A 64972-nucleotide genomic window follows, 5' to 3' on the forward strand; every position below is an offset into this window, starting at 1 on the left:
TTAAGGATTTGTCATAGTGTAATGTAAAAAATCCATCCATGTTTTGGATAAATAGACATGCACCGCAACGTCTGATGAGATCACTATTTGCTGAGGCAATATTCCATCTCTAGCGTCTTACCCCACTGATTTCTGAGGAGCAAAGAACAAGAAACCCTGCACAGACCAGGCTGAAATAAAAAGTGTTCCCATCAGCATATTTTCCTAATGTCATCAGTTGAAATTTGATTTATGTCCAAAAGAATGGAGATTACCCTTGTCACAAAACTGAATCTTTATCAATGCAATTCAGAATATTAGATCTTCATTTTCCATTTGAAGCTGTTGTGTAGCATAGTTGCATGTTGTTAAAAGAGCTTTTCTCTCTTGACTGAATATCAGTGGTGAAGATAGTCTCTGCTTTTCAGCAGGGTTTCTATTATTTTAATATTGTTACTTCTGGCAGGCATGATTACACAATTTCCAGAGGTCAAAGTGAACCATCACTAGCTTGTATCTGAGTGCTTATACAACACTGACATGAATGATCCTAGATACCACCATGCAGTTTAATTAAAATAGGAATACATGATTCTTGACAATAAATATTATGCTAGTTATCTAAATTATACAAAGAAAAATAAAAAATATGATTTTCATTTTTGGTCATAGATTTTAAATCCAAGCTTTTGTTGGTAAAATGAGTATATAGTCTTCAAGAATGTAATTTTCAAGAACTGAAAATCATTGTGTTGTGGACACTAAAGGTACTCCTGCGTTTGCCTGTTGTATCAGCAACATTCACATTCATTTTGTATAGTGAGGAAGAATGCCTTCTTCCTAGTAAAAGGCACCTTGCCCTTTTGGCTACTTGGGTGGACTGATAAAATACCTACGTAACAGAAACTGTTTTGTTACCTCTCATATATTCCTATACTCCTTACTGCTTTTCTATCTACTTATTTGTCATTGTTATAACTTGATTTATTACTGCTGTAATCTCCAGCACAGACAGGAAAATTCTTTGAGCAATATCCTGTGCTTTATTTGTATGGGAGATATGATGAATTTATATGACAGTGCATCAACAACGGTTAACAATCAAGCAAATGAAATCCAGATACAAAAGTTATGATATTTGCTGCCCTGTTTTAGAATTTCAGAGATATTAACAGATGTTTCTGAATTAAGCTTCACAGTTCTGAAAAGATGCCATAAGTAATAAGTATCCTCATTTTATATATAGGAAAAATGTATTCTGGAAATAATTATTCTACTTTCCACAGAAGGAGCTTGTTGACTCCCCATGTTTGCATAATAAACTTTCCTACTCTCTTCATATTTTAAATGATCATTCGTAAGTCTTCCAATGCAGAAAAACTCCTTACTTAGCCCTCTGGTTGAGAAGCAGGTATACTTTCCATTTGTTCCAAACAGACGATGTGGCTTTTGCTAAAATAGTTTACATTTTGTTCTGTGCATTTCATTTCTAGTTGGATTCAAATGTCAACAAATTGATCCTTGGCAAACAAAGCTTTCCACTATGTAATGATATTTCCTCATTAAACTAATTACTTCACTGTATCTGTTGAAATATTGCTTTTAAAGTAATTGGAGACTTACATATCCATGTTCTTTATGCAAATTAAAATGCATAGCTATACTTAGTAAATGGGAAAACTGCCTAGGAGTTAGAGTTGTTCCCAACCTGGAAATCCATTTCCACAAGAGAAATTCAGTGGTTAAGCCGCTCCTGAATTTAAATTAAAATATTTAAGCCTGTGTGGCTAAAATTATACTCATCAACCAGGATCAAAATTTCTGAATACAAGTGACTTCATTGTAAAACAGCTTGTCATCTACAATTGCCTCTAACCCAGTAAGATTTGTCATTGCTCTCACTTTCTCAGAGCTGAATTATTTGCTCAATTAATTCCTTGAGGGTTTATAGAAATCACACTTTGTTGCACATAACTACTGTGGTGCAGTAGTTCAGTCTATTTCGTAACTTCAAAAGGCAGGAGGCTTCTGGCATCACAGCGATAGAATGGTCACTGCAAACAAATGGTAGTGTGTAACTCTCTCCCAGGAGTTCAGTTATTTTCCGGAGTTAAACGTTCAACTCCTGGCTATCCCTTCAGGAGCATGATGTGGCCAATCCTGTGCCTGTTCAACAGGGTGTATACCAGCTCACACAGGACAGCCTAGAGGTCTGAAGGGTCAAGGTGACTATTCAGACAAAGTTTTTAAAATGTGGCTACTGAGAACATGAACCAAACACAGCCAAGAAGGTGACAGCAAGATCTTCCATTGAAATGCACTGTAGAAATGAAAGGTGAATTGGCACCATAAGAATATCTTAACTCACACAGCAGCAGAAGTCAGGAACATGTTGTGACTAGGAAAGAGTTAACCAAAAGACATACTTGCTCTGTGAACACATTCTCCTTTCTTGTTAAATCTCAGGTTTTAATTAGACAATATCTACTCTTGTTTGTATACATCATGGTTTCCAAATTAAATGTATATCGTGCTCTAAAAGTAAGGACATACTCTCTTACTGGAACTGTGAAATATTAGTACGAAACAAGGTGTGCATAGAGGGCTAAATTATATTGCCACAAAGTGAAGTGTGCAGCATGCAGTTAAGACAACAGCTCTGCATTCGTCCAAGGGACAAAGCTCAAACATTGTGTTTTTGTTTAAAATATTAATTCTCAAGTTTCATTTTTAATAATTTCACTTACGGAAAGGGGAGAACAACTGCTATGAATTGTGAAATATAGGAGTACTAAGAGAGAACTGAATGTGCCAGCTGGGGATATACAAAGGAGAGAATGAGTCATATAACTTCTGGGTATTGCCAGTCATTTGGAAAGGGGTCGTTCTGACTGGGCAGGACTGCAATTATTAAAATTGATGTAACAAGCATTTATTCCTGGGTTGAAAGAACGAATGATCTGCTAGCAGATCATAATGATCATAAATGATCTGCCAGCAATGCTGTGTTAAAGGTTCTGTCAGCAATTATATTATAGGGATTTATAACAGAACTAAAATAGTGCATCCTGATCACTAAAATAACTCCAGAGCCAGAGTTTGTATCAAGTTATCATAACTAAGCAGCTGACTAATGTCCACAAAAATATCTGTATGCATGGGAGTCATCTTTGTGTACGTCGGTTGGGTGATTGCTTGCGTAGGGTGGGTTTCTGCTTCTAAACATCTCGCTACAATGTATAGGCACCTCAGTATGAGAAAAAGCATTTCAGTGTTCAGGTACTCTAAACAAATATATGAACATCAGTGCACACCTGTGCATGTTTTTTAGGCCAAAGCAAGCCGTTAGACTGTAAAAGACTGTAAAGAAATTAATATTCGTATGGTTGAGTAAGAAGTTAATCTAGCACTTCACAATAAATCCCTGTAACAGAAATGCTGACGGTACTTTAAATGTAATAGTGTTAAGAGACATCATTTACAAGGACATTTTCTTAGTCAGCTGCTAGCAATTGAAAATGTGCTTTCGTAAGATTTTCCAAAAATGAATATATTTCACTTGGTTAGATTAAAATTTTGGGTTCTTTGACCAGTTTATGGTTTCACCAAGGCCTATGCACTGGTATCTTCAGTGTGATCTAAGTGGATGACAGACAGATTTTCAGGTTTTACTCATCATGTCCTTCTCTGTGTTCTGTCAACTATTAAGCCAGCTTTGGTGCATATCATTTTTTGTAAATTAAAAAATCTCACAAAAATAATAATTTTAAAATGGAAGGGAAAAACACGTTTAGTTAATGTTTTGCTTGTTGATGCAAAGGTAGGGCAGGTAGGGTTACTTTGCAGGAATATCAATCATTTTCAGTATGACTGCCTACATTTATTATCTGCCAGGGCTGAGAGAGCAATCCCAAACACATTCCAGTGCATCTTGTTACTCATCAAGGCAGAGCAATACTCCTGGAGTTTCAAGTGGTGATTGGATTTGTACAGAGCTTGCCAAATTAAAATTGCCTACTTTAAAATACTAATTAAAAAAAAAACCTTGAAAAAAAAGGGACAGAAAATTTAGAGTTCCAATTGACAGTGTACTCTTATCTCACCATGCTATCGCAGAGGGTCTTGGAGAAAATAAGTGACAAAAGAAATCACTCCTTCAATGCCGTGACTCTAATGTTGATAGACACAATTTCATATATTGCTAGATATCGATATAAATATAGATATAATGGTTTGTGAATACATCAAAAACCCATGGCTGCACACAAATATAGAAAAGATCATACGAACTATGCTGGCATTAGTGGAATGAATTCAGAGTTGAACCTGATCCAAACACTGCTGTCACATTTGAAAACTGAATTGTAGGAGTTAATAACTAAAGTGATAACTAAAGCAAATACCAGTCTCAAGGGAAGGCAATTACTCAAAAGCGTAGCACTGAACACTTGCCTGAATGAGACTGGCTAAGTGTTAAAACAACACTTAGATCCTGAACTTGATTCTGATTTCAGTATTCTGTTGCCATACATGTAAATATATGTGTTTATATCTATTAAAACATTATCTGCCTGTGTGAAGAGCAGTTCTGAATAAGGTTCTTTACCTTCGCAGTTTTGTTCACATTGGAATAGATAATCTGCACGTATTATAGCACCACTGATTCAATTAAACAAAAAAAAAATTTTCTTTCAGACATCAAATAATTCAAAACCCAACCCAAACTCATGACAATTGTATGAGTCCACTTGTAAAGCATGACTTAATTTTGACTTACAATTGCTAAAGGTTTGGACTCAGAGCTGCTAGGTATATATTTGTAAGCAATACATATCTTCTATGTATGTTATGGAAAGTGTATTTTCATGCGTAACTATAATTGCAAAACGGGCCACAATTTTCTGAAGTAACCTAAACTGGGAATCCCAGAACCACTTAGCTGATATATCCAGTCCTCCAGGAGGCTAAACATTTTTGAAGAACACATTGCTAGTGACTAAAATCAGGAAAGCCCTTGCCCTTATGTTTAAATCTAACACATCTGAATTCTCTCCTGAGTACAGATGCTTTCCAGAAGTGAGAGACTTAAGATCCTATGCGGGGATCTTGCATGCTAATTGTAGGCATAAAACTTTATCTATCTACCTATCTGCATACTTCATCACAACAGATATTTTCCTGCTGTGCTGAGATTTTGAGCTTATTAAAATCAACAGCACTGTTTACAGCAACTCTGATTACTAAATACACCTATAACATGGATTTCCATCTCTCTTTGGGTTTGGCATGACTGAGAACTCATCCCTTAAGTCAAGGCACATAACTCAGATCATTTTGAGTTTCGGTTTTCATCTCTGCTCCTTGGACCTGAAAAAAATACGAAGAAACGGTAGACATAAACTCCTACATTAGGAAACCAGTATTGACAATTACCTTATGAAACCTGAGAAAAACAAGCAAACAACAAACACTGCAAACAAACACTTCCCATTATGAGAATTTCATTTTTAGGTACATGAAACTCGTGTTTTAGAGCTGAGACCAATGCTATTCTCTTCCCATTTCATGATTTTTGAAACCCTCATACCCTTTCTTTTTCTTTCCATCTGCATTTTGTCTACTGATTTACACCCACCTATTCCCCTCACACCTCAACTCTGGCTTAGTTCTCCTAAGGCAGTAGTGAAAAGTAGCTTCACTTCTATAAGATTTAAAAACACCTTGCCATCTTTAAATGCTATACAATATAACTACATTTATGTAACAACAAATAAAGAGGAAATAGGTGTTTCTTCCGTCACTTCAGGATGAAGATTGGGGCAAAATAACTTGAAATCTAAGAGATTCTGGAATCTCTCTGTTATTTGCTTCCAAGTGCGTGAACCTTGATGGGAAATGCCCCATATATCATAGAGGTGAGTTATGTTTGGGTTAAAAAGACCAATTGCTGCCTCTTCTCTGAGGTCTTTTTATAAGGGTAGTGAAGCAGTAGAACAGGTTGCCCACAAAGGCAGTGGATGCCCCATCCCTGAAGACATTCCAGGCCAGGCTGGATCAATTTCTGAGCAACCTGATAGAGCTGTAGATCTTTCTGCTCATTGCATGGGAGTTGGACTAGATGCCCTTCCCTTCCAACTCAAACAATTCCATGATTCTATAAGGCAGCTGTGGGGTTTTGCTCAAGATACAAACCCAAAAGAAATCTCTACACCAAGAAATCAGATCACAGGCAAGAAAAGACTGATCCAGAGAGTCACAGAAAGGCATTTTCTTGAACAAAATACTTGAGATATCATACAGGGAAAGAGCTATAGAAATATTAAACTAGGGATCTTGTGTAAGTCTGAACAAAAGCAATGACAAAAAGTATATTATGATAAAATAATGTTTTTATTGATCCTGATGATGTTCATTGATCCTGAACTAAATTTCTGTACCTCTGCACTCCACTCTTTGAACTTCTGAACTGGGGTCTTAAGACAGGTACTACATAGAAATATCTCAAAAGAATGATTTCTTCTAAATATTAGACAGGTGGCAGGAATGGAAAATTATGCTGTTACTGGAAAGTACCGTTGATTTTGACTATGGAACACCTCCTTTGCTATACAATAGCGTATCTGCAGCAAACAAATAATGGAAATGTACCAGCGAGAAGTCAAACCTGACTTTCAGGTAGCGTTGTATTGCATAACACAATTTGTACTTGCATTATTCAAGGACATGCTGAAACTGAGTAATGTCCTTAGCTTACCTAAGAGTAAACCTAACCTTTGCTGAGAATACAACTCAGAAAAAAAATATGATCAACTGTACATTTTATAGTGAGAAAAGAAAATAAAATATGTATTTGAAAAATGTTCAGTGCTAGGTCGTGTTTATAGGCTTTTACTTCTTACACAGATTGTTTTTCACATATGAAGATTATCCCACAGAAAAATTCTTCTACTGCTTAGATGTTGAACATAAAATGGAGGAGAGAATCTCTGCAAGATTTTTCTCTTGTGGGCGTAAACAGATATTTTTAACTTCAGATATGAAACAGAACCAACTGAGATAGAATTAGATCACATTTCCAACCAATACTTTTGTACCTTGCAAATATATGACAGCTGTGATTTGGAAAGATTTAGAACAAAGTTTGTTAATATTGGTTGTTGCTAAGAGATGCATTGCCTTTAGTAGAAGAATGAATATGCACCCACACCAAGAGGATCAATTAACTACAAGTCACAAATCTAATATATTTTGCTTATGTTATGAAAAGGTCTGAAAATATTTTCTTGTGGAAAAAATATCATTATTGGACTTTGGGTTCATGAGTTTTCTTGACTTGCCTCCTCACAGAAGGTGCACCTGGTGATGTCATTTTTTAAAATGAAAAATGTTCAAAGATCACACAGAAGCCTGTAAAGTTACCAGATGTTATCAGATGTTTTTGTATAGTTACATTTGTTGCATTACTATTATCACCATTTTTTCACTTAATAATACTTTACTGCTAACTTAGGTATTCTCCAGTTTCACTTACCTCTGTTTTGTACAGTACACTGAGTTTCCATCCTCTTCTCAAGACTTCTTTCACATTTCTTAACCTATGGCAATAATTTACTTCTCTTATTACTTACCACTTTGTTGACAGGTTTTTGTGACGTTTGTATTGCTCTCCAAAATAAACTCTTATTTAATCTTTTAAATCTCTTTTTTAGCACATTTCACTGATTGACTATCCATGTTAATAGGGGATATCTGACTTTGTAGGGATAAATGACAGATGCCAAAGTCTGGAAAGACAACTGAATTCTGCCAGCAAAAAGCACTGCAAAGAAAGGTTACCCATTATCTGGGTCTTCTTCACAACACTTTGTTGAGTCTTTTGGACAAAAAAGAATCCAGTGCAGCTAAAGGAAGATTGTAATATGTATAAAAATGCTAATTACACTATCTTCATCAGAAGACAGAATAGTTGCAATCAGCAACTAACAGCAATCAGTACTCAGGAACTAAAACTAAGCTGGACATATTATGAAAGTTTTAAAACTTCTGAATGTCAGAAGAAATCTCCTGATATCATATCAGCAATATTCCTTCCATTGTGCTTATGTATCAGGTACATTATAGGTAGATAATTGTTATTCCAGAATACATACGGGCAATCTAAAGTTTAAAAAAAAAAAAAAAGAAAAGAAAAAGAGGTGACCTTCACAAGCTCCAAAAATCAGCAGTACTCATTTTTCTAATAAAATGCAGGTAGTTCTTTATTCCCGGTCTGTGTGCACTCTATGAGTATCCAAATGGTTTCAACTGTTACATGAATGAAGCCGCATTTTCTCCTTGGGGCGAGTCATTAGTTTGAAACACCTCCCCTGCAAACCGTCTCTCTTGGAAAAAAGAACTCCATCTGTGGGAATATATACAGGATAGTGTCTTGTTCCACGAAAAATTGATTTGGGAAAAAGATTTGTGAATGGTTATGAAACTGCAGTGTGGATTCTGACCCTTTGCACAGTCACTCAGTAATATGCCCCTTAGCAGATAAGCTATGGAAAGCAACAAAACACAACTTGAAGTGCCCAAACAACAGATGGCCCCAGATAACTCCTCGCAGCAAAGCCACTACTTCCTATACCAACACCACTATAACTTTTTACTAAACGACTTTTCCCTTCTGAATTTGCTAGCAAAGACCTTGAGACTGGATCTTGCTGCTGAGTGACTTTTTTGAAGTGGCCAACTTGCAAAAATGCCACATGTAATAGCTGACACACACATACCTCTGCACATGCAAATGATCACACAAAAATTCTGGCCAGCGATGGGTTACAAACTGCATGTAAAACTCAGGAAAAAGAAATGCAGGGACTCAGTGCGTATTATCTTGAGACTATCTGCTCAATGTACTTTTGAGGTGTCAAAAACGCTGAAAAGTACTGCAGTCATACTATTACCATGCCTTCAGCCAAACTATTTCAAATGGAAAACTGGAAGATACTGTAAGCTACGCAAGGTTATCTTGGGTCAGCCCAAGATATACGAAATGTCACAACTAATGCAGATAATTCATTTCATACCTTCTCAACGGGCCTCAAGACAGAAGACACAGCTGGTTGTTAGATGATGTTTGATGCTGCAGACGCCTTCATTCGGATACAATTGATAACAAGGTTGTTACAATTTGTTGTCCTTAAAGACTGTGAGAGGCATCTCACAGACAGATATAGCCATTATGCACAATTGGAAGGAGAGAAGCAGTCTCTCAGAGTGTCACGCCACTTTGCACGCACTGCAGCTTTTTTTCCTGCTGAGAGGAAGTTATCAGGTATTTTTTAGTAGTTTCTGTTCTGCATCCTAATTTTCAACTGCTTTTTAAACCCGCACAAAAAAGAAGGCAGAATCCAAAACTGTGGATGTATTGCAGCTATCGCTGTTAGCACTCTGATACTATTACATATTTTAAGTCTCTGTTAAAAGCACTCCTTTGCCTGAAAAACTTGAAGACCTGGACTAATCCTACCTGATGTGGGGCATTCAGAACCACTAATGGCAGTGGAAATGGGTACTTCTAGACTATTCAAGGCCTGTCTGAGACAACCCTCTCTTCACTTAACTCAGATTTATAGGGGAAAACTATATGTGGTCTTCCAAAGCAAGAATAAAGCATTCTTTGTTTTTGCAGTATAAGTAGCTAAATATTAAGCTGAACAAATCTGGCCTCTGAAAGCATGATAAGAACAGGAGAAGTGAACGTGAAGGAGATCTTGTACTTGAATTTCAGGCCAGGTGTTTTGTCCCTGTGCTCATGTGAACTCTGCCTTCACACAAGTACTCTGTCATTCCCTTGAGCAGCTCTTTGTGTGCTTCTAAAAGCTGCAAACATTTTTGAGAATGGAACAATTGCTTTTCATAAATACGGCCAGCAACGGCACACTGCAACTAACTAAACACATTTCCAGCCTCAGCAAGACCGAGCTGCAAGACTTCAGGGGTGGCTGGGGTCAGGCTGGGGGTGCTGGCCTTAGTGGCCACCTGGAGCACTGGTGGCCTGCGGGTGTGCAGGTGGGTCATACAGCTTAGCTCCTGGGCCGTAGCAACGTTCAGCTGCACAGAGACAGCGGTGTGCCGACCTCAGATCTGTACCGCATGTCATTGAAATCCCGTTGGCATTACAGTTAATAATTCACCTCTCGCACTCCTGACCACAGCCTTATTTGCGTGGTGCGGTGCAGATTAACAGAGTGCGCTGTTTACACTTGCTTTGAACTCTAGCTCCAGACCCCGTGCGACCTTTACGCGCACGCTCCTCAGGCCAACAGCAGCGGACCCGCCAGCTCCATTCCCTCAGACAAACATCTTTATTTGCACGTCGCTATAGCTACAAAACCACGGTAAGCGCAAGGGCCCCGCGGGACGCAGGAAGACTCCGCGATGCGGCAGGCCGAGCGCCGGGCGGCCGGCACACAAGCGGTTAACGCCGCGCAAGATGGCGCCGCGCCGCCTTCTGCCCCTCCCCGTGCTCAGTGCTGGAGCGGCAGCCGGGCCGAGCCGCGCCGCCGTCGCGCGGTGATGAGTCACAGCCAGGGGCGCGGCGCGGCGCGCGGCTCGGGGGCGGCGGGCGCGGAGCGGGCGGCGAACATGGCCGGCGTTAGCGACGCCGCCGCGCCGGGCGGCGGCGCAGAAGGGCGGCGCGGCGGCGGCGGCCCGGAGCAGCTGCAGCAGGACGGCTGTCGCGGGGAACCGAAAAGTCTGTGGGGGAGCAGCGAGCTGTGGCCGCCTCCCACCGGCCCGGGGCAGCCGTCGCCGCAGCAGCGAACGGAGACGCTGGGGTTCTACGAGAGCGACCGGGGCAGGAAGAAGAAGCGGGGCCTCTCGGGTGAGGAGCGCGGCTGGGCGGGCGGAGGGACCCCGGGTTGAACCGACCCCTGCCGGGCGCGCTCCGGAGCGGGTGTCGGGCCGGGCCGTGCCTGCGGGACGAGCGGCTGCGAGCGGAGCGGCCTGGGCTGCCGGGTCGAGGCGGCGGCCGAGGAACTTGAACGAGGGGGAGACTTCAAAAAGTGCGCCGGGAACCGCGGCGGGACGGCTCTGCTCCCGACCCTGCGCACGGAGCTCCGCGCTCGGCGGGCTGAGTGTCCGCTTTTGGCGCGTTGGGAAGCGGACAGAGAGCGGTGAAGTGTGACACAGCGCGCTGGTAGCTGCGGGGCTGATTGTGAGCGGTGTGGGTATCTGCGGTGGTGCTCCCCTTTGAGGTTTAAAAGCAGGTGGTTAAAGCCGCTAGCTGCTAAAGAAGGGCTGTGGGAGGTGGGTGTTTGCACCTGTGCTCTGAGCTCCGCTGGGCGCTGTAACTTTCTGCCTCCTGTACCAGAGCCGCTCCGTGGCTGAGCGTTTGCACCATGAGTGTGACGCCTCCTGCCTCCTCTGCTGAAAGGAGCGGTGCTCCCAAAGCCGCTGTGGAGTTGTGTACAGTTTAGAACTCACTCGCTACGTGTAGCTTACCAACTAAGAATTTTATAAGGAAGAATAACAAAAGAAAGCGTGATGGGCTTTGCTATCATCTGTAGCTTTGTTGAAGTTCACAGGGCAGCATTTCAGGAGTCCACTGAGTCAACTTGGAAATGCAGTCCACAAACATTAAAAACCAACTGTGGTATGGTTAATTTAGTCTTGGCAAGTTCATCAAGAACTTTATTAGCGCTGTAGTTTCAGTTGTGCTTTGCTGAAAATGTGGAAGGGGCTCAAGTTTTCAGGCTGATTGCCGCAGTGTTGGCTTGAATGTGATGCTATGGGTTGTTCCTGACAGAAAAGGGAAAAAACAATTGAAACATTTACTAACAACAGAACACTTTCTCTCTAAGCTTGACGAGTGTTATGTCATTGATTTCCTAAGACTTGCAGCATCACTGATGGCATCGCTATTGTGGTGTTACTGAAACTGCTGCAGTTTCCATAGTTGTAAGGAATTGATAACAATGCTATGAATTGCTTTGTAATGGGACAAAAACAGTTGAATACACATCTCTGTGCCTGAAAGATAGCTGAATGGAGAATTTCTTAAAGCAAAGAAATCGGTATGGGGGAGAGGGGGGGAGCTGTCTTCCAGCAATTGATAGAAAATGGGGAAGAAAAAAAAAAAGTCAAAAGTCATCAATGCTCTCTCTTTCTTTGTGAAAACATTATAGAAAAATGAGTTTCCTGGTAGAGCAGCTGAAAATTGTAACTTGTCTTTGCTGGTAGCAATATGTCTCATAGTGTGTAGAAGCAGGGTGGTGAAACAGCACAAGTACTGTACAGAGAATTTGTCTGGAGTAGAAGAAAATAATTAATTTAACTATATATCATGCTGCTTTAATTTTGACTGGCATGCATGTTTATGGAAGAATTGTGTGTTTCAAAGTGAGTACCTGAAACTGTTATGCTTAGGATGAATGTTCTGATTGTTACTCAACAGAAAGTTTTTGAGCTACAGAGGATTTTGCATTTGCACAAGTTTTCCTGTCCGTTTCTGGTTAATGGTTATCCTTTGTGTTGCTATGCACTGAAGTATAACCTGGGTAAATCATTATCTTTGCACCTTGAGGAAGTAACTATGGGCTTTAATGTTTTGAAGATCCTTGTGCTTTCTGTCCTGAGGTGGGGTGGTGAATGAGGATAGTTCAAGCATTAAGACTGTGCTACCTATTAAACTTAAGCTGTGATCTGTAACTTCTTTTTCTTTAACAGAGAGGAAAAAATTAAGGAATTTGAAGGAGGAGTTGGAACATTTCATTCATTTTAAAAGAAATGGTGCTTTGGTAGCAGAATTAAGCCATTTTTTCAGGTGCTTAGTTGCTCTGGGCTGCTTTGGTATCTCATCCTGTTCACTTGCTTGCTGTGTGTTTCCTACAGGGTCAGCTGCTGATCCGTTTCACAGCTTTGTTGGCACAGAAGCAGGGCTGAAGCTGGGTGCTCAGGAAGGAGGTTGCCGTGACCGTAGCTCAGTGTGCCCCACTGCTGGAGGGGTTGTTTACCAGGCATAGTCTAGAACGCTTGTATTGATAACTGCAGGCACGAGAAGTTCCTGGGGTGCGGCCAGGTGGAGGAAGGCTAAAATCATTTGGTTTTCAACAATGGGGCTGTGAACCAGTTAATGTGAAGTGATGGGAAGTGGGAACTAATAGTTCCAGATACTCTATGATGGCTGCCTATGTGCAAATACTTTGTAGGAAGCTTCAGTTATTTGAGATGCATTATCTTTAAGTTACAGAAGGTTGGTTACCTGTGGCATGAGAAAATGTACCTTGGCACTTACCAGAGTAGTTAAGCTTAGGTAGGAATATACAAATTACATTTTGTGAACATTCTGGGTTTGTCTCCCAATTTTTGTTTAGAAGTTTCAAATGGTAATATTACAGGGGAGAGCTTGAGAGAACGAGTTTGCAAGAGATCTGAGCCTCCATTTAGTGGTTTGAACTTCTGCCGTTATTTTTCTGGAATGAACTTTGATTGAAACTTTAAATGTCAATATTAGTTTTCACTACTCATTAAACTGCATGGTGTTTGGTTATTTTAAAATAAACACCTTGAGGGCTACAGCGGCTATAGTCTACTAGAAGTGGATCAGTTATACACAAATTGTAAAGACCTGTTTAGATAGTGTTTTTGACAGGGGAAAGCAGTTAGGTTCACATAGATGAAAACAAATCCTGGTTGAAATGATCTCTAAAGAATATTCGTTTATGTTAAAATACCACTACAAGCTTCAGAATGTTTGTAATCCTCAGCAGTTCTAATCCCATGCAGATACATGCACTCACCACCCAAGGCAATGTAGGACACAAGCCAACCTGCATTTGCAGCTGCTCTTATTCCTCTCAAAACTCTTTGTAATTTTTTGGATAGTGTTTCATCCAGCTGATGGTTGTCATATTCAGTGAAATCCATTTGGGGAAGCTGCTGTCTGACAGTTTGGGGTGAACTGTTCACATGCACTATCTCTACTTGTATTCCCACCTCAGCAACTGTTCTCAAGGCTATTTTACTAAGGATGAAGGCAGCCTGATGCCTTCACCATCCTCCTGCAAGTGTGGGACACTGTACTGCGCAAGGCTTCCCCAGTTGTTACTGAAACTCACTGAGATCTGGATCTTCTACTAAAGAGCATGTTTTTGTCCCGTGGTGAATGCACTGTAGCTTCTTGCCTGTCTGTCTACATAGGTGATTTGTATCTTTTGCATGTTGTGTGATTGCTGGGAGCATCTATTTTTAAGCATCAGTAATAACCAGACATACTGAACTGTACTGAGTGTGCTGTCGCTTCTGAAGTGTTTCAGAGGGGAGGTGATGATCACAGACCTTGTCAGTGAGCACAGACTCACAAGCTCAACTTCCTTATGCTGATAGCTTCAGTTCTCATGTTTATGCTGTATATTTCCTTTGAAAAACTATTCTGCACAAAGGCTCTTCTAAGGCCACATGGCTTGACTGAAAACTTAAGTCAGACTTCAGCGTATCTATCCAGATCTGTTAAAGTGTCAAAGACCTGTACATCATAGAATCACGGAATAGTTTGGGTTGGAAGAGATCTTAAGGCCTGTCCTGTTCCACACCCTTGCCATGGGCAGGGCTGCCACCCAGCAGCTCGGGCTGCCCAGGGCCCCGTCCAACCTTCTACAGGAATAGGGCTCTCGCAGCTTCTCTGGGTGTCCTGCTTCAGTGGCCTCATTATCCTCTGAGTAAAGAATTTTTTCTAACATCTGACCTGAAATTCCCTTTCTTTTAGATTTAAATCTCTCCTGCTTGTCCTATCGCTATCTGCCTGTGTAAAAAGTTAATCTCTCTCCTGTTTATAAACTGCCTTCAAGTACTGGAAGGCTGCAGTGAGGTCTCCCCTTTTGGAGCCTTTTCTCTAGGCTGAACAAGCTCAACTCCCTCAACTTTTCTTCATAGGTGAGTTGCTCCAGCCCCCTGATCATCTTAGTGGCCTCATCCAGCAGTTCTGCATCTTTCTTGTGCTGGGGGCCCCAGGCCTGGGCGCAGTACTCCAGCTGGGGCCTCACAAGGGCAGTGTAGAGGGAGATTTAATAAATCTAGCAGGACTCTTAGAATGGTAAGGATTAGATCCATTAGCATTCAGCATAACTTTATTTTAGTCATCTTTTGGAGAAGTAGGATGTCTGATGAAAATGATTGGTTGGGAGAAGTAGTTTATTTTTCTTGTTGAGAGGTGATGGGGAGTGGGAAACAGAACTCAAATCCTGTATAGCTCCTTCCTTGCAAAGCCACTTGACCTTCTGGTTGCTACTAGCAGAAAAGTACTGTGTTAGATACAATGGAACTGAAACATATAGCAAGTAACAAAAACATAGCAGTTTTATCATTCTTAGTGCCTGAAGTGTTTTCTGCTTGTGTGTGTCTCTCAATGTAGATCTTTCATTGCTGAGATTCATCAGTGCTGAGCTAACCAGAGGTTACTTCCTTGAACACAATGAAGCAAAGTACACAGAGCGGAGGGAGAGAGTATACACATGCATGCGGATACCAAAAGAACTGGAAAAGGTGAAGTACTTTTAAATAGTTCTTTAAATTTAAAGATTAAATCTACTGCATTAAGTTATTAAAAGGAATGTTTATTTTTGAACATTTTTCACTTAAAAAAAAACAAAACCAAAAACAACAAAAAAAAAAAACAATATAAAAATCTGCGGTGATTAACTTTCTGTGTTTTTAATTGAGAGCAACTCATTGCTGTTAACAGAAATGGACATAACTAGCATTCAAGTCCAGATGATGGTATTTGGGTTAATTCAAATACAAAGATGTCACTTCAAGGAATGGTCAATCAAATTAAAAAATTTACTGTAAAATGTAATTATTCACTAAAATACAACACAATTGTTTTAGCTAATTTTTCAGTCTGAAGATACGGTGATGGTTGAGTTTGTCTAAGGTTTTTGACTTTCACAGCCATCTGTTTTGCTTCTGGCCACTCTTTACCTCACCCTCCTTTCCTTCCCGTTTTCCAAGTGCTGTAGTCATTCCCATAGATGCCTTCCTGCCACTCTTCTGTATGCCTAAATGTAATTCTGACCCTGCAGAAGTTCAGTATTCTGATGTAGAAGAGAATTTCGTTCTCACCCATTTTGAAACCCTCTAGGAGAGGATGTCAGATTTGAGAGACAGCCAGAATATGCTCAGTGTAAGCAACATTGGTAATAAAGTCATCTAGGCTGCATTATAACTGTATTGTACTCCATTATTAACTGTATTACTGAAGAGTAATGCTGTTAAATTTCTCAAAATCTCTAGGTACAAAGTTGTACGGTAAACCTAATCTAATTAACAGTAAGCTATATTGAAGTAGGAGACCGGCACCATGACTCTTCCCACCTCCCTCCCTCATCTTAAATACACAATTTATTTTTCATGAACTTTGATGGCTGTTGAACCATTCTGAGATTTAAATTAGCTCGTAATCTGGCAGTGAATGCTTCATGTTTCTTGCTAAGATAGCATGTGATGAACTGCTTAGCCTTTGTTCTCACTAATTCAGCGCCCATGTGGAGATGGGAGGGTAGCTGAGTAGAATAGCTTTAAGTAGGAGTAGAAAGTTCACAGAGCAGCGGAGGAAAAGTCTGGCTCCTGTTGTCCATGCCTTGCATGGCCCTCAAGTATCATTACATTTATCCTTCGTCTGTGATGAGACCTGGTTTTACAGAATTAAATCCATCTCCACTGTAATTATGGAGGCTATTATGTGCAGTCCCTAAGCCACAGAAATTATTCTGAAGGATCATCACCATATGTTTCCAATAAATTTTTTTAACTTGTAAGAACAAACAAAGACCAGCAGTCTTGTATAAATAAGGTTGATGTTCTAAGTAGTGAAATTCATGAGATCTTTGCACGGTAAATTAGACTTTATTGTCTGTTTTGAATGTCAATGGAAGAGTATGAAACTGAGCAGTAAGCAGATAGATTTAAAAAGTGATGGATGTCTTTTTACAGCGAGAGATTATGAAATAAATTTGTTCTTTGCTTGGGCTTAATCCAAGTTAGCTCACATTCTAGCTTTAACAAATTGAATAATACCGAAAAAAAAAGAAAATGTATGCTGGCAAGTACCTGGAAAGCAAATTAAATGGTGTGTAGACCAGCTATTGTACGAATCACTCAACTGATGTGAAAGTCTGCTTAATTCAGAGGAAGTGTGTGAGACAGTAGGAAAGGAATGGAGGAATTATCTTAATGACTTGTATTGTTTACTACCTGGCAATGTAATTGCAGAGTAGTAATGTAAATCATAATCAGCTAGAATGAGAATAAACTGGAATAAAATGTATCCTCTGATATTAGGTGAATACTTGATATTCGTTAAAGTGATTTTATTAGATATGCTTTTTTTTTTTTTTTTTTTTTTTTTTTTTTTTTTTTAACATATACTTCTAATGCCATCACACTAGGACTTAATATTTAGGTAGAATTGGGGTGCTCAGAGTCCCATTCAGGAGAATCTTAGATTCACGAAGTGGAGGGGAAAAAAAAAAAAAAGAGGAAGGAACATCCAGGGAGAATCAGTTATATAACAGCTTTTTAATTACAGAATTTAGGTCTAGTTTAATTATCACAGAGTAGGTTGACCTATGCCCACAATTAAATGGCTTTAACTGCTTTGATAAACTGAGGAAGCATTTTAACTGAGGGCAAGTATGTAAATTTACCTCTTCATATTTCATATTCCTCTTCATATGAAAGAAGGATGCGTAGTCCCCAAAGGGAAGTATCATAGCTGTAATTAGGTGTGTAATAGAAAACCAGCAAGGTAAAATCTGCTTTTTGTAGAAGGAGGAAAGGACATATTAAAAGACATACACATGGCAAATGGTTTTACACATGTATACAGCTTTAGAGGTTTGTTGGTTGTTTTTGTTTTGTTTTTTTTTTCCCTGAGGTTAAAACATTAACTTCTGTAAACTTTGAAGGAAGTCACTGTTGGAAAACAAGCTGCAGTAACATCTAAATGCAATTAGTGAATTGTGGTTATCTGTATAGGACTTTGTTTGGGCCTTGTGGAGCACAATTTTTGATGAAAGTCTTCCGAGCATATGTAGTGTTGTGCTTATTTGGTTAATTGAAGTAATATGTATTTTTCATACACAATATAATTCTGTATAAACTTTTTGTAACTCTGTATAACCTACTAACATCTGTTTTATTTTTATAATTTAGTTGATGTTTTTTGGAATCTTTTTGTGCCTGGATGCTTTTCTGTATATATTCACCCTGCTTCCTTTGAGAGTTTTTCTGGCAATGTTCCGATTCATCACTTTGCCTTGCTATGGATTACGGTAAGTTGTTTCAAGAGAAAGATGTTGATACACGTAAATAATGTTTTTGTTTATCTGAGTGGTTAACTTTATGTGCCTTTCAGTGCTGTTTAAAGTACTAATGATTTCTTCCACTCTGAAGTAAATTAACAGTGCACGAGAAGTACTTCTAAGCTTTGCCAACAGTCACCAATTCTCATTGTTTCCTTCAGATGGTTTAATAACAATGTCTCTTAAACAAATTTAGGTTAATAAAGAACATACCCCTTGTAGTTTTGTTCTTCTAATAACTGTTTGAACAGTATTTTAGCTATTGTTTGACGTTGGAGTTAATGACTTGACCATTGTCTTTGACAGACTGATATTGAAAGAAAAGTTTTGATTTTTACGAGAGTTTTCCTTCTTTCTGCGGTAACCTTTTCCCAAGGGGTCCATGTATAAAATAGCTTTCTTTTTTTCCTTAAGAATCTTGGAGAGCAAGTGGGATGGGACTAGCTAGATAGAATATGTTAAACTTTAGGAGTTTTGACCTCTTGTGTTTTTTTGTTTTTTGTTTTTTTGCTTAGGTCAATGGTAAGGAAGTTGCTAATTTGTAGAATTTCTGTTTTACGTTCTTGGAACAGAAATAATAATGTACAAAAAAATGGGGCAGAATTAATTTCCATGGTAAAAGTTGGTACTTTAAAGTATACTTTGTGGCAAAAATCTTGAAGTGAAGGAGTTTTTATATTGATGTTATGATTTTTCCTTGAATAAATCAGGGCTTCATAGTTTTCATTGTGGATTCCCCCATGCTATAATTTGATTTATGGCTGCCAGCTCTTTATTTTGATCAACTTGATTCCATTTCCGTTATTGATAGTCCTTCATGTGTGAAGTGCTTTCAGATGCACAGTTTAGAATGTATCTTCTGATTAGAAAGAAATTGCTTCTTATTGCATTAAAAAATACTAGTTTTTTTGTTCTGAGTTGAAATGTTCTGCTTAAAACAGACACTAGGTGGCAGTCCCTGATATCGTGTTCTGCTGTTAATATTGAGCTGAATCTTATATTAAAATTGTCAAGATTTTCCTAGCTGTGTAAAGAACCATCTGGCTGCTGTTCAGTTTCAAATCAAATTATGTGCCTACTTGTGTATTTCTGTATGCTATTGCCAAAATACTAAAATTCTGGTAAATGTAATGGATTTTAACATACTATTTGTGTTTTTTTTCTTATTACTTTTTAAAACTTAATAGTTCTCATTTATAAATTTAGTTTGCTTTTGACAAATGAATTTTCTGCTTTTCTGAAATGCTAATTAAAAAATTGAAAGACCATTTGCTGGCTTGGACAGTAAGTCAGTGTCCTGACAAAGCAATGATCAGAAGACCACAGACCTACAATGTTAAAATTTAGTTTGCTTGCCTAACTATATTCTTAGTGCGAATGGCAGGATAGGGTACAGTTTGATCAGTTCAACTTGAATGTGTTAACTTTAAAACATGTGTCAGGTAAGATTCAGTGAGACTGAATGAAGGTTTGATTATGGTAGGAATTCCTGAAAAATTTTCTTTTGTGTCAGTTTCTTCAAATGTTTATGGAATTTCTTTCTTTAGAATCTCTTTTGTCTAAGTCATTAATATATTAAAAATGTTTTTTATTGAATAGTTCACGCTTGACTTAAAGTATGTATTGGAACCTTCAGATACTGGAATGATTAATTTCCAAATACTCAGAGTGTGCACTTTGTTTTTTGTTTTTTTTTCTTTCTACTCATTCTGATTTGATTTTGTTAATGTTAAAACTAAGATTATATCTTTTGCTTTTCTAGCTCAGGAATTTTTTGCGTGTGTAAATTGAGTTCAGTAGGAAGAATGCACCTATAATTACAAAAGGTACTTGAAGCAGGTGGCTGGTTATCTTCTAACATGTTCATCCTCACAAATGTGTGTGATTAGTTGTTTTTGAACCTGCCACATCATATTCCATTCTGTGTAGTAAATAAAAGTGCTCCTCCCTTCATCTTGACTATTTTCTCAACATCGTAGTGAAGTGACTGAGCAGTGAGTGTTGTCAGCCTTCCTCTTTACTCTTCAACTTTTCTGTTTCCTCATAACAGTGTAGATGAAGATTATATTACCCTTCACTTCTTTACAACAATGAAAATACATTCAAGTTAAGGTGTGTTAATTCCTGTCTATAGAGTTGTCTACAGAACTGAAGTGTAGGGGGAGTGTTCTATAGCTTCCTATGCATTTTAATCTTCTATCAAAGAAAGCTGAGAGAACAGAGTAAATGAATCTTGTAGTATCTCCTTTTTTTTGCCTGGACCCTGCAAGTTGGTTCCATTTGACTGCTAAATCATCCCTTGGTCTTTCGAGTAGATTTAGTTTCATGTATTTTCAGAGCTATAGTGCTGCTAGCATAGCTGTTTTAAAGACTCAAAAAAATCTGAAGAATTCAATGACAAGAATCCAAGATTCTGTCATAAATTTAGCTATAAGCTGCTGGTTAAATCATTGTAGTCGAACTGGCAGTGGCTAAGTCATCAGATTGAGGTGGTTTTGGTAGGTGAAACTTCATTTCTCTTAAGCTCCCTAAATGATGGCGTGATCTTTAAAAAATTAACATCTAACAAAAAATAAATTGCAAGAGCAGTATTTTTAAACTACAAAATAAAAGCTCTTGATACTTTCTTCCAAGTAGTGGAAAATTTCTCAAACTATGCTTTTTGAATCTTAAAAGCTAATTTCATTTGATTGAAGTACTTTCTGGAAACTTAGAAGTATGTACTTTGTTGGAACAACGGATTAAGACAGAGTGGACTGGTGTTCTTTTCAGATTCAGTCCTCAGTAGGCTTCTAAAATCACTGTACCTGTGGTTGAAAGGTGTGGTTTCTTCTTACAATTCAGACTTTATAATACCTCACACCTAGATATTCTGAGCAGATTGATGTCTTTGCTCATTTTGAAGCACCTCAGTAGAGCTTACTTCTCTGTTGTTTTTCTTTTTAAACACGTTGCATGCCAGAAAAACCTTCTTTGGGAAGATGGGAACACTCTTCTGTGCTGTATGAAAAATACTCTGATAGGAAGGCCAAGTTTAGTAAAAACTGATAAAACTCCTGATAAGTTACATAAAGATGCTTTTACATCTTACCCATAAAATAAGTAAAGGCTTTTGCTAAAAAGGTGAGATTTACTGGAATTTCTGGCTTTCTGAAGAAAATACAGAAGTTACATATGATTCTTCTTACACGAAGAATGATTGGGAAGATCTTTACTTGTCTTCCATATTGAAGTGGAGTTGTAGGTCGTAAATACACATTGTTTTCTTTTACTGTTCTCCCTTCTCCCAGAAATAATTGAATTTAGATTCAGTTGGCAATCATGTTGTTAGTTATACTGCACGTACCTCTTCATTTCCCACTGTGCTCCTGTGAAACCACAGATGTACGCTTTTCAGTAGGAAATAAATGAAAGCAGCATTACTTCCAGAAAGAAATTGCAGGAAGAAAACATCTTAGGAAAACAAAAACCACACTGGTATTCTCATTATAGAAATAGTTCATAAAGAAATGTAACCTGTGTTACACAGTCCCAAGCCTAAGGTTTTTTTTAAGGGCTAGATTTAGCTGTTAAATACCTAAAATTCCTACTGTCTGCTTAAGCTCATGTTGAAGTAACGCACCTCTCCACCAATATCTGTGACTTTTTACCAACCAAAATGGGCTGGTGCAGTCAGTATTTTCTGTAGAAATCTATCAGATCAAATACTCCTTTCTCCTTTCCATAACAGTGCATAGTGTAGCAACATTACAACCTTCTCTTTCTTTCTTTCTTGTAAATCAGACCGAAGGAAAGAGCACTTTCACTTCCTTTATAGGATGGAATGTGATGTCACAGGGATTCCTCCTTGGTGAGTAAATTCTGATTTTCTTTTTCCTTTTATGCTGTCGGCCAATTCACACATCAGCATGTAATCAGTAAAAATACTGGTTACAAATGGATAGGGTAGCTAAGTTAACTAGCATACTTCAAAGGAGGCACCAACAGTTGTTATTCAGTACTCGGTAAATGAAATTGATTTGGTGCTATTTGTGGTATTATATTTTTGTGTACAGCTTCACTACTGTGTGGAAATTGGCTGTAATCACAATCGGTCTAACGCTCTGTTTATACAGAGTGCCTGTGTTCCAGTTCAGCCCAATTTAAAATAGCCCCTGCTGTACTTCATTTACAGTGCCTTAAGCTTTTTATGTTTATTCGAAGTAACAGCTCAGTCATGCTTTTAGCTGTATTTTACCTGAGTTTCAAGCGGTTGAGTTGATTTGGGTTTTATTTTTTGTTTTTTTTTTTTTTTTAATTGCACTTCAGAGATTTTGGAGAGGGTTCTGAAAGTTTCTTGCCAGCTATCTTAGTAGTATTAGACTTCAAATTAATTGCCTGTTGACTAAAATACAGTGCTTTATTTTATGTTCTTATACCGACTTCACTTACAGTTTCATTTTTAATAACAGAATCAAAGCTTAATGAAAGCTAATTTTAGTTGTCACTTATATGAAACCTCTGTGTTTTTTTTTTTAATTTGTTTTGAGGCAGCTCTCATCGGGGCCTAACAGAAAGGTTGGTTTTGTTTCATTCTTAGCATGGTTTTGTGCTGTGTTGTGTGCATGTAGAGGCTTTCTGTTGTTTGAGAGATGAAATATCATTTAGTCTTGGCCAACTCAGCACTCTGTATATTCAAATCTTCAACTGGAACATAGTTTTTTGTCAGCCCTGAGTCTGTATATCTCAACAGTCTTATGACAGTGAAGTCCTGCATACTGCAAACTGCATCTTTTTTTTTTTTTTTTAATCTTCAAACTAAGTATTAGAATTGATCAGCTTAGTTGTTGCTTTTTTTCTGACACCAAGCTTAATTCCAAACTTAAGCACAGTTGTAGGAAAATATTTGCAATATTTCACTTTGCTCATTTTGCAAATTTTTTGGGGTGTGCAAGTATATCCTTCAGGCAGACGTACTTGGGTTTTCTTTCCCCTGGCGTCTTCACTGCTTCATGTCAATCAGTTCAATTCTTGTCAACTTCCAATATCACCATTCATCCTTAAACAATACACTGAAGAATTAAGACTTTGGTGTCTAAATATGTGTACTAATACATACCTCAATGGTTGTCTGAGTTTGAAAAATGAAGTTATTATTGAATAAAAGATAAAGTTAGAAAAGATTTGCTCTAAAATACTCATTTAAGCTTGTAACCACAGTGCTGAAACAGTGTTTCATTAGGCAAACAAGCCAATTCAAGTGACAGGTTTTTTAAGTTGTGTGAAATAGAATAATGTGTCTAGGAATAAATATTATTGTAGTGTTATTAATATATTCATATGCAGGTGATTACATTCATGATTTTTTTTTTTTAAGAACCTGTAAGATGTAATAATCCATCTAAAGCATTGTTGCAGCTGTCGTGTAGTCACATGTTTACATTCCTGTATTTGTGACATCAGTTTTGGCAATTGTATCCAATTAAGGTGTAGTTGTTTAGGGCATCACAAATTACGTTGGTGATGCTTTAGTAAAGGAACCAATTAAAAATGTAGTCATTCTGTTGGACATCTTCACACTGTAAAGTTGAATGGGATAAACTTACTGATTTTTAAAAAAACAAGTCTTTAAAAGGTGACTAGTGAAACATATGCACTTGTGCTGGTGAAGGATGGGGGGTACCAGTGGTCATGAAATGCAAAAGTAAATAAGTGATAGGATATAATAATATACAATTCTGCAGTGTTACGTTTGAAATAATGTCTGCAGAGTGCTTGTGCATCGCATGCTGAAATAATCAATCACATAGACAAGTATACTTGTCTACAGATTACTCTGTAGACATAGGGTTGACATCATAGTGAGAAAGTTCACTTTGTGTTGTCAGTTGTTGAGAGCAGTTGTTGAAGATGCTACGGACAACTGTAACAAGATTCTCAGTCAGTGTTTTCTATATAGTAAGAAAAACTTCCTGATTTTCCTAGGGTATACATCTATGTTCCAAATGGTTTAACCACTTTAAATAGGGTACAAATGCACTGAAAGCCTGAAGGTATTTCACTTATTTAATAACCTGAAAGAAAAATACTGTGAAATCCAAATTAGAGGTTGTGGATGCCCCATACCTGGAGGTGTTCAAGGCCAGAGCCTGGGCAGCCTGGTCTAGTTTTAAATGTGGAAGTTGGCAGCCCTGCCTGCAGCAGGAGGGTTGGATCTTGATGATCCTTGAGGTCCATTCCAACCCAAGCCGTTCTGTGGTCAGTTGAAACAGGCACAGCCACTACATTACCACTGCATATGGGTAACTTCTCTCCATAACAAATAATCATTTTGATGCTATGATTGAACCTTATCTTTTTCCAACCAGTAGATGGAGACAACTGGTGTATAGTATCAGATAGGCAGACCTTGAAAAAGGCAGTCAGTTTGATTTTCACTGGTCTGAGTGAATTGTGTCACAACAGACTTCCACACCACACTTTTCTTCACTGCGCTTTACGTATATCAGGAAATAGACTTGACCTTTTGGATTTTCTAACAAGTGGAACAAATGTAAATTTCTGTTTCTAAACTGTACAGGGGAAAAAAAAAAAAAAAAAAAAAAAAAAAACCAAAAACAACAAACCTGTGTAGCAACGAAATTTAGTTGTATTCTAATTTGATTTTAGTTTTTCCTATGGAATGACAAAGTAACCTGTCCTGAGTATTTGTAAAGGAAGCTGCTTTATCGTGGTTTCACTTCTAGTTGTCTCAGATACAGTGTGTTCAATGGTCTGAAACAGAGCCTGCTATGGTGAAGGAGAGGCAGGGAACGTTTGCATGCCACATCCTTATATTAAAGTTAGTAACAGGAGTGTATATCCCAAAAGTGTGCATTAGTGCAGTTATATTATTTGGAAACCTAAGTGTTGTTTCAGCTGAGATTTTTTTTTTTGGTCATTTACTGGGCGTAATAGTAACAGTAGCTGATAGGCTGAGGAATTTGAACACATTAAGTACTTGCTGTGGAATGGTAAGTGCCTGTGTGTGTCTTTCTGTGTAGTCTTGGTTTGTGGGAGAAAGTTTATCTGCAGGTTTCTTTGTGAAGGAATGCTTGGATTTTCAGCTGGAATTCATGGAGTTTGAAGGATCACCTCATGTTCAAACAATTCCATGTATCCAGTTTTGCTAGTGAAACAATGTAAAATTTTGTGTTACGGCTAATGGAAAGAATGGATAAGCTTTACTCTTTTTTATAAAGGGACTTTGATATCTGAAGATGTTTAAATTAAAAATGTGATGATTCCTCAGTCTGGTCTGTACTGCTAAACACGAGAACTTGAGGTTTAGCCTAATGAAGCTGTGAAATTGAAGAGCATGAGTTACAGCAAAAAGTATTAGAAGTAATAATGGGATAATAGTAGGAAATAAATGAATGAGAGGACAGATGTATCTTATCGAGGCACTTTTGAAGGACAGTCCTAATGCACTGAAACTGTGTTTACTGGTTTATAAGGTGTGAAATATTTACCTCTGTAATTAGCCGAATTATAAAGCAGCTCTCACATGACGTTGTTTCTGGAATCAAATAAGATGAACTACATCTCAGACAAACAGACTCTCATGATATTATCTTTGAAGGGCTAAGTTGACTGAAGCAGGGGCTGTGTTTATTTAATTCCCTTCTGGGATACTGATTTCTGTGGAACGATTCTGTTGTTGGCTGTTCAGTAACCAGAATGATTGAATATGAAATGGGATCGTTGTCATGCTCTTCTTTATCCATTGTTCTCCTCTTCTCATTCATGAGAAAAAACACCCATAACAAATTTTCATGCAAAATCTTTCCATCTGTATTGTGTTACCATCACACACAGCTGTAAAAATGTAAATGCTCGAAATGAGTTAGGCAGTTAAGCTGTTCAGTGTTTTCTAGAGTTCCTTACTCCCACAGCATTGCCTAGCTCTTACCTCTTTGTTATCTACTTTGACTTGAGAATTTGAAAGCGTCAAGGACTGTTGTGTACACCTTGTTCATTTTTTGACGTTTATGACTTACAGTTTGTATTGCTTAGTGTTCGAGATGGCTCCAAAAGTATTTTCCAGTATTGGTACTGAGTGTGAACAGCGTTAATGAGTTATTGGAGACACTACATATAGACATATATGGAAGGAAAAAAAATGCAGAAAATGCTGTATGTAATGGTTGACCTAAGACTTTTTAACAGTAGATTTGAAATCACATCAACCTGTGTGTGTTGCATTTAACATAAAGGATAGGAATGATTTGCAGTGAGTACAGATGGAACCAATCTGAACTTGATCGTATACTGAAACCGTAAGGTTCATTTCTCCCTGAATACTGACTACATCATTTCATAATTGCAGGCTTTGCATTATTTCTGTATATGTGCCAAAAAGGTGTCAAATCTATTATATTTAATCCATTTACTTGATTTCCCTGTCTCTGTAGGAAATAATTACTCCCATTCTGTATTATGTTCAGAGCACACATGAAGATCCTTTTGTAAATGTCATTAGCCAGACCGGAAATTCTGCTGCTGTAGAAGTGCCTTTGTAGATTTGTACAATAGTCATGGTTAATCTCTCTCAATTAGAAACATGTTAGCTGTAGGCTCTAGGTTGCTTGCCCAGACAATATAAAGGGGTCTTTTCAGTGCATAATGAAAGAACGTTGGAACAGATTTTAAATGCTGGGACTTTCCTACGCTATTTGCTTTCTGGACAGTAGTTTTCTGTAGTCAGCCTGTGCAGTAGTTTCTTGTACTGAACTGGGTTAGAAATGCTGAGAGGCTCTTCTGTCATCAAGCTGATTAAGTTGAAATTCTGCAGATATTTTTGTGTGTTTCTCTAAATATCTGCTTTGAAAAAGCAGTGTTAGTGCTGCTTCTCTTGAATGAGAAGTACAGGTTATTACACAACTTCAAACAGAAGATGGAGTATGTTTTATGTTAAAACTTCAGAACTGTTGATGGATTGTTACTGGAATGGTTTTTAGGTACTTGCCTATTACAGCAAGTGAGAAACTAAGTCTAAGTTACAGTGAAGTCTGAAAAGTGAAATTCTATGACAATGTTATTTGAATGCACTCTGTCCTAAAAAGCTTACTTGCTGCAAATCACAGCAGTCAAGTGTAGTTCATTTGACCCTTTGGGCAGCTTTTTTCTAAAATGGTGGTGGTATATATTCAAGTGTACCATACACAGCATATTTTCAAAATGTCTTCATCTTTAGAGTTCAAGTTGTGTGCAGTTTTGGCTGCACTTTCGTAAAGTATTATTCTCTTGGTTTAATTTTGAGAAGGATATCACTTGGAGAAGTGTAATTGTACTCTTGATTACGTTTGTAGTTTGTCTTCCCCGTGATGGTAGCTGTATGTATTTGCATCAGTTTCTCATGAGATTGCTTTGATGGTTGGAATTCATACGTAACTGTTTGGATCTTTTTTGAAAGCAGCATTATATTTGTTAATGTATTCGAACTGTTTAGAAAAAAGTGACAGAGCATTATCTGATCTGAGATAAGCTGAGGGCTGAAAAATGCAGAAAAGGAAAATTTGTAGCTCAAGGCCAACTGGTTCCAACTTCTATGAAATGTGAACTTCAGTGAGTTTGTGTATCTAAAAATACATGCATTTAACAAATTAAGTCTCTTTTGGTACATGATTGTCACTCTTCTGATTTAATTTGAAGATTTTTCTAAAACACGTTACATCCCGTTAGTACTAAGCAAAGTACTAAGCAAAGCAAGTAGACAAGTAAATACCACCTTGCAATTTCATTATGCAAATGGCTGGCATTGTGGCACTTGAGGTAGATACCTGTTCTTACTGCAGTTCTAACTTACAGCATGAAATTGTATAGTGATTCATTTAGGTTTCTGGATTGCCTGTGGGAATGTAGGTGGTAAACTTGTAAATTCGGTAAGGATTCACCTCGAGCTATGATGGAAAATTGTTTGGTGTCTGCTGCAGACCTTATGTCTAAAAGAAGGAATGGAATTGCAGATAAAAACTGTTCTTCAGCATCTGTTTACTATGTTGAAGTTGAAGATACCTACTTGATTTATTTTTCTTTGAGTTACGGCAAATATAATTTGTATAACTGAGGAAGTCAAAATGATAAGTACAATAAGTACAACAAATATCAAGTACAATTGGCTGAAAGCAGACCAGTGAATTAAAGCCAAAGGTCATTCAGGCAGAAAGTAATTAACATGTCGGGACTCTTGGCCGAGGATGATAATATTCTGAGTAAATGGACGTGACAGATTAAGCGGTCCTGTTCAGGAGTATGATGCATAAGTGTTTATCATGATGATGGTGTTCTGTATGCGTTGGGAGTGGAATAGACTACATTGAGATGCATCCTTACTAAATGGCTTTGGTAGATTCATACTGACTTGCTATCATTTGTATATTATGGGTGTATATGTGACCCTTAGTGAAACTTCTTGCCTTTGTATTTCAGCGATAGACGTTTGCTGCAACCTGCTCAGGTGTGCGACATTCTCAAAGGAGTGATATTGGTCATCTGCTACTTCATGATGCACTATGTTGACTACTCTATGATGTATCATCTTATAAGGGGGCAGTCTGTCATAAAGCTCTACATCATCTATAACATGCTTGAGGTAAGAATTTGAGCATCAGAATATCAAGCATGTTTTCAGAATGCGTAAAAAAATACTGGTGTTATGATATTTGTATGTAGAGTATGGCACGTTTCATCCTCCCAAATGCACAAATGCTTCTTATATACAACCTAAATGTGGTGGAACAGAATAGTTCATGGAAAAATAAATTTTCTAGATGAAGTTTCATATTACCTAGATCCTGGAGCTTATGGAGATGTTTAGTTAAATGAGAATTGAGAACTCTGGTAGAAGGACAGAAAATCAAAAAGCAGAATGTACAACATTTTGAGCTTGTTGATAGAATTAAAGGCATGATTTGAATTAGTGGTAAGATTGTGAGAGAGAAGAGAGAAGGAAGATGTAGGAAAACAGAAAGTCTGTTTTTTATTTCTTGATTATAGAAGTATAGTTTTCATTATATGCAGTAACACATGCTGCTGCTTAACCTATCTCAGTACTGACTGACAGACAAAAATTGGAGGATGCATGGGTAAGTTGAATGAATCTAGAGAAACAAAAAAAAAAAAATTCTGGTTTGGGACAATAAAATGAGGCATAAAGAGAAACCCTGAGGGGGAAAAAAGAATCTGTTCTGATGCTAATGTAAAGCATGAGATTTTAATTGCGATTCGGTGATCAGTGATTCACCAAGTAAACAGTGCCTTTATAGCTGAAATCTTATCTCCAATCTGCAAACATAGGGCATGCTAGAGCCCTATATAGTGATATAACCTCTTACGAGGATTGTTCAGCTTTGTACATGAGGTGCTTTACAAAGGTTCTGGGATCTCTGAATAGCATATTAATCTTTTTTTGAATATCTCTTGTACCTTGGCTTAGTTGGGACTATGTGCAAAATCTGTATATTTTATCTAAAATTATTTGTTCTCATCTCAAAATATGGAAAGTACAGCATGAAGAACAAATTTCTAAGTCAGCTAACCATCATACAGGCCACTTAAGATGCTTATTCATAGGGTTGTTTTATCTTTTGATTTTAGATTTGATGAAAATCATGTAAAAATCAGTAATTGATGACAGTTTAGTGTCTGGATTGTAGTTGTGCTGGGAATATTCATCCGTAAATAGTTCTGTAACCTGTGAGAGATGATCACTTAATAGTCTTTGAGAAGCCTTTGAGTCCCTTTGCTTAATGCCAGGAAGTTCAACACCAAGTGCTTACCAAGTAGTCTGAACGGAGACTGCAGTGTTTCCTGTGAGTTGGGAACTGTGTATTGTGTCCTCTTGAATTAAGAGTTGAGTTTCTTTGTTACATTTGGCAGAATCCAAAGATTCTGTCTCAAGAAGCAGCCTGGTGGTGCCCGAATTTCCTTTTCCTGTCATGGGGGCAGAAAGGAGGAAATGTTGCAGTGCACTGTCACTATAATTATTAGAAAACTTAAACCAAACTTTGAAGTTGGAAATGGTATTTAATTTCCTTGATGTCTCATGATGCCCTCATGTCAATACAGAGGACGTGTTTTTTGAGGTGCTTTTTTACAGCAGTAGGTTGCAGCTATAGAATCAGCCAAAAAAACAAAACAAACAAAAAAAAAAAAACATGAAATCCTTTGAAAGACTTTATTGGTTGTCAACTTTCAACAGGTTATTTATTTAGTCTACTTGAGTGAATTTCATTATGAGTCTGTTACACGAGAAACAAGCTGTTTTTAGGAGCTGTAAAATATGTGCTCAAGATAAACCTTACATAATTAAATAAAATACACATATAACAAACTTTACATCTTCATGAACTAATAAAATTAGAACGTCTTTTTAATCTAGTTAAATCACTGAGCAGTGGAGATGTTTACAATGTCTTAATGTTTTCGGCTGTTAGCGTGTCCTGGGAATATCCTCCTGGACACGAGGAGTGCCACATCTTCAAAGTATGTGCTGAATGCTCCAAGTAGGCAGCCAAAGGGGAGCATTCAGCACAATTAAATGACACTTTTCTTTTTTAGATTCAGACCCACCGGCTCCTGCTCCTTGTGAAGCCCCAGTGTGCGTTATGCTGGTGACAGCGCTCACCATGGAATTCTGCTGGAGCCTGGAGCCGGCATGTAGGGTTTAGGTAAGTCCCATTTGGAAAAGCAGACAACAATATTGTGTGATGGGTTTTAATATTTTCTACCTGTAAGATAAGGAACGAGACTTCTGTAAGTAAAAAGGAAAGCAGAGTCACCATTTTGTCTGTTAAAACCCACACAATATTGTGACAAAATCTTATGAGATTCTAAGCATTCTGTAGTGGATGTAGTCACCCAGTGGGTCATCACAATGAGCAGGAACCAACTAAGGCAGGCCATCTAGACTTACAAATTTAAAAGCCGAAAACAGTGCCGCTGTAAATATCTCTCAAACTGATGTTTTTCTTTGAACTTCATGTTTATGATAATCCATCAGCTCAGGGTTCACTTTGTTTCTATAGGTGACAAAGAGTAGCAGTCAAGTAAATTAAAAGATGGAAGCTGAAAGTCCAGCTCATTTGATACATATTGTCAATTGTTCTTATTTAGCTATCATGTATCAGGAAATTTGAAGGAATATTGGCTTGAATAAGTTAAAACGTGTAATTTCTGTTCCTTCAGTATATTTGCTGTTAAAACTCTGTTAATTAACCAAGCCTGGAAATCATGTGAAATCAACATTGTGCCTGCAATTTATTTTTTTAGTTAATAGGATATGGTTCAATATTTGCAGGTTCTGTTCTGTATTGGTGCTTGCTGTTTTAACATGTCCAAAATTATCATCCTCCAGAAAGACAGTAAGAATTATCAATTTTGTTTATTAAGTAGAGGTAATTAGCTTTTCCTATTTTTTGCTTGATTAGTGCTAAGAGGTAAGTTCTAATTTAGCCATATATGACTTGTACTACCCAGTGCAATTTTTAAAGTGATTTTTCTTTTTTCTTGTGCAGCTTAATTTAAAAATTACTAAACTTCAGTGTATAGGCGGGAAAGAAAGTATTTCCTTCTAATGATCTTCACTTCTTTATGCTTGCTGGTCAGGAAGTGTTGAAAATTGGTAGGATTCTGTGACCTTTTTTGCTGTGATACTGAATAACAAGCTCAGTTTGGTGCCCATGTTTTTCCTATTCTAATAATGCTGTCTAGAGTTTTTCTGTAGTTGTTTTTACATATTCTTTGGATTAAACTTCAGATGATTGTAGGTTTGGGGTTGTGAGGGTTTTTAGTTTCTGCCATTTTGGGGGGGGGTTTGTTTTTGTTTTTGTTTTGTTTTTGTTTTTGGCAGACTGTCTAGTCCCTCTTAATCTCTTGGTATTACGTTCTAATATTTTATTTTTATTTCTGCTTTATGCAGAGATCTGTATTGAGTATGTACCTTCTTGGAAGAAGGTACTTACTTTGGTGGAAGAAATTATACAGCCAAACCTAATCGAAGTTCTGTTTATACTTGGGAGCTGATATTCTCTGTCATGCATTTGGCATTCACTTTTCTTTTTTTTTAAGTGCAGGGGATAGAGCAAAAATGGGATGATTTTAACAACATGCATAGTTCTTTATAGAGGACAAAGTCTGAACTGTACTTGGATGTCTTCCAAGGAAGCATCTAAGATAATACCACATGATTTCATATCATGAATACTGTTGGGAAGGTAAATTTGAGAGAGATGAGTTGCTGTATATACAAAAAGACCCATGTAACTACAAGATCAACTGGACTGATGTGTAAAAGAGGTGAAAACTCACAAATAAGTGAAAAGCTTTTTGGTTTGAGGTGTATCACACTGGCATAACCACTTGTTGTAGGGAATATTATTGCTGTAAGGCAGTAAAAAGTTCTTCTTGTTTAGGTGGCTGATCGTTTGTTTTCTTCATTTGGACAAGATATTTTGGATGCTCTTTATTGGACTGCTACAGAACCTAAGGAAAGAAAAAGAGCCCATATAGGTGTGATTCCTCACTTCTTCATGGCAGTGCTCTATGTCTGTATCCTTTTTTCTTCAGTAAATTGCAGAATTTTATAAATTAAATTTTGCAGGAACTACTTGGAATTATTTTTAGAATATATTTGAAAATTTAGTTCTATTCCTATATAAGAATTTATTTACTTTCAAAGTAAGATTGTCAGTACTACATTTTAAAAACAAAGTGAAAAAGCTTCTAACTTAATCTTAAAAAAAAAAAAAAAAAAAAAAAAAAAAAGACTTTGTACTGATATTCCACCTGCAGTAGTGGCAGCTTTTTTATACCTGATGAGTAGTAAGATGACAAGTGGTATCTGCGTACTTCATGGGAATGTTGGTTTGTTTTGTGATTATTTTGGGTCATGGGACATTGAAGACAGTGATTTTGCTGTTTAGTGAGATGTTACAAACATGGAGCTAGGAAGCATTTCCTTAAAATAAAGAGAAATGCATGCTCATATGAAGTAATGTTACAATGAACTGCTGGAATTATAGATGGTGATAAATTCTTTCATCTTCCCACTTCCTGTGGTATCTTTAGGCTAAGTCAAATGAGTCTTCCTGGGTTGTTTGCTTTGTTGTTGTTTTTTTTTCTAGATAACGTTGCTATTTCTTCTGTCTGATTGAAGTATTTCAGGGGGGAAAAAGAAGCCACAAAATTGCTACATGCTGTAAAGCAGTTACATAGATTTAAGATACTGTCCTCCTGCAAAAGGGCAGAGGTTGACAGAGGTGGAAACTTTTTTGTGTTTATCTTCGGAAGCAAAATTAGAAAACAAATTTGGATGCTGTTCAATGCTGTTGTGCAGAAAAATTATTTCCAAATCTGTTTCCTTAACCCTGCTATCTACAGTCCTGCATGCTATTCTTATAATGGTTCAAGCAACAACCCTTAACGTGGCCTTCAACTCTCACAATAAATCACTACTTACCATCATGATGTCCAATAACGTGAGTATATAATTTTGTTCTATAGCTATCCTAAATCTTTTCAGCAGCCTTCATTCTAGTGCACCACATTGTCTATTTTCTTGTTGATTGTCTGATTTATTTACGCCAGTTTGTCATAAATAAAAAACTAAATAACTGCTTTTAAAAATTGCAGTTCGTTGAAATAAAAGGAAGTGTTTTCAAGAAGTTTGAGAAGAACAATCTTTTTCAAATGTCAAATAGTGGTACGTATGGCTGTGCTAATCGGGGAAAATGTGAAATAAGATGCTGATTATTATTTAATATTAATGTTAGAACTGCTTTGTTTCAATAAATGTGAGCACTCTGACTTGAATTCTAGGTCTTCAATTTTACTGTTTGGCTCAGTGGGATGAAAATGGAATTCCACTTCTAAGAACACAATGGCATTCTTGAGGGAAAAATATTTCCTCAAGTGGCTGGCTTTTGCTTGAGATACTGAACCAAGCTTAGTATACAGCCAATAGCTGGTTACATACAAATTTAAAACTTAATTTATGCTACTGAGATATCCAAACTTCTAAATCCCTGAGGCCTTTTGCATTTTCAAGAAGTTAACTTGTAGTATGCTGTGCTGACAGCAGTCCCAGAATGCACACAGTTTGACAGTGATGGAGGTGCTTCAGAAATACCTTATTAAAAATAAACAATAATGTAAAGATGACATGAAATTGTTGGCTGAAGAACGAAAGTCTTACCAAAATTACATGTGCAAGAAGAAAAAAGTGAAGCAAGCTGTATGGATCATTTTTAGAATTAGGCTACTAAATGAGAAAAAGTCCCTGCCTAGCCTGGGTGGTCACATCATAAGACTCTTTCTCAGGTCTCCCTGCTTTTCTGGTAGCATTCTTACAGTTCTAATAAATGAGTTGATAGCATCCAGCCCTGCCAAGGTGGCAGTAAAAAAAAAAAAAAACTCAGAAGAAATCTCCTAAATAAGGCTCTGTAGTTGGCTTGAAAGCCTTTTTTCTAATCCTGGATCAAGTTTATAGCATAGCTGGGTGTTTTGTCTCTGTTTCTGCACCAGGAGGTGCTCATTCTTTTTGGACTAAACAAGGAAGGCACAGAAGTTGTCAAGAAAGATACCTGTATTTTAACTTGCGAACAAAGGTGGTAGCAAGTTGCAAAATCTTAGGTCTCTATGGATGCTGAGAAATCTGAGTTGAGGCAGTATATTGGGGGGGGGGGGGGGGGGGGGGGTTGATGCACAAATTCTGTCTGTGGTAAAGTTTCCAGCATCCCCCTCTCAAATTTGATCAAATAGTTTGTGGAAAAGATTGTCTAATCTAAAATGTGGTAAATAAAACCACAGAATGAATGCGTATCCATTTATGTAGATAAATGTTAGTTTGTGGTTGACATCTTTTTTTTTTTTTTCTTTTAAACTAGATATAAAAGAGAGGTTCACCAATTATGTGCTGCTACTAATTGTATGTCTAAGAAATATGGAACAGTTCTCATGGAATCCAGGTAAGTAAACTAGTGGAAAAATAAAATGGAAAGCAATAAATTCCTACGCTGTTAATAATATAATGAAATTCATAATTAAATATTAAATATTAACATTGACTAGAATATAGGTTTTAATAAAACTGTTACGTTTTTTTATGCTGTTGAGCCTGGATCTTTGTGGTGTATTTTGCTTGAGTGTTACTTATCTACCTAAATGTTCACTTACATGTTTCAAACTGCAAGTACTATCCAGTATGCATAAAGGCATACTAGTCAAGATAAAGCTTTATAATGTCAGGGCTTTAGAAACTGATCCTGCCTGTGGCATTAATTGTATAGCATGATAATTTTCCAGAAGAGCAATGAAGTTCAAGGGAATTGGCACACTACAGGCTAAGTGGTAGTGTAAATTACAGACACTGCTTTGGGCACTTGAGGATTTCTGGCAGTTGATCAAAAGTCTTGTGATTGTCATTTTGTATACTGGAGTCAAATTAAATAGTCTAACTTATTTCTTTTCAATCTTCAGATCATCTTTGGGTGTTATTCCCAGATGTTTGCATGGTGGTTGCTTCAGAAATTGCGGTGGATATTGTGAAACATGCCTTTATTACAAAATTCAATGACATCACAGCAGATGTAGGTATCGTGTTTGGAATGTTGAATGCTATTTTAAGTTTACTGTGCTATTTTTTTAATATTAAAATTGATTCCAGTACAGAAAATGTAACAATTGCTATTTCCATACGTTGGTATAATTTGGGAAAGTTTGGTAACGTTTTGATCTTTAAAAGTTCTTCAGAAGTCTTTTGTGTGCAAGAAGCACATCTACTTCTAAAGTAGCAGGTCCAGATCCATGAACTTTTTGAAAGTATTGTGTAGCAGTTCACATAATAACCACAGTTCATGTAACTGGCAGGTAACTTTGTGAAGTGGTCACTGGTTGAGTTGGGGGAAAAAAAAACAAAAACAGATTTTGTAAGACTGCTGAATTTCTGTTCTTACATGTATATTAAAGGTGGGATCTGAAATCAGAAGCATTTTCCACTGTCTCTGCAGCACAAAAATGAAACAGATTATCTATTAGCTTTCCAATCCTATAATTTCGTAGAACATATATTACGTAGTCCTTCCTTTGAGGTAGTAGGTGAGATTAGTTTTTGTGTAGTGTGGCATGATGGTTCAGGTTGTTTGTCCTGAGCATTGTGTGAATTCAAATGTGCTTGATAAATTAGTGAAAAGATGTTAGCATTTCTTCGCTGTTAAAACCACTTTTCAGGAAATGAGGTCAAAACTTGAAGTGCTATCATTTTCAGCATCCCTAAACTAGCTACATTGTATGGTGTGGAAACAAGTTAAATAGGTGTACTTGATAAACTCCCTTATGGCAGAGGCATTTATGGATGTCCTGCTTTCATATAGAAAATTTAGAGAAGAGAAATAATGAAGTCATTGTAGCCACAAATGTAGTATGCTTCAGTGTGCTGACACAGCTTGGGATGTGGAGGACAGTAGGTAACACTTTTACAAGGCTTATTTAATGAACCTGGCAGTTCTTCTGTATGAAGATATAACGGCTTGTGTTTGCTAGATCAGACTTTGTCAGAAGTTTTGAGCACCTGCTGCGTGTTGCACTGCAAGTTATCCTTAAAATCAGTGCCTTTCTGTCTTAATGCATAGGACTGTTGTAAAAAGAGAAAGCTTCCTTCATCTTTCTGATCTATATTTCTGATTTTCATGGGATCACTTGCTCAGTACGTATGTAAGCTTGCTCATTTGTTTAATTTGATCCCACTGCTATCTTTCATGTACTTCAAAACAACCATGAATTCTAAGGAGTAAAGTAAACGTGATTCCTCATTCTTTGTGGTGCTGATTGTCTTCAAATTCAGTACATGCTTTATAAAGTCTCACTCAATTCTTAAAGCATTGCATCTTATTTGTTGTATGTATGCATAAGTTACTTTACTACAGAAATGCAGGCTTATCTGTTGAAGGGCGCAGCGAAATCTCAGAATAGTGTTTGACTCCTTCTGTCTGTACATAAATGTTTGTAATTTTACAGAAATGTTATTAATAATTCTGTTGCTTCTGTAGAGTATGCTGATGCATTAAGCACGCATCTGATGTGCTGGATTTTTTCCAGGTCTACAGTGAGTACAGAGCCAGTCTTGCGTTTGACCTTGTTAGCAGTCGACAGAAAAATGTAAGCCTGAAAATGAAGGCTTTTTTTTTTTTCTTTTATTAACTATTTTAATTGATATGAGATACTGGAATGTATACTTAGGTGTACCTAATCAGCTTGCACAGGTAGCTAGTATGTGGATATTTGTACCATGTGTGTTAGTGCTGTATGGGTTTTTACAGAACACAGACTGTTTGTGTTTTTCATGAGAACGGTTTCTGATGTGCTGTTTACAGCACAGGTTTCCTGAATGAGTCTCTATCTAATGAGTGCTCTGGATGGATGCTTTATTTGTTAATTTGATTGTTTGTGGTAATTCAGGTTGTTTTACTGGTAGGCTCAATTGCTGTTGTTAGGAATGTATTAGGTATAGCTAATACAGAAGTTAGATACCATGCAAACAATTAATTGTCAATAACATTGATAGGAAAAGTGTTTTTTAGTTCTGAATACTTTATTCTTTCTCTGGATGATCTTCTGTGCAAAATGAGTGCCTATGTGATGCAATTTGACTTCAGCATGGCTTTCAATCCTGCATTAAAAATTTCATGCAGAGTAGTTGTGCAAATGTAACCATTTTTGAAGAGTTTTAAGGCAGTTATCCCAAGTTAATTACAGATATTTTAGAATGCTTTAAAACTAATGGTATGGTAGTGGCTTTTTATCCCTCATATGGGTTTTTCTTTATAATACTTGAAGATCAAAGTCAAATTAGTACAAAGAGGTCTCCAAGCTTGAAGTGATGTACAAGTGAGATATTGCAGTGTGTTAGGTTCACTGTCCTAATTGTTGTAGAGACTTGTATTATCAGTAGCAAGTGGAATATTTAGATTGCTAAGCTGATCTCACCGGTCATGATAGAATTACTTTTCTTTTGTCTGTGAGCACAGATATCTGCATTTGCTTTTCAAAATGTAAATCTGTACACTTTATCAACATTGATTCTTATGTAGAGGATGTACCAAGCTAAAATGAGATCAGTCTTTTGCATACATAGTTTCTTATTCTTCCTCTTTTTCTTTTTTTTTCTTTTTCTAGGCTTATACAGATTATAGTGACTCAGTTTCCAGACGAATGGGTTTTATTCCTCTTCCACTGGCTGTTTTAGTAAGTTGTACCTTTCCTATCAGTTTTCTGTAAGATCTGTGTTGAGAATATGCTTGTGAGATGGCTAGCTCATTTTGGTGTTTTGAGGACAGAACAATTTCCTTCAGTAACTGAAGTGATACTACAAGATTTAGTTAGTATTCAGTATAACCTGTACTGCATACTGGTTAGAGCTTCACGAACGTGATAGTGAGTATCAGCCTTTCATAAAAAGTTGAATACATATTAAATTTCTAGAACTCATCAGCACTTAGATTGCTGCAGTGGAGTTAAAGTACATCTGTGGTTATTAAACATCTATTCCTTTTGGCAAGTATCCTCTTCATTCATTCAGAAAAGTCAAAGCAGCTGGTTGCCAGAAGGTTGGCAGTAATGTGCTGGGCTTTTTAGGTTCTTACAGGGGTCCTTGTTGTTGTTGTCCCTGTAATGGTATGTTCAGTGGCTGTTTTCTTTTCTTGGGGGCACTTTACTTCTGAGCTGTTCTTGAGTATGTGGCTCTGAAGGAGCTGACCTCGTCACACATAATATGAAACACTTTGTTATTGCAATTGCATCCACGTGCTGTCTGTGCTGAATTAACTATTACACAATGTTTTCTGTAAATAGCTGCTGTGACATTACCCTATGCGCATGTAGACAAGCAGAAGTTATGATAGTGGGAGTACTTACTTTGCAAGCAAATATGTTAATTTATGATTTCTCTTGAAGACTGTCTGTGTGAATTAATTTTAAATGTAATGTTTTTCTGTAGAGATGGGGGAGGGGAAATACCATTTACAAGCTTTGCCTGTTTCTTATCCAGGATTTAAAATATATATATATAATCATAAAAATTAATAAAGCATATCCAGAGAGAATTGAAATGCCCTTTTCAAGTTAATTCGGTGTTATCCTTGATAGTAACAGCTTTTAATACAAACTGGAGTATTTTTTGTTAAGTTGGAGCTCTAACTGTGAAATACTGACATTAAAAACAGAATTCAGGATCTTCTGTCATTCTAACATGGAATTCACATCCCTAGTCTACAAAACAAGTTTGTTTTCATAATATTCATATATTTTGAAACGCTGTAATTATTTTACCACATCAGCACTTCTTGATTATTAAGTCACCTTCTGGTTCTTGATTTTTTTTTTTTTTTTTTTTTTTTTTTTTTTTTTAGGGATGCTTTTTGATTTGTTATCTTACTAGAAATCATTGCTAGTGCTAGTAAGCACCAATCATAGAATGGTTTGGGTTGGAAGGGACCCTTACGACTATCTTGCTTCAACTCTCCTGTTGAATGCCTCCCACTAGACCAGGTTTCTCAAAGCCCCATCCAGCCTGGCCTGGAATGCTTCCAAGGAGAGGGCATCCACAACCTCTCTGGGCAAGCTGTTCCAGTGTCTCACCTCCTTCACAGTAAAGAATTTTTTCCTAATATGTAGTCTAACTCTATCCTCTTCCCTTTATAGGGAGCTCTGCTAAAGCAGAGTTGTATCTAGAAGCTGGTATAGTATTTATTTAAACCAAATTATTGAGTAGTCAGCACTGTCAAGGGGAACGTAGAAAAAAAATTTTTTTTTTTCTATTTTTCTGTTTTGGTCTTGTGTTTACCCAATATGCAGTTTGTTAGAATATTCTGTTAATTGTATGCTGCATGCTATAACTGTTTAACTTTTATCCTTAAAACAGCTCATGAGGGTCGTAACAAGCTCAATAAAAGTACATGGAGTCTTAGCCTATGTCTGTGTTGTGCTCTTCTACTGTGGGTAAGTAAATGCACACCATCAGAAAGTACTTAGCATTATGTAATCAGATGTGGTTAAAAAAAAACTTCTGTTGATACTTCTGGCTATACATATAAACACCATTTATATAATGAATAGAGGAATATGTAAAATGCTTCTGCTAACAAGCTGAGTTTGAAAAAGATTAGTCCCTAAGTAAATGTATTTGAGGATTTTGGCCTTCAATAAGCAATTTAATAGTGAAAATAATGAATGGAAAGATAAAGGAAGGAATTTTATGCAGTGGGCTGGCATTTGTTTCTTGTCGTAAGAGGAGAAATTGAATTTGAAGGGATGAAACTTCTTGAAAAAAGAACTGGAGATGCAATACGCCCAGCAGTTTAAGCACTCAAAGCAGACCCTGAATTCTGGTTTCTGGTTGTTAAATGCTTGTTATGTAGTTGCTATACATGTAAGCACAAGAATTGAGGCATATGTTTCTAGGAGGGTTGGAGCCAGTAAGTAATCTTAGCTAAGGAATATTCTGTCCTGTCACAATTAGAATTTTTGTATAAAATTGCTTACCTGCAATTCCCTTCACTGTCTCGTCAGTTTACACTTGTGTTATCCTTAAATGCTCACTGCTCTGCACATAATTCTGAGATGCATTTAGTTATACTTTAAATCCAGTCTAATCTGTTTGTCTTAAGGTACGTGCTGTACAGACTGTGGTGGTGGCCAGTTTCTAGGAAAGCTGAACTGTGTGAGCATTTGTTGTCTCCCAGTACTGACTGATTCTGGAACACTCAGCTCCTCCTAATTGACCATGAAGAAGTGATTCAAATTCCTGCAGCGCAGAGAAGTTCTGGATGTCCTGTAGTAACACACATGATAATTCACAGCACAGCTGTTCATATTTGCCAGTAGCAATGTGGGAATACCTGTTCCAGTGTTCCACCTAGTTGTGTTTGTTACTAAAGGAAGAATGACTTCTAGATCTGGGGCAGAAGTTCTTCAGGGATACTTTGGAACAGCAGGTTTCTGTTTTACAGCTCCTTATGAAAAAAATGGAATGACTTCACATTTTTTTTATCTAGGTAGACTCTTAGATCTACTGTAACCTCAATAGCCAATAGAAATAGAACTCAGTCTGTGTCCAGGGCACATCAGTGTAGTGACCCTTCTTTTTAATGTAGGATAGCTAGGAAGTTTTCAAGCATCATACTTGAAGTTTTTTTCCCAGAATACATTATATTCCCCCTAAAGCACTAGCCCCTGATCATCACATTTATGCTATGATGTGCTAAGCTCAGCACCTTTATACTGCAGAACGTTGGGTTTTTTCCTACCGTTCCACTGCCTGGAATTTTGTCTGTCTTTGTAGCTAGGAAGATGGAGGAAAGAAAAAAGTACAGTGATTAACATACAGGATAAAACACTGTTCTTTGAAGGCATAGTTGCTAGTCTGTGAGGAAGCTGTAGTATGCAGTCAAGGACAAGTACATTTGGTTGAACAAGGGAGAATTGTAGAATGGGGAAAGAGGCAACAATGAGGGTTTTCTTTAGAGATTTGGACCATTACCATTTTGTTGGGCTGTATTCAAGCCTATAATTAGAAACTTAAACTTCTACTCCACAAGAATAAGTAAATGTGAGGTTTATTTTTTCCTTATTGTAAAGTGAGAACACATTCTAGTTTCCATCATTACTTCAAAACATGGTATAAACACCTGCTGCCTCTGGACATAAGCATACATTAGATTTAAAAAAAACAAATGTAGGACTAAACTTTTGTGAAGTTTTAAACTCGATAGCATAGATCAAAAAAAATAGGAGAACTTCTCAACTCTATTTCTACAAAATCTGCCCTGATAACCAACTAAAATTATAGAGTCATATTATTCAGCTTGTATAAGATAATTGTGGTTGCTTGGATACTAAACTTCTCCATACTGAAATGATCTACACTCTTCTTTAATTTCTATAAATTTCTTCTAAAAAGAAATGCATTACATAAAACTTCCTTAATGTGAGATACTTTATTTTCTGTATTTGACAAACTGTGATTACATTTATGCAGTCAGAGATGCTGATGATGCTGCTTAAGTGTGCTTGGCTACTTAATGATTAAGCAGTCATACCACTCTGTGGATTTTCACCTGTGAACGTTCACTTATTCTCACATCTTCCTTTTAGTCTGTTAGCAGTGCTCATAATAAACAGATTCTCGGATTTGTACTGAAATCCATGCTGCAAGTCATTGATAACAGAAAAGGAATCTGCCATCAACTGCTCTGTACTGCCATGAATGTGATGCTGCCCCTTGGTTTTGCAGAAATTTGAGCTGTCTTTTCTCATACCAAAAAGGAGTTTGAAGGATTAATCTGTAATTTATGGATGCTGGATATTTGTCATCTTGTTTCCCAGTCCTCTTCCAGTCCTTGTCTGAGCACACTTAAGGTTACAGACTTACCAGTAACGCAGTTATCTTGGACTTGCTCTGCTGAGAGCCCTTTTTAAGTCTTTGTCAAAATATTTGATGCACTAAATGGCTTAGCCTTTCCTGTCACTCTATAGAACTTGATGTTTTCTTCTAGATGTCTTCAGAGGGGGAGAAGTTATTTTTATGCGCTGAACCAGAAACAAAATATTAAGAAAAGCAAATTAACTTTTGATCTTACTATGTAAGGATTTAATTTCTCACCTAATTGTTCCAAGATAGCATTAATGATATGCAGTTATTTTAATATATTAGTACTTGATAACGCATGTATTTAAATAAATCCTTTTATTTATGCAGGTTAATATCCCTAAAAGTCCTTAACAGTATTGTATTGCTGGGGAAATCATGTCAGTATGTAAAGGAAGCAAAAATGGAGGAGAAATTATTCAATCCTGTCCCGAGTGCCTCTGCAGGGAAGCCAGCTGGCAAACCACAAAGCATGTTTAAATCTACCCATGGTAAGCTTGAATGTCTCATTCTGTTTTCAGCTGTAATGAAAATAATTTTCAAACTAAATCCAATAATAAACCAGATGTGTGCTGCTGTTTGCCACACCCTCTGTTGCTGGACCACTTAGTTGTACAGTATCACAGGTGTAAGCATGTCTGCAAATAGAATGTGTTACCTTTAGTTCATGCATCATCCTTTGCTTGTAAATACTTTCAGTTCTAATTAAAAAAAAAAAAATCCTACCCTGATACAATGGAGGTGATAAAAAATGTCAGTGCTACACAAGTAAATATTTACATGCAATCTCTGGTAGTGCTGAAGCTTAAAGAAACATTCCGTTCATTATGGAAATTAACGTAAAGCGTGGTACAGCATAGACAGAACTACTTATAATTCTAATGAACACATGAATGAAAAGCTTTATGAAATCTAAACAGGAATTTCAGCTTGTCTTTACCTACCTTGTTTTAAGCATGTGCAGCGTTGCTTCCACATATAGGTCCTTAGCATTAGTGGTTGATAAGTAATTGGTCTGAGGCATTGCATTGTATTCCTGTGACAAGTTATAGAAGAAAACAGTAATTCTCATTGTTTCAGTCAGCAGAGTTGGACTGTATATCTTCTTCTGTGTAGAGTTCAATGAGAGCCCTAGAGATCTTAACAGTCAGGTGTTTATTGTGTTCACTCTTTTGCTTGCCAAAGACTTGAACAGCTTGAAATGTAAGTCATCAGAGTATCTTGCCAGCAATAGCGGAGTTAATAATCTGTCAGTGCTTCAGTTACGATTCCCTTTATCTCAGCTGCATCAAGTGACATCAGGCTGAGACATGGTGCAGAGATTTCCAAATAGCTTAAATTCATAGAGCTGCTTTAGTTTCAGTGTAAAAGAATGTGATAGGAATTGGTCTGAATGCCTTTTGCCTTTCATTAGAGAACTGTATCATACTGATGCTAGTGTTTTAATTAAACATTGTAAGACTGCACTTGGATGTGAGGTTTAATAAACTGTGCTTGGAGTGACCCTTAAATTTGCAGTAAATCAATCCTGAAGAGTATTTTTAACTGAAACAGCAGGAATTTTACCAGGTCAGTCAGCAGAGATGCTTATTTCCTCAAATTTATAATTAAAAGTAGCAACTAAAAAACTTCAGTTTGTTTTATTTGTATTTTCTTAACTTCCATCAGCAATGGGGACACCCAATTTTCAGTCATTCTTCAGTGTTTCATATCCTCTTGCAGCTTTATATGTTTAGAAACCTCAATTACATTCAAGAATGATTTCACCTTCCTCAGCTTGTGTGTCTGTGTCATTACTGCTGAACTCTGCAATATTGATTAATTCTTGTGCCTGGCTTACCAAGTCTTTTCCATATATTCTCTCTACTCATTTCTTACTAGAATAAGTGTAAGGTAATGAATAAATTAACTGAATCTAATTTCCATCCACCTATAATGTAAATCAGCTTTTCTCCAGAAGCTTCTTGGGCAGAAAATAACTTTGTAACAAAGATCTACCATTGGAACCACTTCTCCCCTTTTTTGAGGCAAGCTTAGTACCTTTGACTAGCATAATGCTGTGAGGGGTGATCCTTCAAACAGTAGATAGGATACTGTGTAGAGCTATACAGAATAAAGTTTTTGTAGTAATTATTTTGAGTGAATAATTTGCACAGCGCTGCCATTCTGTCAAATAACTTTTCATTGGATCATTTTGCAGCACTCCCAGCATCGGTCAGATTTCTTCAGATTCCTTTAGATACTCAGTTATGAGGGGCAAGTGAATAAGGAAGTTTGACTTCATTGTTACTTGTGTTTGCATTTTAATGGTTTATGTTTAATAAAAGGTGGAAATAGTACGTAGCTATTTACTCATTAAGCATCTTAAATTGTTAGCACCAGTGATCAATTCCACTGAAGTAAGAGGCAGGAATAAAAATAGCTCTAGTAGTACTGCTTTAAGATCCTTTGCTATTGAAGTTTGTAGCTCTGCATGAGTCACTTAATCCCAAGAGAAACCAGGTTTACTGTACATATGTAGAGGATTAGGCACATCTAATTCATTCCACAGAGATTCCTTTTATTTATCTCAGCAGAGAGTAATCGTGTGACTCATGCATTGACTGTCAGAAATCTTCTTGTTGAAGCAAACAAAAATAGACTGCATGAGGATGCAGAACCAGACTTCTGGCTACTTACTGCAACATACAAAACAGTTCAGTAAAACATCTCCTTATGCTCTTACTCCTTATCTAAACTTCCTTAGAATTCAGTTTTTATCCTTTACCATATTAGAAAAAAAAAACATTTTTTTTGTTCATCACTCTACTTGTGTTAAAACTAAAGAGAGACAGTGGCTTAGTGGTTCCACAAAACATTTTTCTGTTGTATCTGCTTCTTTGATAGATCGTGCTTTTTCAGGACAGCTTTGGATGAACTTCAGTTTTAAAGGTGTATCAGTATATCTGTGCTAAATTCATGATTATCTTTGTAATTGTCTTCTCTTCCAACAGGGTTTTCCACAGATGAAAATGGATCTACATCAGTTACCAATCAGCCTGTGCATCAGAAAGACAGTCTGCCGTCTTTACTTGTAACAAGCAATTCTGATCAATTCCTGACGACTCCTGATGGAGAAGAAAAAGATATAAGCCAAGACAGTTCAGAATTAAAACATAGGTCTTCAAAGAAAGACTTGTTGGAGATAGACAGGTTTACTATTTGTGGAAACAGAATTGACTAAGTTTTTTCTAATCAATGTGCTGAGGATACTGAGCTGTTGGACAGAAGATGCTACCAGAATGGACAGTTGCCCAAAAAGGCACATAAATATTTATTTAAAAACTTAAGTTATTAATGGGAAAAAAAAAAATACTAATTTCTCTCTACAGGTATCCTGGCTTGGCATCAGGTCAGGTTAACTTGCCTCTTGGAAAACGTGGTGGATCATGAGTCTGTAGCCTGGTGGCAGAGCTGCAGTATCACTTTTCTGGAAAATAGACTGGGGAAAAAGCATAATCCTGTTCTGCATTATGAAACCATGCTTCCAGAACATACTACTTTTTGTGAAGGTTCTTCCAGTGTAAAGATACTCCTGGAAGTGTATGACAGCATGAGAGGAAGCTTGCCTTTCCAGTTATCTTGTTTTATTAAACATCTGCAAACAGAATTCAATACTTGTGCTTATTTCAACATTCAGCGTTGGCACATAAAGCATTAAGTCAGGATAGCTATCCTAATCAACAGAAAAATCTTTTCAAGGTATATCTGAACTAATCAGAATAAAAATTTGCTGTTAAATAAAAGATTTACTGCATACTATTTTATTCAAATACTAAGCACCCAGGAAAGATCTCAGATACAAAATACAATGAAGGTCCTGCTTAACTGGGCAAATATGAAGTATAATCATTTGTTGTGTTCAGCTGTGTGTCCTGCAAGACAAATTATTTATAAAAGTATTTTTAAAAGCTCAGGATTTTTTTCTTGCTGTAGGAAAAGAAAAAAAAAAAAGGGGGAGTACACGTATATGTTGAGGAATGACTGTTATTTGGGATTGTATGAATGGCACTGATGCATCAGAGAAGAATATTACACTGCTTTTTTGTTTTGTTTTGTTTAACTACTAAGGATGCCATCTGTGTATTAACTTGCCTAGGAATATGCTTGTAAAAGCACATACTGACAATCAGATCAGAATTACCCATTTTAAAGGATTGGTTTTAGGCAAACTCACATTGATGAACTTACTCTATAAAGTGCATTTAAGCTTCACAGTGCATCCTACTTTCTGGTGTGACAAGCAGTTGTGGGAGAGTTGATGAAAGGCAGTTTGGAAACCTGAAACCAAGAATGAAATGCATTTCCTGTCAAAACTTATGCCTCAGAAGAGACCCTGTGGTTAATGGTAAATTCTTCACATTGTTGTTAAAACACAGCATTAACTTCAAATGCCTTTCAGGTATTTAAGTAAGCACCGGTTTGCTTTCCAAGGAGAAGTATCATACAAATACTTCAATGCTGAACAAATTATCACAGCATTTACCTTTCGCTGTTTCACAGTTTGTCGTAGAAAAGCTGGAGGTTATTTGATTGATGAATATAAAATGTGAGTATAATGTAGATGCTAATCCCTGAAACTTGCAGGACTACCATCGTTTAGCAAAATGGAGATAACAGTGCAGAACTGTGAGGTATCTGAGCAGACCTGGGAATGAGGCAGCTTTGCCATGCAGCTTAGTGTGGTCTGCTCTGCTGGAAACTTCTTGCTGCAGTGTCAACCTCTCCACTCCTATGGAGAGTGGATGGTGCAGTGGCCAAAGTCTGGTGACTGTTCAGGGAAGGAAAAAAAAAAAGATTTGTTCTGGAAAAACGTGAAATCCATAATTTTTGATGTATTTTATACTAATTGGAGATGTTCGCATATTGAAATTCAGATCATCTGTCAATTTGGTGTATCTTATTTCTGAATTATTTAGCAGTTGCTAAAGGAAGCTTGGAATTGTTTTCATTTTTTTCTGCTGAATGACATTCTGTATCAATTTTATAAGTGCATCTTGTGTGAAACTCAATAAATTCAATTTTGTAATATTTGTTTAAAAAAGGAAAAGTACAGTGTCAATATTTCTTTGTTGGTGTTCGTAGTTGGTAAATTTGCAGAGTATTTACTGTACACTGAAAGGATAACAGTTAACAGCTCTAAGGCCAAGATGGCCCAGATCCACACGTTGGGAGCTTTTGTTGCTTTGTTTTTACAATTCTGTTGTAATGCCTAATGCAGAAGAGCTGGGCTTTTGAATATGGGAATTATATCTGCCTTTGGTGTGTGTGCACAGTGCTGATGCTGTTCGCTTAGAAATCAAAATAATTCAGAGGTAATACCTCTGAGGTATCAGAGTAAAGGATATTGCAAATGCAGCACTTCATGTTCCGCTCTCCAGAAGTGGTGGGGGCCCAACTGGGTGTGAATCTTCATAGTTTTCACTTGCTCCAAACTCTCTGATTGTTCTTGTGTTCCTGGGATTAACCCCAGGAATATCCAGCACAATGTATTTAATGGCAGGTTGCAGCTCCATCCCTGACCCTGACTGGTCCTCTCAGGGCTGCCAGTGGTTTGCTGGGGGGTGAGGGAGGCAAAATGTGAAGACTGAATTTCTGGTCAATAACATAGTTCTTCATTTCTGTAACTTTTCTTGAAAAGCTCTATCTTCATAGTGGAATAAGAGCACCAGAGGATGAGCAGTGAATAAATGGAGATCTTCAATTCATAAATCCCTCCGCAGTAAAAATCTAGACAGTTCTGATGCAAGCAGTGATATTTCAGATGAAGTCACAGTTGCCAAATTAATTCCAAATACGTACACTGAATGCAGCATATATTCATAATGAGGGTTATTAATTATGTGAGTACTAAGTAACAACTGTGTTTTCTATAGAGTTATTTAATTACTCTTCTGAAGCCATTCAGATGTTCATCAGCAGATGAACAAGCAGAACTTTCTCTCAAGCAGAGAAGCTTTACAGTCACAAGAGCACTGTTTTCACAAGTGTTTGTATCTTAACTGCAAGAGCCTGAAACTTTTGCACTTTGCCTTGTTTGAGGTTTGTTTTTTTTTTGTAGTGCACAATTTTCTATATTCTAAATATTTATTTAAACAGGTTTTGTACGTCATACAACGCCATTGTTGACTTTGCTTGTGGCTGGTATTGCAGCTTAGCTGAGATCTTGGTACAACTCTGAAGCTAGTTGATGTGGTAAGCAAGAATTGCTGCAACTCAAGTGTAGTACAAATGCAGCCAAACTGTGAAACTTTGTGAATCTTAGCAATGTTTTGTCTTACAGACCAGACTATTGTGAGTAAAATAGGAATTGTACCAACTGTGGAAGTCTTGGGTAATCATGGGTTTGGGAACGCTCTTCATAATTACGAAACAGTTTTTGCATCAAACTTGAGATGAATTGCTTTTTCTTAGGAATTTGGGCTGTGTTAATTTTGCTGCCTTTAAGGAAGTTCTGGTTACTAGGCAGCTAACGAGGGAGGCTGAAACAAGCACTGAAAGCAGTGCTTTCTCCTTTATCACAAGGAAATTTTCCTCTTTATAGTGGCACAAGATGCTTAGATTATGATCTCAAAAATACCTCGTGTATCATTTCTATCTTTTTCTCTCAATTAGAATAGTATTTTTACCTGTTAAGCTGTTAAGCTTGAGCCTAGCTAGACTTCTGGGGAGGTTCAGTGTCTGTTGTATTGTGATTTAAAATAAACACTGGCAGTTTTAAGGTGGATCATAGATTTGTAATACCAAAGTATGCTCTTTGGTGCACGCACAACTCTAATAAGCACAAAGATGTCAAACTGTTACAGCTTCTTAAAATATTTCTCTTTTGGCAAGAACATTACTTTGAATACACTTACAATGAATGTATTTTATAGTCTGTCCTCATGTAAAATGGTCTTTCTACCTTTGTTCCACAACTACCATTTAAAGCTATGCAGATTGTCAGTTCTCCCATTCACCACTTTGTGGTACAGTGGTGGTGTCAAACAAAGCCAAGGGTGCACTCTTAGAATCATAGAATCCTTAGAGTCGGAAGGGACCTTCAAGTGTCATCTAATGCAACTCCCCTGCAATGAACAGGGATGTGCACAGCTAAATCAGGTCACCCAGGGCCTTATCCAGCCTCTCCTTGAAAGACTCCAAGGACAGGGCATCAACCACACCACTGGGCAGCCTGTTCCAGTGCCTCACCACCCTCACTGTAAAAGGCTTCTTCCTTATGTCCAACCTAAATCTACCCTCTTTAAGCTTGAAGCCATTTCCCCTTGTTAATTAGAGGCAGTTCTGTCTTCCAACCTGACAGCAGGTCACTGTGCATACAGGGCTCAGAGAGGAGCTCATTTTGGGGGAGTGCCAATATCTGGGTTGCAGCAGCACTATCTGGGGCTCTAATTTTTTAGAGTTCCATTCTACTGTAAGTTAGCTTCACTAAATAAATCCTGTGTTACTGAATAGACAAGCACTGAATTATAGTGCATTTATTACTTGCGTGTTTTTTTATCACAGATGTTCCATCTCAGATTAGTGATATGAGAGGAGTGCTGCAGGAAAAGTGCATTTTGTGCAAAAGTGCAATCTGTGATTTTAATAGAGCAACTCCTGGAGTTTGAGGAAGAAGCAGGTTTTATGTTGGAGTTGCTGATTCCTGTCCCTGTTCAGTGTGTTACACGAAGAAAGTGATGAAGTTGGTATGCATGTTGACTTTGAATATCTGAAAGCATCCATTATAGTGATGTCCAGTCCTGACACGCTTACATCCTCTACTGCATTTGAGAACAAGCATTCGGGTAGCTAAGGAGTCACTTGGTGCTATTTGATGCTGACAGTATAAAATTTAAAACAGGTAATATACAGGTTTTGAAGTGTGTAATCTTGGGAAGTGATGCCTAACTTATGAGAAATGTAAAATGCTGGACATCACATTCTTCAGCTCAGTATGCAAGATCAGAACAGGAAGGTGCCTTAATTGGTACTGGTGTAGTCCTGGTGTCTGGACTGAGTGTCAGACCAGAATTTTCATGGGGAATTGATTTGAGCTTGACATTCTTGCTAAAGGCAGCACATAGCCATCAGCCAACTTCTTCCTATAACCAAGGCAGCAGGAGCTATGCTAAACTACTCTCTTCTGGAAATAGTTCTTGAAGTATCCTCAAAGGATAGCTAACCTTGAAGCTATGAGGCCTTGTTTTCAGGTCAGTTAACATTGCTCTTTGGACTCCTGCAAGGCAGATCTCTAATGAAAATGGAGCTTATGCTGAGGTTTGGCACTAGCAACTGTTTGGAGGCAATCCCCTTTCGAGTTGTCCTGGGTCACTTAAGTTGCCTGTAAAGGTGAACAGGGAGAGCTGCTTCTGCTTCAGCTGTGGCAGTGCTTTCTGGTGCTGTTCTGTAGTTGAGTAATCATATGCTGTATTGGTTCCATACAGGCATGAATATGTTCTGTAGCCAGTGTTCCTGCTACATCTGTTTCTTAAATAGAAGAAAGATCTGGAGTCTATGTAATCAGTGATTCTTTGCAGGTGTTCTGCTAATGGTATCAGGCATTTTGTGGAACTGATTTATCTGTTTGTAGGTCTCATATTCAAAAAGGCAAAGTGCATGAGGTAAGTTTCAGCTTTTGGTCATTTATTTGTGTTTAATCTGACAGATTTAGTTTATGAATGATTAAAATTCCTGCAGTCTTCAATATTGTGGATTTTTGCCTGGAGTTGCCTGAGGACAGACCCCTGATATACTGCAAGAAAACTACAAATAAAAACAAGCCACATGGTCTCAGCTAACCGCTGCAAGGAGCAAAGTAGCCTCTGGTTTATCACTGGAGTGAGCAGTCCATGAGTAGGAAGCCAGGCTAACGAGCTCCACTATTAAGAGACAAAACACAGTTTTCAAAGTTTGCAGGACTTACACTGTCCCTCTGAATTCTCCCTGCAGTTCAAACACCAAGGGAAGGAGTTAGGTCTTCAGTCTGCTCCCCTCTCTGTCGCTTTGGATACATCAGTTTTTTATTGGTTATTCTGATGTTCTTCTGGTGTTCGTTTCGGCTGTATTCTGTAGCTTTAAAAAAACAAAACAAACAAAAAAACAACTGATTTGGTCTCTGGAAGAAAATACATTCCCTGAAATTAAACTGTAAAGGGATGGACTTTTTAAAGATTGGTTGTCTTGTTTTTATAGGAATTGTCTTTTCTTCCTATAAGCACAATTACTGGTGCTGAGTTTGCTGTAGAATTCCAAGGAGCCATCAGTAGCCTGCAGTGAGTAGTGAGGTAAGTATCACATTATCTGCATTACAAATTCACTTCTGGGTAATACGGGTACAGGGACACCTGGTAGTCTTCAAATACAATCCTGCAAAGGCTATAAACCAGAACTCCCTAATTAATGGGGAGCTGCAGCCTAAAAGCTACTTGAACCCTTTAAATCTGTTTAACATCTCATGGAGCATTTGAAAGCCTCTCTGGTGTCTTGAAGAGAAATCACTCAGGGTAATGTTTTTACACAGAGAAATCGTCAGTGACTGATTTTCTCCTGCCCAACTTGAGGCAATGATGGGCAGACTGAGGCTTCTGAAGCTCATGTCATTTGCATGGCTGCTGATGCACTCTACAAGGAACACGTTTATAATTTATAAAACAATTTAGGCTGATAAGTAACTTTGACCACTGGAAAACAGGAATGCTTGAAAGTAGCTTCTGCAGTTGCAGGGCTTGGCTGTGAGGTGTGACTATTGTAATAACATGCATTTCAGTGCATGTTCCAGAGATACGTTTGTGTATGTTGATGACAAGGACAAAGTAGGGTCAGCCTGTTTGTTGTGTCTGCACGCTCACGAGCCATGCTACTTCTTCCACTTCTCTGAAAAAGAGAGACTGTCAGCCTAGCTCATTGAAATCACCCAAATGGTGCCTGAACAGAATTCAGATGTAATGTGGCTTGCTGAGTGCATTCATTCCCCAGGCTGAGCTTCAAAGTATGCCTTTGGGAAAGCGTATGCCCAGGTGAAAGTCATCCTCTGAGCAGCACTTCTCTGATACCAGGTAAGAAGCTCTCACAGAACACAATTCAGCACAGAGGCAAGCACAAGCCCTCTTGTTTGCAGGTCAGTCTAATCCTCAGCTGGTGGAGCTTGGGGACTGGGAGGGCCTGGGGTTAAGTACTTAGCAAAACAGCATTTCCTCCGCTTTGTCACACTGCTCAGGAATTTGGCCAGGTGATGGTATTACTCATAGAGAATATCAGAGTATCTTTCTACTATCTGACTTAAATTTTCCTGAAATTGAAATCATTAGAATTGTTTGAGTTGGAGGGGCCCTTTAAATGCCATCTAGTCCAACTACCTGGCACTGAACAGGGAACACACAGCTGGATCGGGTTGCTCAGAGCCCCGTACATCCTGACCTTGAACATCATCAGGAATCGGGCAGCCACTACCTTTCTGGGCAATCTGTGCCAGTGCTTCACTTACCCTAATCATATATTTTTTTTCCTTATATGCAACCTAAATCTCACCTCTTTTGGTTTGAAATTATTTCCCCTTGTCCTATCACAACAGATCCTGCTGGAGAGTCTGTCCCCTTTTTTCTTACAGCCTGCCTTCAGAAACTGAAAGACCACTATGAGGTTTTCCCAGAGCCTTCTCTTCTCCAGGCTGAACTGCCCCAGCTCTCTCAGCCTGTCCTCGTAGGAGAGGTGTTCCATCCCTTGGAGCACTTTTTTAGCCCTCTGTTGGACGTGCACCAACAGCTCCATGTCTGTCCTGTACTGAGGACTCCACATCTGGACACTGTACTCCAGGTGAGGCCTCACCAGTGCAGAGTAGAGGGAAGGATCACCCCCCTCACCCTGCTGGCCACAATTCTTTTGATGCAGCCCAGGATACAGTTGGCTTTCTGGGCTGCGCATTGCTGGCTCATGTCCTATACCACAGGTATCCCCATGTCCTTTTCAGTAGAGCTGCGCTCTATCCTTTCATCCCCCAGCCTGTGCTGATAGTGAGAAATGCCACAACCCAGACATGAGATGTTGCACTTGGATTTGTTGAACCTCGTGAGGTTTTCCTGAGCCCACTGCTCAGCCTGTCTAGGTCTCTCTGGATGGCATCCTGTTCCTCAGGCACTCCACACTCCACAAATTGGTGTCATAGGCAAACTTGCTGAGGGTGCGCTCAATCCCACTGTTGATGAAGATATTAAAGAGCACTGGTCCCAATACAGACAGTACTTTTTGTCCATCTTGGGCATGGAAAGAAATGTAATCTCTCTCTCTCATTTCCTCTTACATCCTTGGCAGCTGAGACTGTTTCATGTTTCCCTTCAGGCTCCTTTGCTAAACAACCCAAATGAGTTCAGCTTCTCTGTGGACAGCTCATCCCATGCTCATCCCGAGGCACAAATTGGGCACAGAATTCCAGCTGGTGCCTTCTCACAGAGCTGAGCCAAACCAGAGGATTACATCAGGCAGCTTTTAGTTATCACATCCTTGTATAGGATTTACTTCTTAAAAACAGCATGCTGCTTTAGACCTAGGACAGTCTGAAAGCACTGCTAGATCTATATCCTTTCTATGAAACTCCTTAGTTGTTCTCAAACCTAGACTTACATTATTCTGTAGCGATGCCGAAATCTAAAGGCCTGTATTAGAACTGCTACAGTTTAATTTCTTTTCTACCATCTCTTTCTGTGGTTTTCTTTCTGTGGTTTGAAGTGATTTGACAAATTTATGTTGGCTTTCTTTCATTGTCACGTTATTTTTCAAGTACTAAAAAGAACAAAACTTTAATCTGATTATTTGCCCTGGAAAAATGCTGTGAGACTACAGCTGGTTTGATCTTTTCATCCTGGAAAGCTGGCAGGCAAAGAAGCTTTCTTCATAAGCAGGAGTCCAGCCTTTCCCTACAGCTTCCCAACACTGCCCCATAGCTGAGGGTGAGAAAGCCATCATGGAAGAAGCACCATATGCATGTTTGTCTCTGGGATTCAGTTGGCCCTTCCTGACCTTTGAGCAGAAGAATTAGCATTCATAAGTACAAAGCACCACCACTGAAAGGGTCCTGTTTGACCCTTTCACAAGACAATCCTATTTAAACATCCAGGATCATGTGGTGAGCAATTCTTCAGGGCCATCCACCAGCAGTTGTGACAAAAGGATGAACCATATCCTGAGTAGGAGCCATCCTGTCATGCCCAGCTGAAATTCACCAATTCCTACTGTTTTTCCCAGCACTACTACTGTGAAACTTGGTTTCAAGTGGGTCACCTGTCATTTCCAGCAACAAGGAGTGAATTGTTACTTGCTGTCACGATACTGGAGCATCAACTTAAACTATCTTTCATCTAATGGCTTCCTGTTAAGAGCCAGAGCAGAGGAACCTTGCAACACACTCATTTCCTTTCCACTAACCCCGGGAGATAAGGAGCACAATGAATCACTTTCTTCATAGCAACGTTTTTAGTGGAAGGATGGTATCACTTGTTCTTGATCATCTTTATCTAAAGAAGCCTAATGTTCTCTCCTCTGGATTCTATAATTTCTGTGCGTTTTGAAATGTCATACACAAAGTGGAGGCAGTTCTCCTGTCAAGGCTTCACTGCTAACAAAAACAAAGAATAATTACTTTCTTTCCATTAGATGCTCCTGTTGACATGCCTTATGGCTGACAAAGCAGATCTTTCATGAAGTTGCTTTGATCAGCATAAACTTTGGACACTTCCCATTGTAACAGCATGGCCACCTGCACTGAGCCTGAACAAGACTTCAGAAGGATTTAGGTGTGAATGGATTTTATTTAGGCACCAGAATATTCAAAGGAAACTGATTTGTGATGTCTATGGAAATCACCACTTTTGTTTATTAAGGTGCTAATAGCCATAAATACCACTTGATGATTTTGTTTTAGGTATGACTCTGAGGCCTTCAGTTGAGACAATAAGTCAGTTGTTTTTTTTTCTATGACCCAAAGCAGTCAACTAAGCTTTGGTATCAGCTCCAATTACAGAATCACCATCCTGACATAAAATCCTAGATGTAGAGCCGTGAAGGAGGGATGAATGGTGCATGATTTTCTTGATTTCCTTTGCACTTCAGTAATATTTACATCTGCACATCCAGTGAGGTGTCGAAGATTTTGATATTTTCAGTTGAGCACTGAAGTAAAATACTCCAGGCAAAAAGGTTCCAAGCCTTCCTCTCAGTGGAATACTGTCAGAGTGTGAAGAATAAGAAAAATTATTTCACCCTGACAGGTTTCCTGTACAATGTATGTCTTGTATATTGTGCTACTAATTTAGAGTAAAGGCCATTATTGCCAATAATGGGAAATAAAAAGTTTAACACCTATTAAAAACAAAGAAACCACATCATATTTTAAGGCAAATGATAGCAATTTCAAGAGCTCTACAATCTACAAGAATCTTTAAAGGGATGTGGAACGGCTCCTCAGTCCTAGCTGACTTTCCCTAATTAAAACAAATTAAATTAGTAACTCTTAGGTTTCAAGTTGAAAGCATGAATATAACTTACCCTTCAATGCATTAGGATTTAAAGATACCTTTAATCTGAAGTAATTAATTAGGAAATATACCGTAGTTCCCCCTAGGCAATTCCTTTAGCAAACAACTGGCTCTTCTTAAAAGCTTTAGTGTGCCTGAAGGTGATAGGCATATTAAAATGTATGCCTCAAAATCTATAGTAGCTTTCTCTTGAGCCACAATCCTTTCTGCTTTTTGAAATGTGCAAGAAATCCCTGTGAAAATACAATACCATGCTTTCACATTTCAGACAACAATCTCAAAAACAATAAATCTCAATTAAGCTTCACAGCAGCCCTCTCTCCCACAGTGGGACATAGAAGACTGTTTCTACTTAAGAAATTCATGAAACAAAGGACAGGGAATCTAAGTCCCTGATTCAAAATCTGCCCTATAGTCAGAAACAAAGACAGGAAGACCACTAGAGCTGGAGCTTGCTAACGAAAAGCAATTCCTGTCTCTTTTGGCTTGGCATGAGGAAACAATTGGCTTTCCTGACATTGTGCTTGGATTAATCAGGGATAGGTGCAAGTGTGTTTCAAGCTCAGGCATTACTATTACCCACCCTGCAGTCTATCTCTAGTGTCCAGAATTTCCAAGAAAGTTCTTTCTCCTTCTGAAGCAGCGTGATCAATACGTGTCATGGGACTTAAACATGAACACACACAACTTTTGGATTCCATTCCCTTTTCTCAGTCTTCCTGGATACAATCTTTTTTCTTAATATACTTCTGGAAGTTTTTGTCTGTAACCTGAAAGCTAGAGTCTTATTCTTGAAAATAAAATGTAGATTTTTCATACAGTCAGAAGACTCCAGGAGTTCAAGCCTTAGGAAATTAAAGAAGTGGTTGAGAGAGAGGTTGTAGATTCCCCGTCCTTGGAGGTGTTCAAGGCCAGGTTGGATGGGGCCCTGGGCAGCCTGGTTTAGCATTAGACATGGCGGTTGGTGGCCCTGCATGTGGCAGGGCGGTTGGAGATTCATGATCCTTGAGGTCCCTTCCTACCCTGGCCATTCTGTGATTCTGTGATTCTGTGAAGTGCAAGTGTTGTGAGGTTGGCATGATTGTGGTGCAGAAATGGGGGTTGCCTCCTTAACTGTATGTTTTCTCCCAGGGTTAAATCTCCCTCTATTGCAGGGAACTCACAGAAGTAGTTTTGCACACTATTGCCATATAATTATATAAGCTTATTAAGAGCAATTATACTGAGAACTGAACAACCCCCAATTCCTATCTCCATCATGACCATGCTGGTTAGTGTTGCCTCACCTACGCTTGGGGCTTTATTTTGAGGCAACAACTAGAACAGACCCTTTTATAAATAAAGCTGTTGCTTGCAGAACAATTTATTTTGACTGAAAAGTTGTCAGAAGTTCAGTTTCCAGCTGTGTACAACCCTCTGCCACTAGTAATGCTGAGAGGATGGTGGACGTGGAACAGGGTCCCCAGGGCAGTGGTCCTGGCACAGAGCTGATGGAGTACAAGGAGCTTTCAGTCAATGATCTCAGACAAAGGGTTTGGGTTTGGAGTGGTCCCATGTGGAGCCAGGACTTGGACTCTATGATCCTTATGAGCCTTTTCCAACTTGGGATATTCTATGATTCTATGAAAAGGTAGAGATAAGCATGGCTTGTGTTTGTGCTCAGAGTCATCAAGAACATTTTTTTTTCTAGAGCACCTGCCACTGATCCTAACAATCTCTTTCTCTGTGATCTATCCATTTTTTGATGCTTATTTTCCACCCATGCAGTTAGTGTGATTTGGTATACCCTTTTATGGCCACCATATGTTGAAAAGCCGAACTCTGCAGGGAGACCAGCCGGTGCTGCTCAAGCTGTTGTAGTGTTTGAATGAAGCTGCTGGAGCTCTGCCAGGGGAGATGGCTTTGAACCTACCCTTCTGTGTTCTTCTGTGCTTGTTTCCCAGATGCTGAAATATTCCTTATAGGTCTAAGGATGAGGGAGGACAGTTACATGCACACGAGAACATGGCAGTTCATGTAATCCCCACAGACTATCAGCAATAGAGTTATGGAGCTGAGATTTGACTGTTCATGAAAAAAAAAAAGACTCCAGGGAGGAAAATTCTAGGGTTATGTGCTGCTCTATCCAGTCATTGTTTGATGTCCAGTGCAAAAATACAGAGCAGTTACGTTACTCGAAATTACTTGAGGAGTATCCGAGGAATATTTCTGGCAGCACTTACTCTGTGGATTCTGTTTTTAAAAGAGGTTGGGTGCAGGTGAATAAAGGGCAGTGTCGCAGACCAGTAGTGGTGGAGGCACTGCTTCTTCCAGTGAGCTTTGCTTAGAGATATCATTATTTCTGTTTTAGCTATTAGCACAAGTATGCTTGGTGGGTTATTGTTATAATCAAGTGGATATATATGAAAATATCTGGATAAATTATTAGAATCGGAATCATGGAATCGTTAAGGTTGAAAAAGATCTCTAAGATCATCTAAACCAACCATTCTCCTGCCACCAATGCTGCCTACTAAACCACGTCCCTCAGTGCCACATCTCCACGTTTCTCCAATACCACCAGAGGCAGTAACTATACCATCTTTGTGGGCAGCCTGTGCTGGTGCCTTACTTTCTGAAAAGTAGTTTTTCCTAATATCCCACCTGAATATCATTCCATAGACCTGAGGTTCCGTGCCAATCACCTTTGTGGTAGGAGAACACAAGACCATGCTGTCTCCAAAATGGATTTAATAAGTAGAAGCTCTCCTTGACTAATAAATGGCATAAGGAAGGTGTTATTCACACTGTATAGGTAATAGAGGGATTTTGAGTGATAAGGGCATGAATGATATGGACTATCATATTGAACAGAAGTATGAGTGCAAATAAAACTCGAATCTTTCCAGTGAGCTGCACTAGATAGAAAGAAACAGACAAACAAGATGAGGCACCTAATATTTCAAATAATTTTTTTTTTTCACAGCATAATGTGACTGTGTGCACCTAGAAAATACTGAAAATGCTCCAGGTTGATCAAAAATATCTCTATTTTGTGCAACAGGAAATTAAAAGAACTTATGTTTTACATGCCTTGAGGTTGCACATTGCTCCAAAGCACTCATTGGAAGAGAGGGGATGTCACCTTCCCCATAAGCCGGGTACAGACAGGACTGTGAACATGACGAGCACAATCCAGCTGGCAGCCTGAGGATGGACATTTTCTTTCTCCTTGTTCCTCTAGGTAACGAGAGAGGCTCCACTACTGACATTTTCTTGGGAAAGAAGAAATTGTTCCCACACAGGATGAATTCTTAGGGAATTGCATGGGTGAAGTTTATCTTCTTTTTTTTTTTTTTTTTTTTTTTTTCTTTTAAAGATTGCCATTCCTGTGAATTTAAGCTGCTTTGTGCTGTGAATTGCATCTATTTTGAGTACTACAGACTAGCTTTTGTATTAATATTATGAATATCAGCTATGGAACCTGAAGCCTTATCAGTAAGACTCAAATCCCATTAGTATTTCATTCTGCATAAAGTATTCAGAATGAATTATATCTATTTTCAGAGAAAAAGGAGGAGTATAGTAGTAAATGGGGGAAGAAAAATTAATGTAGGGAAGTGTGGCCTGAAGTGTGCATCTGAGACATGGGAAGTTAGACATAATGAATAGGAAAATGTGCAGTTAAATTTGGATATTTTTTGTAGGTGAATGATGGAAATTGCACAGAAGTGATGTGTAAGTAATGCACATAAAATTAGTTACTATGGCTTACTGCTTCTGAAACAGAGGAGAATGTACCAGTAGGTGCCTGACAATAGCTCCCCAAACAAGTCTCTAAGCTGCATAAACACTCACAGGTCCCAGCAGCCACCAAGAAGGCAGACTGACAATTTGGGGATTTTATTTTGATGATTCCTCTTTCCCTCCTGCCCTCACTCATCACGAGGGCTTTTCTGTGGCTATACGGATGGGAGCTCCCGATGCATGATGTTTAAATAGTGAACTTCAGTTTCTGGAGGGTAAATTCACATAAAATGCATTTCCTCTCTGTGTACTACTGAAAACAAGTATATACACGGTCTAATTTGTTTATACAATCTCAGAGATGGACATGTGTTGTACATGAAACTAAAAGAACAGCTGGCTCAAGCTAGATCCTCTAGATTGGAAACACTAATTAATGTTTTTCTAAAGGCTGTATCTCATATTGCAAGTCATCCAGGACTAAGGAGGAAAGATATTCACAGCAAGAAACCCAGCATTTTAATATTTGTATGCTACTGAAATCTCCATTCTAAAGCAGCACAAATTTACCCTGATTTTTTTTTTATCTCTTTCTGTATTCCTAAATGGCTTTGCAATAGTTAGGATTTAGCATAAAATTATTACAAAGACAGAAGGCACTGGGCAACTAGTTTTTCTCTATTCCAGTATCCTTATCTACTTTTTTATCTACCTTTCTACTCCGGTAATGGCAGTGGTCTAGCCAGTGGAGGAAGTCTTGGATAACCATTGCCTGGTAGGAGCATGAAGAGCTGGTGCTTCTCAAAGCAGTGCCACACATCTGGGACTCTTCCCTCAGCTTTCTCCCTTCAATGTTTATGTAAGTCTTGTGAAATCCTGAGAAAGTCAATCCCCTGAATATTGTTCCAGTTGCAGAGGACAAGAAAGCACCATTTGCCTTGTCTGTGAGCTCCACAGGTTAGCCTGGGGTTCTTATTAGTGGGCTTGGGTCTTCTTTCCATTGACATCAGTATTCAGATCATTATTTCAGCCTCCTTGCTTCCTGCCATGCTTCCTGCCATGCTGGCAAAACACTCCCAGGTAAAATTAACACGGTGGCTTTGGTAGCCTCCTATTAGGCTGTGCATTGCCTTGCTGGCAGAGGCTGTCCCTCTCTATCTTCCTGCCAGATTTACTGTCTATCAAGAGAGCTTCAAGAGACTTTTCAAACTGCATGTTTGAAATACAGAAGATCTTTCCATGGAGCAGAAGACAAAGTTTTGTTCCTTTCTGGAAAGCATCTAGCTGAACTGACATGAGTTAACTCTTCCAGCAACCACCTCAAGTAGATACAATATTTATGTTTGGAGATGAGGAACATTAGGGTAGCTGTTGTACCGAGTGATGTGGTTTAGTGGTATGATGGTGATGAGTCAATGGTTGGACTAGATATCTTAGTGATCTTTCCAACCTTAAGGATTCTATGATGTTATGAACATTTTGCTCTGGATATGGAAAACTAGGTCCTGTCCAGCACATTCAGAACGGATAAACAAGCTGTCAGACATCACTTTAATGGTGAAAATAACTTTGTGTGGATGACAGAATGAGGATAAATGCGTTTAATATGAAATCTTGTTATAGGTGGATGCATAAACTGTGCATCTCATACACAGTAGCATAATTAATAAAGCATTTTTAAGGTTCTTATAGCACGAACTGTGTGTGGACACTTCTTCCTTTCCATCAGTATCTTAATACATGGGCAAAACAGGCAGCCGCTGAATCTAGTCTGAGAGGAAAAGCAAAAGCTTAACAGGAGGCTTTGTGTACAGACTCGGGCACTGCTGCTTTAGGAAGGGTTTTGGCTACATGAGGAGAGAGCAGCTTTGCAGCAGCTCTGCCCCATCCTTCAATAGGATGCCAACTGTACCTGAGCAATGCTTACAGCTGGAGAGTGGATGCTCCAATTGGGCTGCCAGTTGGGTTAAGACCTGCTCTATCCTTACCACCTCTTAGCCTGTGTGAAGTTGAAGCTCTCTGTGTTTGTATCCATGACACTGATTGCAGCATGCCTCTCTGCTGTTGCAGAGCAGTAGTTTGAGGTGTGAATCAGTGGCTGCTCTCTGCTGGTAGTCTTCTGCCCTGATTCTGATAGCAATGATAGCTATGTGGTGCCCTTTGTCTCAGTCAGAGCTCTCAGCAAAAGGGAAAAGCTCTCAGTGATGCAAATGCTGCAGTTTCATTTCTAATGTTATTTTACTATCTGGAAAAAAAAACTTAGCACTGCCTGAGGGCTTCTGCACTTGTTATGCCTTGTGACTAATGCAAAAAAGTGCTTAAGTGCAACTCTTCCTTTGTAACTGGACTCGCCGTGTATTTACCTAAGCCATTCTCTTTTGGGGACAGCTACATTTAATCATGCATGCTTGAATCACAGTTTGGTGCTCCTCAATTTAGTACTGGCCATCCAATATTTTTATCTCTGTACTAGGGTCAGAACAGAGAAATAATCACGTGAGATTCAGCAAGGCTTTATGTGTCATACAGAGTACAGATGCTAATCTTCTACAGGCAAACTCACTTCCCACCAAATGTAGCTGATAGAAATACAGAAGAGTCAAATTCTCCATATATATAGACAGATATTTCCTTGAGAATTTGGTGAAACAGCTGTGCAGGGTCAATAATAAACATAAAGCAGTCTTCATGCAAAAGCAAAGAGTTCCAAGGTGAGAATAGAGGTGTTCAAGTTGATGGCCAGGACAGAGGCACAGGCTTAGTGCAGGGTATGTTTGTTAGGGTTTCACAGCACAAGATCTGTTAATGCATTAAGAGGGGTTACATTGGTGGAAATATCTGTGCTACACAAAGGCCTGAAGTAAGAAGACACATGTGGCCCAATCATTTTGGAAATCTTAATCTATTTATCCTCTTTAGTATCCATCTTGTTAAACATGCAGAGCACTAAATAAATTGGTGCAACTTAAATATTTATCAGATATCTATCTCCCTGCATGTTTAAGTAGCAAGCAGGCAGCCAGTCAGAAACATTTCCTTTTCTCCCCATCTCTCCAGGATCATCTGCATTTCTCCTCTTCTCTTCAAAGGCGCAGCAGTGGGGTCACTGCAATGTGGATGGGATCTCAGGCTGTGTCTCCATGGCCAGGTGGCTCGCACAGGATGCTGGAGCAGAGCCCATCAGGGACAAAAGGCACAGCCCTGGCTGCGGGGTCAGCTCTTGGTATGACAGTTTCATGCTGTTTCTCAGCTTTGGTCACAGCTATGAGCAGGTGTTTCAGCACATTTTTATTTGGAACAAGTTTTGTTTACCTCTGTGCCTCCAAATCTTTCTGGAACATCAAGGTGTTCTGTTGTTATAACATTTGCTGCAAATAAAAACTTCTGCATGTTCACTAAGAAGTTCAAAGGGAAAAAAAATCAATTATTGTAACGTACTACAAAAACACAGAAGCCATTAACACAGCCTCATCCCATATTCTGTTTCTACTGGTGACCATGGTATGTTTTAATGGTTCAAACACTTGTGCCAGGTGCACACAGAGCAGTGTAATTAGAATTCATTTCCAACCACTTCACACTGTGCTGATGCCATTGGAACACAAACACACTCCCCGCTGCCTGCAGTGAGGAGGGGAAACAGCAACGAGGGGTCCTGGCCCAAGGACAGTGTGCTGCAGAGCTGGGTTTGGTCATCACAGGCATCAGTCCTGCAGCAGCTCCACTGGACCTGGAAATGTTTGGTTTTGAGCTCCCTGCTTCCAAACTGCATAAATGGTGATAGGGCTGATACAGCATTTCTATTTTGCACTTCAATAGCATCTTCCCCCTTGGAGTCATGCACTTCACAAACATTTCCATTTGCTTTTTACCAGCAAGGAAATAAATGAAAAGAGAGATTGTAATACTTTTCTGTCACATGCATTACAAATTGGTCACAAAATCAACAAAAAAAATCAAAACTCTCTGACTCCTAGTTTTGTGCTATTGCAATTCTGCTCTGCATGCAGCCAAGAAGGCTGGTGGGTATGTAAGTATCTTCACTGCACTCAGTGTGGCAGCTAGGTATCAGCTGTTCAGTGATGACCTCTGAAGAATTTCAGGTTGTGTCTTTATGGACCCAGCTCTGTGCCTTCCAACACCTTCCAATGACACATTCTTGCCCCATAAACAGAGGCATTCAAAACCGGGTTGGATGGGGCCCTGGGCAGCCTGACCTAGTAGATGACAGCCCTGTCCACAGCAGGGGGGCTGGAACTGGATGATTGAGGTCCCTTCCAACCTAAGCCATTCTGTTCTGTGATCCTGTGACGCAAGGTGTGGAGTGTTCCTTATAAATTATGCAGGTGATACTATTTTGAGAGACACAAGCATTTTGGAGACATGCTTTTGCAAAGCATACTTGATAAATGAGTAAATTCCTAATCAAATATACAAAGTTAAGGAAATGGAAGTGCTAAAGAGGGAAGAATCAAATGTAATAAAAAATAGTATTAATTAAAAGCAACATAAAGACCACCAGCGAACAATAGCCTGGATAACAGAAGATTCTGGAATTTGCAAAGACACAAATATACCAAGTATGCACCAAAGATGGAGTGCTCTTTCCAAAAAGGCAAATTCAGCAGTGCACCAAGAGGAACACTCTTGGCACGACCAGAGAAGCCATCAGCTTGCTTCCTTCAGGAAGGTGGTACAATCACACACTGGCACAAGGGAATGGAGTTTCTTAAGGGTATATACAAATTATGGAGATGTTGGAAGAGATAAATGAAAACCTGACTGTTAGGATAACTTTGAAGGGGCTGGGTTTTGATCCAGAAAACAGAAGAACAGAGGAAGGACATGGTAACATGCTCCAGTGCATGTTCCAGTATTTGAACAGTGCTATAAAAACAGAGACAATCAATTATTCTCCATGTCCACTGGGGGTA

The 64972-nt window shown here is 38.4% G+C and overlaps 1 protein-coding gene across 6 annotated transcripts; it reads left to right on the top strand.

Moving 5' to 3' along the window:
• Positions 1-9939: 9939 nt before the first annotated feature.
• TAPT1 (transmembrane anterior posterior transformation 1) lies at positions 9940-46761 on the top strand. 6 transcript variants are annotated; one of them, XM_048943168.1, is made up of 15 exons: positions 9940-10364; positions 15377-15507; positions 18178-18296; positions 22860-22883; positions 28776-28938; positions 32759-32894; positions 33726-33823; positions 33978-34047; positions 35231-35311; positions 35823-35932; positions 37440-37499; positions 38517-38585; positions 40261-40337; positions 43096-43256; positions 45759-46761. In XM_048943168.1, exons 2-15 carry the CDS (start codon positions 15481-15483, stop codon positions 45986-45988), a joined length of 1425 nt encoding a protein of 474 aa, XP_048799125.1. In that variant the 5' UTR covers positions 9940-10364; positions 15377-15480; the 3' UTR covers positions 45989-46761. The 6 variants fall into 6 exon arrangements, with proteins under 6 accessions (XP_048799125.1, XP_048799123.1, XP_048799124.1 ...); XM_048943166.1 differs by lacking the exon at positions 9940-10364 and adding an exon at positions 10608-10849; XM_048943170.1 differs by lacking the exon at positions 9940-10364 and adding an exon at positions 14711-14898.
• The last annotated feature ends 18211 nt before the right edge of the window (positions 46762-64972 follow it).

The sequence above is a fragment of the Lagopus muta genome, chromosome 4 (genome assembly GCF_023343835.1).
Source record: "Lagopus muta isolate bLagMut1 chromosome 4, bLagMut1 primary, whole genome shotgun sequence".
Classification (NCBI taxonomy): Eukaryota; Metazoa; Chordata; class Aves; order Galliformes; family Phasianidae; genus Lagopus; species Lagopus muta.

Bases quoted from the DNA above. Each gene is read 5' to 3' on its own strand.
- TAPT1 (XM_048943166.1), top strand. From the start codon at position 10,612: ATGGCCGGCGTTAGCGACGCCGCCGCGCCGGGCGGCGGCGCAGAAGGG. The intron at 15,508-18,177 runs GTGAAGTACTTT...TTTATAATTTAG, and splicing joins TACCAAAAGAACTGGAAAAG to TTGATGTTTTTTGGAATCTT. The intron at 40,338-43,095 runs GTAAGTAAATGC...TTATTTATGCAG, and splicing joins GTTGTGCTCTTCTACTGTGG to GTTAATATCCCTAAAAGTCC.